This window comes from Haemaphysalis longicornis, unplaced genomic scaffold (genome assembly GCF_048455015.1).
Source record: "Haemaphysalis longicornis isolate Haplotype H1 unplaced genomic scaffold, Haemaphysalis longicornis Haplotype H1 scaffold_9, whole genome shotgun sequence".
NCBI classification, from domain to species: Eukaryota; Metazoa; Arthropoda; class Arachnida; order Ixodida; family Ixodidae; genus Haemaphysalis; species Haemaphysalis longicornis.
The window spans coordinates 64296645-64347846 of NW_027526460.1; the positions used below are offsets into that span (position 1 = coordinate 64296645).

At 45.0% G+C, this 51202-nt stretch overlaps 2 protein-coding genes across 2 annotated transcripts; both read left to right on the forward strand.

Annotated features, from left to right (window-relative positions):
• The first annotated feature begins 1353 nt into the window (after positions 1-1353).
• Positions 1354-12996, forward strand: LOC144152335 (uncharacterized). Its single transcript, XM_077683601.1, has 5 exons — positions 1354-1562; positions 2909-3060; positions 4468-4535; positions 10207-10287; positions 12696-12996. Exons 1-5 carry the CDS (start codon positions 1446-1448, stop codon positions 12827-12829), a joined length of 552 nt encoding a protein of 183 aa, XP_077539727.1. The 5' UTR covers positions 1354-1445; the 3' UTR covers positions 12830-12996.
• A 9651-nt stretch (positions 12997-22647) lies between these two features.
• Positions 22648-38455, forward strand: LOC144151994 (uncharacterized). Its single transcript, XM_077683179.1, has 5 exons — positions 22648-22996; positions 25838-25989; positions 32789-32856; positions 36488-36568; positions 38180-38455. Exons 1-5 carry the CDS (start codon positions 22856-22858, stop codon positions 38311-38313), a joined length of 576 nt encoding a protein of 191 aa, XP_077539305.1. The 5' UTR covers positions 22648-22855; the 3' UTR covers positions 38314-38455.
• The last annotated feature ends 12747 nt before the right edge of the window (positions 38456-51202 follow it).

A 51202-nucleotide genomic window follows, 5' to 3' on the forward strand; every position in this document is an offset into this window, starting at 1 on the left:
CTCTCCCAAAGTGGACTGCGTTAGCACGCGCCTGTTGGGACCCGCGGCCAAGTCCAAACCAACGCCCGCGCTACGAACTAAACGGAAATGCTGTGCGCCCGGAATGCGATGATACCTCAAGGACTCAACTTCCGGCCACCGCAGTGAGCGGACGTGCAATCATGAGATCCTTGAGAGCGGATTCAGGAGCCCGTCAGGGTTGCGGTACTGTAATCAACCCATGGAATGGAAAGCTCCTCTAGTTCAAGCTGGAAATCCTTAATTTCGGTGGACTTGCAGTCTACCACTGCGATTTTCGCATGGCCAGGGCATCATAAAATTGTTAAATTTTTCATCAACTGCAATATTACACCGTTACAACTCGGCAGAATTTTACGCAACAGTAGGCTTCTTGGTGGGGCGAGCGATCCAGACACTGCTGTGCCGATTACGACGTCAAGAAAGTAATTCGAACTGTATTACAGGAGTCCAACGATTATCCGATAAGTTGCGATCCTCAGCGGTCCGCACTTGCGGCTCGCTCGCCCGAAAGTATGGCTGACACGTTGCGAACGCTGGATGTTGCCATGGACGTGTTGTGGATTGCTGGAATGTTGCGATGTACGTGTTGTGGAATACAGGTGAAAGAACGATGGGCGTCAGTTCTGCGACTGCGTGATTGACAGCTTGCACGGAATTCGTATCACCCTTACGTTGTGACTACATGTATAAATTAGGCCGTTTCGCTCTACATAATGTAAAAGTAGGCTAAAAAGAAAACTTTGGACAATTAAGGAATTCCAGCTGATACCGGACGTAGCTTCGGTCAGCCTTTAGATACAAGTTATTGATAACCAGCTTCAAATTTCTGTAAGTATCCGTCTGCGATTTAAGAAATGCGCTGGGACGGATTGAACAAGTTGAAAACGAAATGTCATTATTGTGCGCTTTGGCCCCGCCGGTTGATTTGGTAAGGGGAAATAATATTTGCAAACTTGTATTAAGTTTTATTTGTAGCACTGTGATTGTTTCCCCTGCGTATTAGGACAGTAGCAAGGCAGCTTTCAAGGATGATGAAGAGAAGGTAGTGCAGGAAGTCCAACATTCTGCTAGAAATATATACAGGCAGTCGTATTCGGGAGCGCGTGAGTTTACATCCTGTAAAAAAATCCCTTGGAGCGTAGAACAAAGAGCTCCCCGTCGGGACAGCGGATGCGGCAAACTGCGCAGCCATTTACAACTGTAGCGTGTGGAATACTCGATATAGGCCGAGGCTGTAACCTGTGCCCTCCCGCTGTCTGAGCAGCGTTGACAAATCGCAGCAGGTGGAAATTTGTGCGGCTATGAACGACCGCAATAAAATGTATCCCGGGCCGCCGATTTCTGACAATAAAACCCGCAAAGCTGGGTAAAACAAGCCAGTCGAGCAACGCTAATCGCACACGTATTTGCCTAGAACCACCACAATGGTCTACGCACTGCCCATTCTGTCGATTGCTTTAAAGCTTTTGTTTGGAGCTGGGGCCGTTCAAGGTGCTTTAGGACCCAACAAGCTTGAGCGCGAAGTCCCCGACGCCGCCAAGGTATTTACTCACAGATTTATTATTTATTCTCGTTATGTTTTGTTACGAATCCTACAAGGTAATTATCAGACCAGCAAAAATATTTGCGATGAAGCAACGGCCGCATTCACGAATGTTTTTTTTTTTTCACAATACTGAGGTACATCAAAACATAATTGCAAAATGAAGAGACACCAACAAAACAGATGCTTAAAAATTGAATAAAGAAGGTGCCGGTTCAAGTGATCACGAAAATTGTTAGAATGAAAAACGTCAGAAAGCAATGAATTCCCATCTTGCACCCTTCTAGGAAAAAACAATATTTCAAAGGATTTGATCGGGCGAAATAGGGGCCAGAGAGTGATCATGACCATGACGAGTATGTCGTGCTGATAGTGTTTTAACACTGTCAGGGGAATTAATTCTTATATTGGCAGATATGCAATTATAAAGAAAGGAAAGGTGGCTGAACTTGCTCTGGGCTTCTAAAATACAAATGCCGTGTAATTGCATTAAGGTAGTCGCGGTATAAAGCCTGCGATATTTGCCAAAAATCAACCCAAGTGCTTTTTTCTTAATACCATCCAGTTGTACAATAATTCTTTGTATGGGGATCAAAAATAATAGAAGCATACTCAGGCTTTCAACGAACACGGATATAATAGGCTAGAATCTTGGTTTGCGAGAGCGAATATGCCAGCTTTCTTGTTAGAAGTCATAGCTTACTTAATACAGAAGTGGTAATGTCGGATATGTGGGTTTATGAAGTCAGCTTGCTTGCGAGACCGACGCCCAAGTACTTCTATCAATCACATCAGTCATGTTACTGCCCCTTAGTGTATAGCAGTATTGATTAGGATTTAGTTCCCTATGATACGCAGCAGCACAGTTTACTCAAAATGGACAGAAGATTTACCCAGAATTTACTCAGAATTTCTTCATAATTGACAGGAACGTACAGAGTCTCACGTGGTTAGAATGCAGTATCTAAGTACCTTCGCTAACGTTCTCACTTGCAGGCCTCTTCACTCGCAATGTTTGTTTCTCAAATCATCCACTAGATTACTTTTGTGCAGCAAGTTACAGCTACCGTTTCGTAACTTGTTAGGTAAGCGTGTTCACATCATTGCCAGATAATTATATTACTATTAGATAGTACCCTACAGTAAGATCAGCGTTTATTTTTATAGCCTTTGTATCTGTGGCTAATGTCCCCAAAACAAGTATTTTTTTTTAATTTGTATGAAATAGTAAGGATGACAGTTGTTTGTGAACTGGAGACCTACTTGCCCGCAATGATTATTACTACAACGTATTACCTAACAAAAATTGTAATGGTTGGTTGACCCTTTCTCTTATAAACGCAGATATTTGCCGCTCTTGACCACCCGATTGGGGCACGGGACACAGACCTCGATGTAATACTCCGATGTCTCTCGGCGCAAAGGACATACTTTGATCCCGAATCCAGCAACGCCACGTACGTCTGGTCACTCAAGCAAGTAATCGGAAACGGAAGGTAAGAACAATTCACCATCTGTTCCTAAATAGCTCCTCAATTGAGCCCTTCGTGCATTACTCAGCAGTTCTCGCTTTACAGTATTTTTTTCAAAGATGGAACACACTATCCAAATTTCATGCACAAATTCACACAAAAAACACACTTACACTTTGGTCTGTACTGCAAATGGTCAGGAAATAAACTTAGTGGAGTGTAGGTTCACGCTAGTTGGTGAAAAGGCGTATTTCAACCTCGTCAGCGAAGAAAAGTTTAACATCTACCTCAATGCAGCCATACAGCCATGCAGCCGTACGGCTGTAGCCTACTGGTTCGCTCAGTTGGTAGAGCGACTGCTCCGTTTAGGCGCTTGAAATGGGTCCTAATTCTGGACCAGGACGAATTTTTCTTCAACTGCAAAGTTTTTGAAAAAGCTGTGTAGCTTTCCTTTGTAGCCGTATGGCTGCCTTGAGGTGGATGTCAAACGTTCCTTCGCAAAACTTACTCCACCTAGGGGATTTCCCACCAGGACTCTGTATTTCTATAGCCTTGGTGTACTGATGAGAGGAATATTTTTCTGTAGTGGAATCCGCGTGGCGAGTAACAGATTTTTATGCTCATAGGGAAACACCTTGAGCTGTCTCAGTCTACCGTTCGACGTCGGAATTCACCGTTTTAGTCATTTCACCGGCTGAACACCGCGCCCTCTACCGAACGTGTACGTCACAGCCAGTGGCGACAAATGAATCTCGCTAGCGCTCACCGGCCACAATGCCGTTTCCCACCCCCAGCGACAACGCAGGCATAATAGGTGACACCAGACACGTCAGGCCTCGGTACGACTGAGAAGGAAGAAAGCCGAATCACGCGTTTCGCCACCACCTCTTCTAGTCCCCTATTTGCGAAGCGCGTACCGTCAAAGCGGAAGCAGAAGCTTTACTTCTTTACAACTGGTGACTGTTTGCGGTACCTACTGTATCTCGTGCCGGTACGCGTTTTTAGGTGCGGTAATGTTCTGGCGCAGCCCGCGTCCTGTAAATCCAGTAATGATTTGCGCGTTTTTAACTCAAGACAGGTTGTAAGGCACCGTCTTCCGCTTTTCTTTTTTCTCATAAAGCATATAAAATTAAATAATGTGGGGACAAGAGAAACATCCCCACTGCGTTACCACAAACGTTATTCGATATGATTGCAATCAGTAAAGTTGAATTTTGGGGGTCTGGATGCCTCCCTGGTTTCTAACGCGTGCAATAGTAGAAGGCCAGTCGATAATTTGCATTACTTCATGCACAGGGATCGCCGAAATGCCTTCGAAAAGCCGAATGCGCTTCTTATTCTATAACTTTCTTTCTCTTGTTGGTGGCCTCTTTTGCAAGTAGATTGGCTTTACAGTTCGCTAAACGCGTTTTTATTGCTTTTTGCCTGTAGAGACTACGCAACTTTACACCACATGCTCGGTGACACGCCTGACAGGACAAACTACACAGTGGGATCGAGTAAGTATCGAGTAAGAGCCCTAGGTGCGCTATTCTACACGAAACTGCCGCTTTTGCCGTTGCCCTTTACAGAAAACCACCGCCGCAGCAATGAATAAATAAAAAAATGGCTCTAATCCACGCTGTGAAGGTGGTTGGAAAGCAAAGCTTTAAACAACGCCCACAACAATTGCCCATGCGACATCACTTGAATTCACACACGTAGCTCTACAAAGAGTGAAACCAGAGATTCTACCAGCTGTTACCTGGAATTCGCGGGGGCGGCATCCCGAACGCAGAAGAGCCTGCCACGGCCCGGTTAGAGCAGCGGACGCCACCCGTGTAGCCCGGCCGTAAGTCAAAAGAAAGAAAACGGAGAGGAGCGTCTTTCGACGGGTGAGACAGCGGAACCTAGCCATCCTGATGTTCTAGCTTGGGGCTACACCACCGCGCGACACAAGGGCGGACACTGAAACAATTTGGAATGTCAGCTTATCATTCCCATTTATACAGATTTAAAATAGTTATTTTAGTAAGTTTGAGAATTGCGAGAAAGCTGAGGGAACTTTTAAAATCGCTATTTATCAGATACAGTTGCTGCTTTCATAGTTTGTAATACCTCTTACCCGCCGCGGTGGCTCAGTGGCTAAGGCGTTGCGCTACTGAGCACGAGGTCGCGGGTTCGATTCCCAGCCGCGGCTGCCGCATTTCTGATGGAGGCGAAAAGCAAAAACGCCCGTGTGTACGAGATTTCGGCGCACGTTAAAGATCCCCAGGTGGTCAAAATTAATCCGGAGCCCTCCACTACGGCGCGCCTCATCGCCTGCGTTGCGTCGGCGCGTTAAAACCCTATAATCAATCAATCAATGTAATACCTCTTAAAACACAATCGAATCGGTATTTACCAATTTAGAAAACTGACTCCCGTTCGTGGCAAGCAATACACAAAAGATTGCGTTCTTTAGCCGCCAGATGTCTGTATGTGGACTCTACATTTTGTTTTCCCGCCCTGACGCCCACTGAATTCTGTCGGGTCCGGGTTACTCAGCAGGTGCTGCCGAAAAAGTTAATCAAGGCGTGCGAAGAAAGCGCGCAATGGACGCGAAGCAGCGACAAAACAGGCACCAAACAACTGTCGCTAGAGCAGACGACGAAGCCATACCGCCGACGCACCCGCAGTCGAGGAGGCACCTCCGTGCGGGGAACGCTGGGTAAATTCGCCGCGCCATCTCTAGTTTGCTGCGTAAATAAAACCCTCCGAGGCCCCCCTTCCGCCACCCTACCGCCTCCGGCGCGTTAGGAGTTTTTTGTCCCGCACGCCATGAAAGAACTGTTGGCAAGTAGAGCTAGAAAGCTTTCCTTTAAAACCCGCATTCTACTTCGTTTGACATTTGAGACCGTGCCTCCCGTGCCGGAGCACACTGTGTTACCACCGCACTAACTCCAAATGTCGGCAGAGGCGGAACTAGAGCAGCATTAGTGCGCCTAATGACACGTGAACTTATCGGCCCGTGAGCTGAACAGCTGCACCAAAGCCAGGCATGACACTCCTTCTCCAGAAGCTATGCGTGCGTTACAAGTCGTCTTGTGGGATTAATTTGTGCCAAAAGCTAACAAACAAAACTGAAGAAACACAAATACGGTGTATATATAGTAAAGGAGCCTGCAGAAGTAATTCGACGCAAAAGACAAGGATACGAAAGCTAAGAAAGAGGCGGAAATACATGTGGCCCAACAAAATCTTCAATAATGACACCACGTTTTCGCCTGGTAAGCACGCAGGCTGACTGAAGTTCCTGGAGAATTTTTTATTATTTCAATTCCAAGGAGGTTGTATAAAACTTCTGGAGTGGAGGCCGCCCATAGCGGGCAACGCGGGGAGGTGAAGCCGGGCGAACCGGTCGGCGGCCATATTGCCGTGGGTAGAAAAGGCGCTGCGCCGGCAGGGACGCTGAAGTGCGGTCGCGTTTTTTTGGCTTTACAAGGGAGAAAACGATGGTAAGCTAGTATATCGATTACGATATTTGAGGGCAGACTGAATTTTGCCTTACGCGTAAGGTTTTGACGTAAGATATGGTTCAAGCAGCGAGTTCGCCAGTGTATATCTTACGGTGGTCAACAGAGCTGTCGATGCGGGAAAACGCGCAGCGCTATGCTAAAGGCACCACCCCTGATTTTATTTCAATAAACGTTTATTCGGTATAGCTAAGGCTATAGACCGCCCCCTTAACATTAAAATTACCTCATGTTGCGCGCCATGGCAAGCTAGGTTACTATTAGCCGTGATTTCACGCTGGAAGTGCGGGACACGCGAAAGCGCGATTATTTGACGCTTGTTTCTTTTAGCGGCGTGGCTAGGATTAATGAATGCTTATTCATTAATGATGGTTTTTAAGGTTTTAAGGTTTTTACAAATGGTTTTTAAGCAGTACTGCAAGAATCATATCCATCAGGATGTTGCAATCTTTATATGTAGTGCAAATGCACGTTTTCTGGTTTAAACAACATGCCCAGTTTTGCCCTTGCCGAAGACCAAATTAAGCACGAGCTTTTGATTGATTGATTGGTTGATTGATTGATTCATTGTGGGTTTTAACGCGCTGACGCAACGCAGGCGATGAGGCGCGCCGTAGTGGAGGGCTCCGAATTAATTTTGACCACCCGGGGAATCTTTAACGTGCACCGAAATCTCGTTCACACAGTAGTTTTCGCTTTTCGCCTTCACCAGAAAAGCGGCTGCCGCGGCAGGGAATCGAACCCGCGTTCTAGGGATGAGCAGCACAGTGCATTAGCCACTGAGCCAACGCGGCGGGTCTATTTCCAGCTTTTCAATCGTATTTTGCGAAATGGATTTGGCACACACTGAAGCACATTAAAGCAGGTTTTTTTTTATTCCGCGTGCACTTTACAGAAGGCATGGGACTCCCATTGACTTTATTTTTCAAATCCAGATTGTTACTTAATTGGATGCACGACTACATTAACCGCGCACGTTGGCACGATAGTAGCGTGCTATTGGTAAGAAAACTACTCGCAGGAGGTTACTCAATCACATTCACAACCTCGTTGACCGCACAAGTTCGGACGCGAGCAGCGTGCTACTGATAACAAAATCACGCGGACGAAGAACGCGGGAGAGCATTGCGGTGCATCAAAGACTTCTACGAAACAGCGCTAAAGAGAAACGTCAGTGTATTCACGTATGGCCGGATGTAAAGGAAATGTATTAAACAAGAGTGCCTTGATTTTTGACGGTAACTGCCTTAGCAATACTCTGCATTTAAATTAGTCCGGAAAAACAATTTGGGCCCACATAGTTACAAACATGTGATTACAAACATGTGATTTCGCGCAGCCAAGCGACTACAGGACCACCACAACTACGAGCGCAAACATTCGCATATCTGCGTAAACAAGCGCGTATGCTCAGTAAGCGGACGGCAGGTGCTACGGCAAATTTTCCCTTTACATCACGCACAAACGGCGGGCAAATGTGCACTCATAACGTTATAATACTAGTAATGCCCTCGAAACCCAAAACAAACAGATACCCTCAGTTCTTACAGATGAAAGGTGATCCCCGACGCCTTCTTCGCGCGATTAGCGCAGCCGAACGCGACGCACGAGCAGACCATTTCTGCTTTCTACACCTTTGGAGCATCCATCCGCGAACGAGGATCGAACGAACACGAGTTCTGCTCTTTGGCAAGAGAGAACTCGGAAGGACGACACATGGGGCAGAAAAAAATGTCATTGTGTCTACTGTTTATTTTAGTTGTTAGCGCCCAAGAATGTAAATAATTACCAGATGTGTGCGCCCCCGGCGCACGCACGGGCGACTTGCGAAGCGCTTAACTAGAAACACGGAGGGGAGCATAACCGAAACCACATGCGGCGAAATGAACGCGCGCAAGAAAAGCTCGGTGCGCTTGAAGGTAGCCGCATGAGAGGATCAACTTGCAAAACAAAACAAAAGAAAACAAAAAAAGAACGGAAGCAAAAATATAACGTAACCCGCCGCAAAAACAAGTACATTATGCGACGAATGCAATGCGTCTGCTACAGCGGAACGAGTTTTCTACCCACGGCAAGATGGCGGCCGTCGGCGTCAGTTTTCGACCACCATCTCCACTCCAGAAGTTCTATACAACCGTCCTTGTTCAATTCCGTTGAGGCACCTTTTTCTTGGAGGTGTTGTATTAAATGTATGGGGTGACGCCTAAGCGTTAAAAACACAACCAAATACTCTTTTTTCTGTGGGCAGAGCTTATTGGCTGTTTAATGCTACCTACTCTATGACAAGCTGTGTGCGAAACCCCACCGGGGCATGTGTGCCAGCAAACAAAAGCTAGTTCAACACTACCTGTGCGTTTCATAAGGATCAATTGCATTTGTAGCGTGTCACCATCTCGCAACACGACGCACAATCTGATTACTTCCAGCTGGGGCTCACGTTCGAAGTCAAACGAACACCCTTTCTTTTACCCTCAGAAGCAAAAAGCAGGTATCACGCGGTTTGGGATCTATTGTCCACCTTTTTGTTCTCCTTTCCACGTATTGCTCGTGTATGACGAGCTAATCCCTCGTTAATTATGCTTTGTGAAGTAGTACAGCTGTCCCCCTTTTGGTTCTCCTTTCCACGTATTGCTCGTGTATGACGAGCTAATTTCTCGTTAATTATGCTTTGTGAATTAGTACAGCTATTACTCTTTTTGGACTCGTTCTGATGCTGTTAGGTGCCCAATATGTTTCTGAAGGGGGTTGGAGAATAGCACGCTTGAACAAATAAATTAGTACATCCCAATGGCTTGGCCGCCGTACGGAAAACAAGACCCGGTCTTTTGCCTTGCTTTTCTGCCATCCGTTGCCCATGGACTGTTTTGTTTTTGATGTTATGTTTGTTGTGTTGATTACGTTTTGATATTTTACAGGGTAAGCTACTGCAACCATTTTTAACTCGTGGATCTAGGCGATAACCACATTTTAGAATTTTTTAGTCCTGGCGCGTCCAGTGTCTAATTTTAGAGTTTATTCTGCTGGAAATCTAACTGGGCCCAACTAACATAACTAGAGCTTTACGTATTTTTATCCTAAAAAAAGTGGTCTCAACTTAAAAGTAGAAATGAAGCAGTAATTTTTCTGCAGCGCTTAAAACTCGCTTCACTACAGGTAATGTCCACTGCAAGCAGAAACTTGTTATGCTACATGCAAAAAAACGCATCTATGATTAGCTGGTGGTATTATCTGACACCAAATAAAGTTTAACAAGGCACAAAACTGAAACGGAGATTCCTGAGCCCTTGTAATTACTGAACCAGCCTTGGTGGCAGTTTTGGTTTTGCTTGTACCGTTCCTTGTTCCCAGTTCAGCCTAAAAAAAACTTCAGATTCGAGATTGAACTCTACAAAAGCAAACCGACAAAATTAAAATGGGGCCAAACTGCGTGTACGACAGAGACAAGGCGTAGGCTTACTTATTGCGAATATATTTCTAGACCCTTTTTCCAGCGACAAAGTTTCGGTAAGGAGGGCTGTCAATACCGATAACTCAATGCTTCAAGCTTCTTGTCTTCTTCCCTGCAATTTATAGCCCTAATAAGGTCGAAGGCACTAAGGGCAAATTTTGTTTGAACTAAAAATTAATCGTGGGAATGATTACTGATTTTTGGTATCCGCCTTGCGCTTTTTTTCAGGTACAAAGGTTGAGGTTGGCATATTCCACTATACAGACTACGCGAACTGCGCCGTTCTGGAGATGCACCACTTCGGAAACCGTAATTCAACTGCTCAGTATTTCTGGATTGTGTGTGTTTGTTTGCGCAGGCAGCCCAATATCAAAATACGAGAATTACGTACCCTAATACGCTAAAACAATATTTTAATGGCGAAGAAATCTAAAGAAGACGTCGGTTCGGCCCGAGGAAAGAAAATGTGCTTAGGAACGAGTTCAAATATTGCTGTTCTCGCACCTTATTACCAGTTTACAGACGAGTTAATTTTGACATTCCTAATAGCCTTTGAAATACAGATTTAGCGCTACATCTCCAATACACCAATTTGTGCCTTTTTCGTCGTCTTGACAGAATGTCGCGACGTGCTGGGCATGGCTTCCTTTTCGACGTCCCACAAAGAAAGCGTTTTGTATATTCACAGTTAGGTTTGCGTCCCCAGCCTCAGTTTGTGCTAAAGAGTCTAATGCAAACTCAAGAAATCTACATTCGACACATTTGCTTTTGGAAACATTTTTTATCATTTAAAACACATAATAATAGAAACTTATCAGTGCAATCACGCAAAGCATTATCCTATCATGTTTTCCTCAAAATAGATCAGTAGACTTACCTATAATATATTTCTAGGAAAGATACCATAGTAAGATACCATCAATTTAGCGATTGTGCCTACATTGGGGTCTCCGGGATGACTCTTTGCCCGCAGATATAATCTAATCGACTACCATGTTAACAAAACACAGTTAGGCACAGGTGTGTTCGGACTGCTGGGCCCAACATTTCAAGGCGTTTCTTGTCACTACGGCTGCCGACACCTGTTTTGTGTCTTGTAGATTATGTGAGACCTTAAGAACCATTCACGCAGAACGAATACTGGATGCCATACATCGAAGAGTTCGCTCAACCTGCCGCTACCGTGGTGTCTAAAGGATGGCTCATTAATTTGTTCAAGAAAACTTTAAAATTAGTCCATGAAAATATAATCTATATTCATGAGGGCCCCAAAAAACTGCCGATTAATGAATCCAGCCTCATGACACGGCATAATATATTATTACAATAAAGCAACATGATATAAAAGCAAATTACACACAGTAGTTCTTTGCGCGGATGGGCTGCAATGGATTCTTATTAGGACCATACGCTGCGTGAATTTTCTGTGAAATATATACTATTTTATGGATTAAGATATCTTATACAAAGACCCGACAAGCTGAAGAAACCAGTCGCGATGCTTTAAGCAAGGTAACAGCGAACACGACCCGACGGATAGAGATTCGAGTGCAAAGGTCGAAAAATTATGAATAGAAGTCGGACGGTTCCTTTTTAGAAATAAACGTATTTTAATATCATATCTACACATTGAGAGTATTGTCGCTTGTTCCCCGATATGTGCGAGTAGAAAACAGTGCGGATTAACACAAGGATTCACAACAATAAACAACAAGTAATTTGTATGATTAATGTTTCAAGTACCACAGGCAACAGGCAACAGATTGTGGCAACATGCCATGTCTTTCGGTCTCTCTATCGCTCTTTTCAAATGGCTGTATTTCCGAAATACGAGTCTGAGAACTGTTACTTCGTTTTAAATGTTAACCACGCAAAACGGCAACGAAAAATATACATTACGCAAGGCTCGCATGTAACACAGACTACCAATTAACGCATCAAAAGAAACGTTCGCACTACTCAGTATGTGTTATCGGTAAAGAAAACTTCTTAGCCACAATAGCAATTCCAGAACTTACCAAATTGTTTAGAGGCTTCATTTCTTTAAAATATTTGCGAAAATTTGACGCGAAATCGAATACTTCAAGTTCTTAGGGATTTTTCTAATATTACACAGCTAATTTTTTCTAATATGACAATGTCGTCGTAATACAAATTTTCAAAACTCATCAGTTCAGCAACTAGATAAAGTACATGAGATACCGATTCCAATGTAACTATGGCACTGTGCTAAAACTAGAGGTCCGCAACACGTTCAACAGGATTTTCATAACGGAACAAAGTTGAAATTTATAATATCCAAGCCATGAACACCGTCGCATTATTCACAAGAAAAACTATTTCAAAAATGCAGAATAGCTTACGCTGTCGCCTGCCGTCCTTCTATCACAATATTTTAATTTGATTTGTTTGATTGTAGGGTTTAACGCGCCGACACAACGCAGGCGATGGGGCGTGCCGTAGTGTAGGGCCCCGGATTGATTTTGACCACCTGGGTATCTTTAACGTGCGCCGAAATCTCGTACACACGGGCGTTTTTGCTTTTCTCCCACCTCAAAAAAGCAGAATATTTTAATTTAAAATGCATTCAAATTTAACCAGATTTTACGACAACCGCATTTTATACTTTAGGAAATGGGTCTCTTTTCAATAGCCTCACGCATCGGGATGTAAAAAACCAACATCCTTCACAACCTCTTTCGTTTTTGTTGTTTCAGAGTGCACTCTTTGGGTTACGAAGGACGTGCTCGATGCAATTCCAGAAGAGTGCCTCAGACAGCATGAAGACATATGCGGCTACAACACTGTTTCCCTATACAGCACAAATGAATGCAAAAACTCGGATGTATAACATTTCCACGTTACATTTCTCACAGCAAATGCATGGGCGGGAAATATTGGAATTGGGGTACAGCATTGTAACTGCTAGCCTCGTGTAACTCCTTCATAAAGTCGTACATGTGATTTCTTTGGTCGGAATGTCAGTAGATAACCATGGAAACAATAAAATAATTTTGATCGAACGTGTTTGGCTATCAATTCTAGATATTATTTTTGTGGAAAAGCGTCAGCAGATTTTGATCCATTGGGTTGCTTGTAACGTTCTCAGGTGCTAACTTCAGCATCCGTAGCAGCCTCTTTTATTCCGTCAGCAGAACTGTTGCAGCCGTACCTAAAAGCGAGTTCTAAAATTCGGGCTACCTACTTAAAACTTGCAAAACGTCCACCCTCTTTAACGCAACCCAATTGTGCTGATGTATATGCTGAGCGAACAACTCAAACAGTGAGCACTCTACTTCTATCGAGGCATTAGAAGCCGGCCTGAGCAGCCCACAACTTCAATATCAACGTCACCTATACGGGGGGAGTGGGGAGCCGCTGCATCTGGGCTACACGAATTCGGATTCCGTCTCCGCGCTCCTTGCCATGTGTTTAGCGACTTTTCCTAAATTACACTTTTTTTTTACGCAGTAAAGGTATTCGCTTTCAAATTATTCTCTCTGGTCATAAAAAAAATGAGCGCCAGTCCACCGTGAAGGTGGTTGGAAAGTTAAGTAGTAAACGACACCCACAGCGATTATCCAGGCCACGTCAATTGAATTCACACATGTGGCTCTATGCCAGAGGCCAGTGAAATTCATGTAACCACGCCCTTTATTACTTCAAAAAGATATTTAAGTAATAAAGAGTGTGGTTAGGTGAATTTCACTTGCTAAGGTTAAATCAATGCATGATTCATGAACGGTATACTTGAGTTGTATTGGTGAATCACATGAGTGGAAACTCTTTTTTATAAAATTAAACGAAGCTCAAACCCGGTGTTATACTATCACATTTCTCCTCCGTCTCTGCCACCGCTGACGGATGCGACGAGATCGGTGGTAGAGACGGAGGCGGGGATGCCGTGCATTGGTGTGAGCCCCCTTCACTCTTAGCGCATGCGCAAGGCGTGCACACGGTAGCTGCACGGGCAGTGGGCGGAGCGCAGAGTGGCGCGAGAGCTCGCGTGACGCTATCACATGCCGTTCCGCGAAAAAGCCGGGGTAAAGCAGCAAATGTTCTCGGTGAGTGCATCGTCTGTCTCCTCCGTCTCCGCACGGGATCGTAGATCCATCGGTAAGACAACGGGCTCCAGCTGCGTTTCTGTATTCATTCCAGGTTCGATCCCTGGCGGTGGGCCCAATATAACGCTACCCCGTACCAATGGGATCTTTCAGTTTCACTGAAATCAGTCGTGCTTTCCAGAACTCCCACGTCCTTCGGTGCTCCCTACCATTAAGCAAAATGTCATTTCATGGGACCCGTGATCAGAATTGAAGCTTTGTCGAAGAAAAGCACGCTCTGGGGCTGCGAAAAAAGTTCGTCGCGCCGGTTGAATGGTGATACAATTTATGAAAAGTTGATAGGTGGGATACTTATCTTCGAAGTGACAGAATAGGCAGGGCCAGATTAGTTTTCATTGCAGATATACTAGCAGTGCGATTGTAGTTCAAAAATAGGAAGCGTCTGGAATTGTTCTGAACTAGCTCAAGCGATGTAATTAGATTAAGGTGACAGGCATCTCAAACCGAAGAAGCATGTTCTAGTTTAGGTCGTACTAATCTTTTGTACACGGTTAATTTCAATGAAGATGCAGCTTTGCAAAAGTTACGGCGTAGGTATCCAAGCGTGAGAGTAACGTTGTTGATTATCTGTTCGACGTGCAGTGCCCAAGAGAGAATCGATGTTATGTGGATGCCTAAGTACTTGTACGAGGTAGTAGATTCAAGAGCTATGTCGTTTATATAGTAAGAAAATTGACTGTAAGCATGGCGGGACACAGGCATTGCTTTACCTTTGATAATCTTCAACTCTATTAACCATGTACGGCACCAGTTAGCAGCACTGTTAAGATATTATTCAAGAGTACACGAATCAGTTATGTTATTTACCTCACCAAAAATAACGCATTCATCAGCAAGTAAATGAATACTGGAGTTAATGTGACAGGAAAGGACATTAATATAAATTGGAAATAAGAGAGGCCCAATTACCGATCCCTAAGCAACGCCGGAGTGTACTTCGGTAAAACAAAAATTCTAACCCTTCGCGTGAACAAACTGTCAGTGATTTGTAAAAAACCATTCAATATATTTACCCACGTAATGATCGAGTTTCAGTTGTCTTAATTTATGAAGTAATTGTTTATGACAAACGTTATCAAATGCTTTAGAAAAATCTAAAAAGGTGCAATCAGCTTGTGACGAGCTGTCAAATATGCGGGGTAATCTATTAGTGAAAGATATCAGTTGGGTATCACAGGAGTATGATTTGCGAATGCCATGCTGAGCTGACGTGAAAAAGGAATTACTTTCAAGAAAATTTAAAAGGCTTGTGAATATTATGTGTCCTAATAGCTTACAGGACGTACTGGTGAGGGAAATGAGACATATATTTGCAGGGGAACATTTACTACCAGATTTATGAATAGGAACCACCACCCGGATTTTCCATTCACTTGGAAGAGCAGAAGTGTGGACCGATTGTTGGAATATCTTGGCTAATATGATGGCGCGAATTCTTAGAGTATTTCTTAAAAATTACTATTGATCGAATCATAACCAGGCGAAGAATGCTTGCTTAATTTGTAGATAAGAGAAGCGATATCAGAGACGTCATCTAAAAAAGGAGGCATGGGGAGGTGATTGTGGCAAGAGGTAGAACAACCGATATGGTTGTAATCTGCGAAGCACATGGGTTGTTGGGGACTGTTGCACATGTATTGATGGGAACTGTGTCACAAGATGACTCTTGCAATAAGATTAAATCATCTTTCGGAGGATCGGTAACGCGCCAAAACATTTTTACATTGGCTTTTACATGGACGGCAGTACGTTAGAAACGAAGTTATCTTTAGATTGTCTGAGTGCTTAGACGTAAATAATAGATGCGATTGTATAAGTGGCCCATCGTTTGTTAGGTGGCGAAAGCTTTGCTGAGCGATAAAGGCGCTTTTTCTTGTTAGCAAGCGTTTGATACTGGTATTATACCACGGAGATTGTGCATGAGTAGCAATGGTGTAGGTTGGTATGTGGTTTACGGTGATGCGATGAACTTCGGGACTAAAAGTATCCGTTAGATTAGACGGAATGGTTGATAAAATCGGTCACAAAAACGTCAATAAATTCAGACAATTCCCGATTGATAGCATCAAACTTATCTTTTTGTAATCGCAAATAGTTTTCTCTGGGGGGGTGTAAGTCAAATGTCAGCAATGAGTGGTCACTAATACCTGGTAAGCAGGTAATGGTTGAAGCATAGTCTGGATGGGTTTAATGGGTGTTTGTAGTCGTAAACGACACTCGCGTGGGTTCGCTAACTAACTCCGAGAACAAGAAGACAGAAAAAATCTAGGAAATTCCTAGAAAGCACTGAAGAGGCCGATAGCACGGAGGGAAAGTATGCCATCTGTTGTTTGGGGAGTTAAAATCACCGAGGAGAAACAATGGATATGACGGAAATCGACTAATAACAATTTTGACAGCGTCATGCAATTCGTTAATGAAAGTAGAGGACGAAGATGGCGAACGGTAGCACACGCCTATGATTACTTTCAGATGACCGAGCGTTAATAACGAGAAAACTGTAAGTCTCTGCGCCCATGAATGATAGACGAAGGAATATTCCTCAAAACAGCTAGCAAAACCCCGCCTCCTCAGCGCTTCGTTCTGTGCATCGATACCTTGCAAAAATGTGACGCATTTACGAAAATTTCAGAGTCACGCACGTGCGCAGGAAGCCAAGTATCAGTTAATGCGATTAGGTGGGTAAAACATAAGTCGCTTGATAATGAATTTTGTTTTTATGTGAGTGAAAAGTACTGAAACACGAGGTGCTGTCGGTACACCACTGCCCTTTGCGCTTAACTACGGTGACGTTCGTGGCAAAGTGTCCGAAAAACCAGACCTTCGCCTACTTGAAGGAAGTTGCTCGATGCTATCGCTAGCTGCATTATAAATGTAGATCTTGCAGTTGAGATGCAGTTTAGTGTAGCGCAGTTAAAAATCGCGGGATCCGGGGTAGTTCTTGCCAGATTCCATTAGCTTTTTACGATAGATTCGAGTGCTGAATGAATCATCTTCAGATATATATGTCCCTTTCTTTGAAGTGTTTTCGCTTCAAAAGAATAAGCTCTTTTGTTTTGAAGCTTCTTTAGCTATGACAGGGCGACACTTGTTTGGGGAGTACGTACCGAAGACGGTGGGCCCGTTCGATGGCGTTACTCGGGAGGAACATATCCGCATCGGCTAACAAGGTATTTAACTTGGGTTCACTTTCTTTTCAGGGTTCTTTGGCGTCAGCGACACCATAAAATATTAAGTTGCTACAGCGAGACCTATCTTCCAGTTCGTTTAAACGCAACAATAACACGTTATTTTCCGCGGTGAGTTCTATAGATTTTTCGGAGGTGGATAGCCGATCACTGAAGGTATCAAGATGCTTTAACTTGTTTGCAATTTGATCCAACCGGCTTTGTAAATTTTTCATTCTTGTTTCGATTTCTTTTGGGCCGGTCCTAATAGTCGTGACTTCGGTAACTAATTCTGCTCTACACTTGGGCGTAAATGACATGAGCGTAAATGAATATCAGCAGGTGAAACACAATTTTCATCAATTTTCACCTTATCAGCAGGGTTATGAGTGAGGCAGCGACTCAACTTCTAACAATGCTTCAGTGTGAGTAGTAGACCCGGGGTTCTTTTCTGTGTCACCTGAACACAGCATTAGTAAGGCCATACAAAAACACTTAGCAACCGTCTCACGCAACACTCGTGGGCATGGGAACAGCCATAAGAATAGATCGTCATTCTTTCTAACTTGTAATGAATACTTGTTACAAACCTGCGTGTTGAAAACCACACCAGCGAATATGACACCGTTGGCGCTGCTTCCGTGCCCACTGAAGCCTGCCGAGGGATGCGGCTCGTTTATGTTGACCAGGAAGACGATGTCGCTGAAGATCGGGCTGCAAACCAAAGGTCGAGTTCTATCTACGTGTCGGGTTTTATGAAAATGGCGTTGTCAGGCTCTCCTAGGAACTGCACGCAGGCTTAGTGGCTGTTTACAACCAAGTTTTTCTGTAGCCAGTACAAGCAAGCGTAGCACCAGGATACCATGGGCAGCCATGACACGAGCAATGCAAGCAAAGCCTACATGTTGAAAACAACACGGGCGAATACGACGCCATTGGCGCTGCTCCCGTGCCAAATGCGCTGCTCCCGTGCCCACTGGACCGAATTGTTTGACCGAGCTGCTACAGCCTTATGAAGACTTTTTGGGGGGAACCCACCACGGGACAAACCAGCCAACCAGTAAATTTGAACTGAGGGTGGGGGCGAGGCCCAGGTTCTTCAAGGTTTCACCCACGGAGCACACTGTAGATGGCGCAGCGAATTTATCAAGTGTTTCCCGCGCGGAGGTGCCTGCTCGCCGGCGGGAGCGTCGGCGTTACGGCTCTGTTGCCTGCTTTAGCGATGGTTGTTTTGGGCTTCTTTCGGAGCAGCTCCGCGTCCATTGCGCGCTTCCTTCGCATGGCTTTATTAACTTCCTCAACAGCACCTCCTGGGTTACCCGCACCCGACAGAAGTAAGTTCTCGTACGGCAAAGATACGTTAAGGATCAGTTTGTAGGGCAGGAAAACAAAGTGTACACAGTACAAACCACATACAGACAACTGGCCGCTTGAGAAACGCTACCTTTTGCGCGACTGCTTGCCACGAATGGGACTCCGTTTTCTAAATTGGTGAATTTCATTCGGTTGTGTTTTAAGAGGTTATAGAAAAGGCGAAAGTAGCAACTGGTTCTGATAAACAGCGATTATAAAAGTTCCCTCAGCTTTTCGCAATTCTCAAACTTACTAAACTAACTAGTTTAAATCGGTATAAATGGGAATCGCTAAGCTCACATGCCGTTTGTCGGCGCTTGTGTGGAGCAGTGGTGTAGCCCCAAGCTAGAACATCAGGATCGCTAGGTTCCACTGTCTAACCCTTCGAAAGACGCTCCTCTTCATTTTCTGTCTCCCGACTCACGGCCGGGCTACAGCGGCGGCGGCGTCCGTCGCTCTAGCACGGTCGTAGCCGACGCTGCTGCGTTCGGGACACCGCCCCCGCGCATTCCAGGTAATGGCTGGCAGAATCTCTGGATTCACTCTTTGTAGAGCCAAGTGTGGGATTTCAAGTGACGTCCATGGGGAATTGTTATGAGTGTCGTTTAAACCTTTGCTTTCCACATTCCTTCACAGCTGAGATTGGAGCCATTTTTTTATTTTCTAGGCATAAACTACGATCAGTCAAGAAATGTGTCGTGTTCAATTGCTTCCGCTATGATCGTGTATTCTAGAACAAAGTTGTTTTTGTTGATTGCATAACTTGATTCTCAGTGTTGGAAATGTAGGATTTCTGCGTTTTATCTACGTATTTTTTATTTCTGTATTACTACATGTTTTGCTAAGCATTCATATTTGATTGCAACGTGTCCTCTGTTGTGAACAGAAGAAGGTCAGGTGCCCTCGTCAGGAACTCAATGCCTTTAGCTCGTGAACCTTCAGAAGGTATTGTAACACCGCCTGCTGAAGAACACTCTTCTTCAAAATGGCACCATGGAACGACTGCAGGAAGAAAATTTTACTTCATACTTCAAAGGAGCTACCGATCTTGTTATGCATCGAGGATGAATCATCTGGCGCTCAAGAGTCGTCATACCTGCAGGAGAACGATAACAGGCCATCTCTTTGGTGTTGCGGGACATCGCGGAATTGTAGTCATGAGGGCTTGTGCGCACAATTATCTTTGGTGGCCTGGATTGGACGCCGAGAGCGCAACAACTGTCGCCATGCCAGAAGTGCCAACGCACCCAGAAGGATTCAAAGGCTCAAGTTCCGACATCGACGCCGCCGGAGAAACCATGGCACACATCTCATGTGGATTTTGTGGGTCCGGTGGAGGAACATACCGTTTAGGTCGTTCTAGACGCTGTACCAAGAAGATGGAGGTCCGACCAATGGACTGCCTAACATTCACAGCAGTCATCAGTGTGCTTCGGTCTACTTTCACCACATCAGGCATACCACTTATAGTTGCGTCGGACAACGGGGCTGCGTTTGTGTCTTCTCAGATACAAGACTTCTACCCGAGAAACGGAATTCTGGTTCTAATATCTCGCCATACCACCCTGCTACAAATGGGCAAGCAGAACATTATGTAGGTGAACTGAGGAGGGCGCTTGCAAGAGAACAGCCTGGTTCACTCAACGTTCGCATGTCGCGTTTTCTGTTTGGGAAGCGCATACCACTGTGCATCAGTCGATATTGCTAACATCTGATAAGCCCATGTTTGGCGGGAGTTGCCAGGCCAGTTGAACCTAATCAAAGCATGTTAAAGACAAGAGATGACACAAGCTGCTCTACCAAAAACCAGTCAATTCGTCGAAGGTGAAGCAGTATGGGTTAAACAGTTCGGAAGTGTCAGCAAGGCACCTGAGTGGGCGGAACGAACTCTGGTAGGGAGGATCGGTCACACATTCCGGCTTGTGGAGTGTGCAAAAACAATGGTGAGACGCCATCTGAACCAGCTCAGGAAGCGTACCCGTGAAGGGACGCTCGACAGACAAGCACTCAGCTGCAATAACATGATACATGGACAGTAATACAACGGAAAGCACACCAGCAAAGCCGTCGTCACGTCCACGGGAACCGATCACACACCAAAGCGTCCATCCCGGATCCGACTTCCGAGTACATGATACAAGGAATCCTTCTAGGGGGAGATGGGAGCGTGTGCGCGATTCAATAAAATAGACAGGCGCCGCCGCGTACCGGTAGTTTGTGGAACTACACATTGGGTTCCCAAACGCGACGATAGGAGGCGCCACATTCTTGGCAGGCACCTTGTTTGCGGCGGTCATGAGACTATAATGAGACTGTGCTTGCGCGCCAAGACTGTGGGCGCGGTTACCGTTAGTGGACATCTTGGCATTTTTAGTAATCATGTACACCTAGCGAATAAAGTCATTGAAATTACTCAACATTTCGGTTGCAAACCACTTCAGGTACGTTAAAAGCATGAGGTATGAAGAAAACAAAACAGCACTGGTACAAAACTTTATTTTAGGCAGCAAGGCATGCTATTTGGTGACGGAGTGACTAGGTGCCGGAGCCTGCCAGCCAGAGCAGCTCTCTTTATTATGGTTTCCTGGCCCGGACGTTCCGAGCTGCCCAACGCCCTCACCTAAGCTTTTCGTCAGTGAAGGCGAGAGGTGGGTTTAGGGGCTCTTGCCCCTGAAGGGGGCCGTGGTTGTCTAGGGCACCGCAAGTCGGGCAGAGTGTGGAGGGATAGGAAGAGGGATAGAGAAGTCGGAGACGGTGCGTGCCAGGACTGTGCTTGCGCGCCAAGACTGTGGGCGCGGTTACCGTTAGTGGACATCTTGGCATTTTTAGTAATCATGTACACCTAGCGAATAAAGTCATTGAAATTACTCAACATTTCGGTTGCAAACCACTTCAGGTACGTTAAAAGCATGAGGTATGAAGAAAACAAAACAGCACTGGTACAAAACTTTATTTTAGTTTTGTTCCGAGCTGCCCAACGCCCTCACCTAAGCTCTTCGTCAGTGAAGGCGAGAGGTGGGCTTAGGGGCTCTTGCCCCTGAAGGGGGCCGTGGTTGTCTAGGGCACCGCAAGTCGGGCAGAGTGTGGAGGGATAGGAAGAGGGATAGAGAAGTCGGAGAAGGTGCGTGCCAGGACTGTGCTTGCGCGCCAAGACTGTGGGCGCGGTTACCGTTAGTGGGCATCTTGGCATTTTTAGTAATCATGTACACCTAGCGAATAAAGTCATTGAAATTACTCAACATTTCGGTTGCAAACCACTTCAGGTACGTTAAAAGCATGAGGTATGAAGAAAACAAAACAGCACTGGTACAAAACTTTATTTTAGTTTTGTTCCGAGCTGCCCAACGCCCTCACCTAAGCTCTTCGTCAGTGAAGGCGAGAGGTGGGTTTAGGGGCTCTTGCCCCTGAAGGGGGCCGTGGTTGTCTAGGGCACCGCAAGTCGGGCAGAGTCTGGAGGGATAGGAAGAGGGATAGAGAAGTCGGAGACGGTGCGTGCCAGGAAGGGTGTGGGTCCTTAACATGCTTTGATCAGGACGCCAGAGGCGCTCTTCGAAGCCAATTCATCTAAGGAAGAGAAGGTTTAGGTCACATTTTGTTACAAGCGGTAGAGAATCAGCTTTGTTTTTGCCGCATGTACCATCATATGATTCAATTAATTTCACGGATAATGATTAAAGTGTTTAACTTAAACGCTTTTATTATTACGCTACTCATGTTGCTTGGTTTCATGGCGGAACAAAAATGTGTGCGTTAAGATAAAATGTATCCCCTGCAGCATAGCTGCGGTAAAGAAAATATCCACAGAACAAAACATCGTAACGGCGATAAATTTCGGCAGATATGACAGTACCAGAGAAGCTTTTACAAATGAGGAAGTGCACGTGGTTGAACTTTCTAGCATTAAAATAATGTGTACGTCCGGTAATATTCTAGAACGGATGTACCGACATCCTGTAAACGACCTTTTGCACGTAGAGGAAAAAGAACAACCGCTCGTGTACGCGACAGCAGAAGTGGCGTACTAGAAATCAAGTAGAAACTTACCATCTGAAGGCCTCGTTATACGCAGGGACGGGAACCCAAACTGTGCCTCCCCGCTCTATCAGTGATCGTGATTCGAGATTTATGTCGCTGTGAATGACCGCTTTAGAATTTTTTTGCTACTTGTCAATTTTAAAGAATAAAACCCAGCGTAGAGGAGCAAACAAATATCCTGCCTGAAGCCATTCGCAAATGTATCAGCCTCGAGGCACAACGATGGCACTTGGGCTGCCCATTGTCTCCGTTTTTGTAACGCTTCTTTTTGCAGCTGGCAAAACTCAAGGTGCTGTGGGCCCAAACCAGCTTCAACGCGAGGTCCCCGACGTCTCCAAGGTATTTAAGATTTAGAAGACAATTCTGAATATAGTACAATAAGTGTCATAGAAGCTTTCTGCCGCTATGTTTGCGCCCTATTCCATCTTGTTCAGAATAATGGAAGGTACTTCGTGAGTTTTGGTAAGTTATGTGCGGAGCGCTGAAAAGGAATATCGCCGAAAGTGGTGGTCGGTCCTAGGAGAACACATGCTTAACGTTTGTTAACAGCCATTATAAACACGCCTTTTGTCTGTAGGCCCCCAAACCACCACCGTTTATTTAACTTAGAAAGGATTAATAGAAAGGATTACTCGCCTAGAGGAATTTTTTTCGCTTTCAATTTGGTTTACTGCGCTTAGTCACAGGTCATGTTTCCTTTTATCTTGCACAGCCCTTTGTGTATTAGTAATGAAACATATTTAGTGTGGCCTAGACGACGCGCTGTGTTAAAGTAGCATCGCCTTCTGGGACATAGGAGCTCACAAACCTGAAGGGAAGTTTTCGTGCAGCCACTTTTCTTCAATAAAAAAAAATTGTAGAGGTTCAGCAGGAATGAACGACTGAAGAACAATAAAATGCTAACAGAATTATTTGAAGAGTCGGCCCCTTTTGTCGTTTCATTTCATACAGGTAGAAAAGGGAATGGCTAATATCAATTTTACGCCCACTCTTCAACGCAAATATTTTGTTGATTGCTAAATATTCTTTTATTTGTTTGTATTCTCCAGCAATATTTTCCCGAGAAATTGCCGAATCATTTAGTATAAGTGTGGATGCTATGATTATGTAAAAATAAATGTCCCGAAACTGCTACTTCGTTCATTGTCTTTGAAGGAACTGCTCCTAGAGATAACCTGACGACTGGCACTTCTCAAGATATTTTTCGCCAAATCGACGGCCCCAATCATGCATGGTTGAGTGAGGCCCCATTCCGTAGACAGCCTTAGAAGCAGCAATAGAAAACAAGTTTGCGCCAACCCTCCGTTTTTCACAACACGAGCGTGGGCCCAATATCTTCCGCTTGGTGTGCCCAAAGAAGCAGAGAATGTTTTACGCATCGGAAGATTTAGGCATCTGCTCAGGATGCGCCGGTACGCATCGGGTGTCGTGGGAGAAGCTCAATAACTGCACCACTGATTACCCCAAAACGATATGAAGCCCCTGATACAACTTTGCTCTCACAGCATTGGTGCGACCGTTCAGTAGTGCTCAATGAAACGCCACACGCCCATGGCTACAGGGAGCAATCTAGGCCACAACTTTTGTATTGTTTCTATTTGCGTAGCACATACCAATTGTTTTGGCTTTTAACCGTGTTCGAACATGGCTCACAATATATTAAAATTCCTAGAATTTAACGAGATTGTTACATAGTTAAACAAAAAAGTAAAAAAAACCCTTGATATTGGGCTACAACAACTTAGCTATACATCATACGTCTAAGTCCCATCCGTCTGTGCCGCCAAAGTAAAGTTTTACTTATCGTATTGGCTTTCTGCAAGCGTCAAAACCGAAGCGACAACAAATGGTGGCCTATTGTAAAGATGAAATAATGTTTAGGATTTCCTAACAATCTGTCTGTCTAAATTACCAAAGCCGATACTAATTTTCATTCGTTACGAGGTAGCATGTCACACAAAGTTTTATTGTATGATCAGAGAAACACATCAGTCATTTGAAGACCAACTAATATTTAGAATGGCAGTTTTCAAATCGCAGTGGAACGTAACGCTTACACGTACTTTGAATGAAAACGGAATGACTTCAAGCCTGCAAGCGAACATATTTTGGCTATGGAGTGGCACCACTAAATAGCAGAACCTTTTAAGGTTTTCTTTTCTTTGACCAAGCAATTTCCTGTGGAACACCAGAACATAAATTACTTGTGACCACCCTAAGACATGAAACGCTCGTAATTTGCCAGAGATAGGCACAGAAATAATGAACACTTGCTGCCGACGTCGTTCTTTAAAAGGCTTTCGGCGCTGTCCTTTTTATAAGAATCATAGTAGTAAATTTGTCACGGGGCGTAGATTTCGTCTTAAGGGTTACGAACAACAAAAATGGGCCACTTCACTCCCATGGCCACGTATCGTGGATGACGGATGTAGTGAGTCGGTCAAATATGGGAAACCATTCTTTGGCTGGACACGTCTGGACGGCAAACGGGTCTCGAGTAAGAAAAGTGCCCCTCACGTATAGCCTCTTACTCATACATAGTCTGTACTGTCACTGAGAATTTACCAAGAACGAATAGTGATAACATGCCGCGTGTTTGAAAGGCAGACATTCATTTTTCTTAGCTGGCTTTTTCTTTGCCTGAATGTTGAAAGTTTTCACCCAGTTAACGCGTTTGACGACTTTTTCAGGGAAAGGTCTAGCACAAGGTTCTAGGTTTTAAATATTCGTCTGCACAATATTGTGAAAGGAAAATTTGTATATATAAACAACCATTTCGTGGCACGTGTGGTTGACTTTGCGTGCTTTTTCTACGAATTTTCGTATACAGCTCATGAGCACGAACAGCGTTTTTGAGAATTTATATGAAATACCAAAAATGGTAGATGTTTCGGATGTAAAAAGCTGTTGGATTGTAGGGTGCGATGGGTCACACAAATGCATACGATGGACGGGAAGAACAAGAACAGACAAGGTCCGTCCAAAGTCATTCGTCGCACGTGTTTGTGTCACAAGGCGGACCTAGAACTTGAATATGTGAAAAGACAATTAGCGCGTTGCCAACGTTTGCTGACCTAAAAAAAGCTGATTGCCTTAAAAATTACGAAGTTTTGCAAATTTATTTTAGTGAAAAGCGACCACACATTTAAGTTATTTTGAACCATTATCTCCGCTACGCAGATTTTCGCAGATTTTGTGCACCCGATAGGGGCACGGGACACCAACCGTGACGAATTGCTCCAATGTCTCTCGGCGCAAAGAACTCATTATGATTCCGAATCCAGCAACGCTACGTACGTCTGGTCACTTAATAAAGATGGAGGAAAAAAACGGTAAGCACTTCTTTTTGTCCCTTTTAAGGCGACAGCCTTATGTGCACCACTATGCGAAAGACCGTTGTCGTAGTCGTGTCATTTTTTTCTGGTGCAGATAATGGCCCAAGTTGTAAAGAGCGAGTAAACAAACATTCGCGCTCTTTTGCAGTTTGAACCTGAGTCTCCAGAGTAAGCGCCCAGTTTATTACCATGGCGCTATGCATTCGGTGCCAGCTGTGGAACAAAAGTTAGAACAGTGCGCACCACGTTACCAGTGAACGCGCGGCCGTGTGAGCAAAACAGGCGCAATCGGTTTATGCACAATAGCAATGTTTGGGAAGCTGGGGTGCGTGTCAACGCCACCCACCAGCCAGCCTGTAGACGTTTTCATTTCAAAAGACGAAGAAACGAAAGAAAAGAACGGCACGCGAACAAGGTAACGCTGTACAGAAGCGTGTCGAAGAAATAAGCGCCAAAAGGTGAAAAACCAAAAATAGAGACAAAGGCGTTAAATGCCAGGTAACAGTGTTGAAGGGGATGATAACTGTCGCCAGGCTTTTCCATCAACTCACATAAGCAGAACTTGGTGCGCTGAAAATTTTTTTGCGGAATGGCTTATGCACCCAGAATAGTACAGCAGCTGCCTTTCCAAAAATTTGGTTTACAATACTAGAATAAACTCTTGCAACCCGACGCAGAATTTTCAGAAAAAATAACGCTAATTGTTTTGAACCCAAACTGGTAAAAAAACAAACGCCGAAGATCTCCTAAACTGAGTAGCTCAGAAAAATGCAGACTTTCTCTCGACCCGCAAGGTAGGACAAAAGCGTCAATTGCATAGTCGCTGATGAAGTAGCGGCGCAATTTTTAAACAGGTTTAAGCTCGAAGATCCCATTACTCCGCGCATTACAGCGGCAGCTTTGAAGGTCCAATTTATTCTTCGAGCGTATACAAGATATAGGGCCTGTGTTCATGCAAAGAAATCCCTTGGTTTACAAATATTTGCATTGTATATTTGTACCTTCATTTGAATGATCTTCCGAAAAACAAAAAGAGAATCTTTTAAGAGAAGTTTCTATTACCAAATCAACACCTAGAAATACATTTGAAAAGATGAACGGGTCCGGTGATTTGAATGACATCGTCCGATGATTTGAATAACGCAACAGCAACCCCCGAAGCGTCGCATCTACCCCATGGTTCCCCTCGCGGGAAGATGGTGTAAATTTTCTTTTTCGCTGCCTTCTGCCAGCGGATAAAAAAAACACCGAAAGGCAGATTTTGCTCTAGGCACCATTTCCGCAATCCAACCTCGATATAACATAGACAAACCTGTCATTACGGCAAATGCAACAACCGCCGTGCTGCCTGAATATTAGTAAGTTTTTTATGACGCGTAGAGCGGACAACTTCGCATGTTTTAACATAACAAAATAATGATAATAGTTATAGCAGGGAGAACCAGCATACGGCACGCACTCCTTTTGAACTTGCAGGTGCTGCGTTCTCTGTTTTATATAAAAAAAAACGGCCCCGATGAAGTAGATAACACATGAAGTAAGGTAGGCTAATCTCGCCTTATCCCATTTGCCCAGCGCTCGTACTTTGCGCTAGTTGAGCTGCGTGGTCTCTTTCAGGCCTGCTTTTTGTTTTCGGAGGTGCCCGCCACTGACTAACTAGCTGGGCTAACTCGCTATATATACTGCTACTGGTTTCGCAGGGGCAGTAGTGCTGTTGACAAATTAAAGGGCGTCTTCCCAAAAGAGTTCTATCAGGTGTAGCCGAAGATACACCTGAGCGCCTCCTAGCCCAGCTGTAGCCTCGGCGTGTTACACACCTCAATCAATCAATCAAACGATCAATCAATGAATCAATCAATCAATCAATCAATCAATCAATCAATCAATCAATCGTGCGTAACGCCTATAATCACCCATTCAGTTTGGGATCGCATAATCTGCGATAAGATTCCTTTACGTAGCGGACGGAACGAGGGTGGTGATAGGGCGAAACGGAGGTGCATTCATGGTGACGTACAGATCCGCAATAGCTATCTGAAAATGCATTCCAGTGAACAAAGCAACAATGATTTACCAATCATTAAGTTAATCTCACTTCTATCAAAATTCAGCTCGCACCCTCGGGACGGTGAGTGCTAACAAATTATCCTAGGTGGCCCGAAAATTGAACTCATGGGTATCATGTTTGTTGCCGCTGTAGGATTTTTGTCATGCTACAACGTTTGAGAGAGAGTACACAGCTGGAGTTTAAAACACGACCTCGGCTAATGTACGGATGTGACTGGCCGGTACGCAGGCCCAACTGTAGGGGTTTAACGTTCAAGTTTATGGGCGATTCTGGAGAAAGAATTTCGATTTGCCATTTCCACAACAAAAAAAGGGAAGCGGGAGAAAGTATATCCCACATAGAGCCATGACTCTCGGTGGTTGTTTTAAGTAATCCCTGGGACAACATCAGGGCTGGGGGGGTAAAGTAGCTGGGAAAGAGTCCCTACTTACGCTGTCTTCCTTAATATATCGCCAAATTGTACTTCCTGTCGTTTTTAAAATTGCCAGCATTAATTAGGCAAAAGCACCTTTTCGGATGCTCCAGAATAGCAATTTAGGTTTTATGGTCGCTTTAAACTACAAAACGTTTTTTCGCTCTTCGCTTATACCGAACTCACCATACCGGTTCGCGAACCAATTCGAGCTTGCGAACCGACTAGCGAACCAGTTTGGGTTGTGATTTTGCCGAACCGGAACTGAACCGGAACGAAGTGAATCCACCCGGACCCGAATGTAACCGATCCGGTATTTTTTAGGTACGATGCACAGTAAAAAATAACGCATTTCTTTATTTTTTTAGACCAGGATAACAATAAACAAAAGAGCTTCTCCGGGAAATTAATCCTGATGCGACAAATATGCAAACAGGGAAGCGCTTTCGAAAATCGATTTTCGAAAGCGCTTCCCTCCCTGCAATGCCTTCACTTGAAATCGTTCGCAGATTTTTTTAGGGTGGGAGCTCGAACTGCTGGACTTTCGTGATGCAGCATGTAACAGTCATATTCTTGTCAGTGTTAAGCATAAACTTCAGGTGCACTTAAGTCTCCTAAGTGATCTGAAGGAGAAAGCCCGCGATTTTTAAAACTTCTTCCCCGATGCATCGTGTTTTCGGGTAACGGTTAGCGCTGAAGTTACCGCATCAGTCTGCTGCACTGGGAGAACCGGGTTCAAATCTCACTCGACCTTAAACCTGTTTTATGTATATTTTATTTACCTATTTTCTTTTACAGTGGCCGTAATTTGGTTCTTTTTAGGTAATCGCGAGTAACTACAGTTACTTTTCGGGTTTGATCCAACATCCAAGTCCCTAAGTATGTCGAGTTCCTTATAGATCTGTGCGGAATCGCATATTTGTAATTTTTCATATCATAATGAAAAAAAAACTTGAAGGAAACTTTTTTTTTCTCCGCTCAGAATTTCTTGAAAACTTATATCTTCACTTCCGCTACGCCAACAGAAGTCTGGCTCCCACCCCATCCACGCGGGCGCCGCTGCTATAAAGTCATACCACGCGTTCGCCGCCCAAGACGACATCGCACCTTCGTATCCCGCCTTCCCAGCCAATGACGACATTACTTTGGGGCCATGGGATGCGTCGAAGCAGTTGAACCGTCAGTACAGCGTATACCGGCGTCCTCAACCAATCGGTAGTTTAAGTGCAGAGCACTTTAGGGCCCCGGCATGTCGTCGTAGCTCGTCCGAGGTCACTCTATCTAGCCACCGCAGTCCCGTGGTGTCCCTCATCTAAACAGAGGCTTCAAAAAGATACCCGCGTATCCCTACATCCACTCATCCGGCCAAAAGTTGGGAGAATACTTGACACGAGAGATTTTATAGGCAGAAGTGTTCGAAACTCATGTAACCACTGGCACTTCTTATCCATGTTCTCATTATTTAGCGCAAGGAAAATTGCGCGTACTTTTGAGGCAAATTATATGCGCTTTACCAGCATTCAGTTTAGTTAGGAATGCTCATAGGGTTGATTTTACGATAGTAAGCGAGAAAAAGTGGCCCGTGAAGAAAACAACGGCGCGTTCAAAACGGTGCAGCAAATCACGAGAACCTGCGAGATGAACGCAAGCACAAAAAGAACAGAACTCCCTCTCGTGCTGTTCCAGACCCACCAAGAAACAAAATATAAAGAAAAGGATGCGGGCTGTCGCAAGAGAGGGCGCGCGAGCACTGTGAAGGTGGGAATACTGAATTGCGTTGAAAAAAAATCTCTGTTCAATACATCAAAGGGGAGTGAGGGGGATGAGCATGAGGGGTGGTAGTGAAGTGCGGAGAATGCCGCCACAGCCCCTCTGGAGAATCACAGCTCCGCACTTCCGACAGCTTTCACATTGAGTGAAACTGCTTTAGTTTTAACTTACACCGACCACTGTTTTAAAACGAATTTTTATTTGCGTTTCCTCCGCGTTTCGGGTTTTAAGGCAATGCTGCTGCTGCTGCTCTTCTCTGGTTGAATGCGCAGGTGGGTTTCCGGTGGTTCCACCTCACTTCCAAGCCGAGGGGGAGAATCTGGAACCCTAACTCAGAATTTTTCTACAATACTACCAGACGCCGCTGATTAACGCGAATATCGGCAGCCGCCGCCGCAGCGGAACCTTTCAGAATAGGCGCATTTGTGTGGGCTTGGGGCTCTTGGGATAAAAGCGAAGCAGGGCGGTGGTCACGTGGGCAGGAGCACGTGAACACGTGACAGTGAGATGGCACGAAAGGGTTCTATAATCCTACGCGGCATCCAGCGTTAAAAGAAGCGTCAGGAAGAACAGGAACCTCTTAGCTCCGCCGGAGAATGTGGTGCAGACCGTACATTTCTGCAGGGTATGCTGGTTCAAAGGCGCGAGCCAATGAAACCATGCCTGGAGGTAATAAAAGACGATGAGCGTCGCGAGCCCATCGCTCCGAAGCGACTGACGGAACTAAAATGCTCTAGGCAGATTCGGCTTAACCTAGCTTCGCCAAGACGCCCTTGCAATCATTTCAAATGGTGCTACTTGCGCTCTATTGGCCAGTTCAGAACATGGACCATTATGGCGGTGTAAACATCATTCAAATCTTCTCTTTAAGGTCATTCCTATTTGTGCGTGGAATTTGCAAATGTTTTCTCTCCCTGAGTCATTATTGCATTTGAACCGAATTGGAATCGTGTGGTGATAATGCTGTGATAATTACATGCACTCCTATTGGAATATTTTACTCTGAGGCTTTTATTTCCACAAGCTCATTGGCATTTCTCAACTATTTGTTAGCCAGATAAAGACATTACCATTATTTCCATATGTAAGGTCTATAAACGCCCTATTTTATTCCTTTTAAAATATGTCTTCAGGGATACTGAGTCTGAAGAAACTTCAAAATAATTCTACGGGAGAGTTTAAAACAGTCGAATTACACGAATTGTTTATGGAATTTTAGTTGGTTTCAGTGGAGTAATACTGTGAAGATCTTTTTTGCTTCCTACCACGACAAAGCAGTCCCGGCCCCGAGGGTGGGTTTCAATGTTTTTTTTTTATTATTATTTTGGCGCTGTTATTATTAAACCTGTGGCCTGCCGTAGTGTGGGTTCATAGAATATTTTAGCACACCTCAAGATCTTTAATCGTGGCAAACTCTCGACATACTTTCTTTTCATTTTTTGCCTCCGTCGAAAAAGAAAAAAACTGTGGTTTATTTCTCTGCAATAGGAATCGGTAAAACACGAAAGTGAAAAGTGCAGCAAAATCTGCAGCGAATGGAGCATGATTTGTTGGTTGGCGGCTGTCTTGTGGATGTGCTTGGCAAGCAAGGTCCTGCTAGCGGGTCACTTCGGCAGAGGTGCGACCTATTCGGTCCTCCTCCGTGGCGTGTGCGGCAGACGGTTGCATTGCGACGAGCTCAGCTTGCATGACGCGAGAGGCAGAGATCGTAGCTCGGACCGTGTTGTGCGAAAGCGTTCCGCTTCCCGCTGGCGTTTCTCTTCGCACCAAATCAGTCACGTTCGCGGCATTCGCCTGTCGGCGTCGTTGCCTTTTTGCGGCGCGTAACTGACAAACGACACAGTTTAGGCTGCCCGATCGAGGCGCCAGCTGTCGGCGCTCGTTAGCTTCATGATGCTCTACTTCGCTTCATCTCTCCTAGACGGCAGCACCATCCGCGTCAATGAAACTTTTTCTGCCGTTTCTCCTGTGTTCGTTGTAGTGGCGTAATTTCCGTGAAGGGTATGCCGTCAGTGAAACCTTGGTGTATGCCGGCATAAAACACTTTGGTGTTAAGAAAACGGCAGCGACGAGACGAATAGGACAGGCGTTCTTCGACTCTGCATCACAGCGCCACATACACTTACCCACCGCGGCAGGTGATTTCTCAAGTTGTTTCTTTAAATAGAAGCCCTGCCTCACTGCCACATCGACGCGCATCCCGTACGGTACCTTTGATTTCATCCTCAACCGAACTGACTATGCAGTGAAGCGGCTTCGCTCTAGGGGCATCAAAACAGACGGCCCCGTATGCTTGCGCATAGGACAACAAGCATTTTTGTCCACGAAAGATCTCCACGGCAATTTTCTGTTTTCGTTATGACATAAACGCTAGTGGCAATTTGTGAAAGTCAGATTTGGAGAAGGTAATAGAGATTGATTACAGGTGCGCCTTTGAAAGAATATTTCATTTTCTCTTCCACAACTTCCTCTTTTTTGTGTGTGTGTGCACCGGTGTGCGATTACATCGTCTGACTATTAAATATCCTGATTGTTTTCTCTCGTAGTGTTCGCGTAAGTTTGCACCACACGCTGGGTGACACTCCTGGCACCACGTATTACACGGTAGGCCCGAGTGAGTATGCTTTTTCTATTAATTTCATCGTCTGAAAACCTTCAAAAGTTTCATAATTTCTGTACAGATAGCGGCTCTCAATCAACGACAACAGCGCACCCTGTGATGTTTCAAGATATCGGGCAGTAATGACTCGCCCGAGAATCATGTCGTAAAGCTCTTCCTCGGCACTTCCATGGGACACGGTTATTGTTAGCTCATGTGAATGCCAAACTAGGCAGTACAAGGAAGCGAAGCGGCTGACATTGCGGTTGGAAATGTCTGCGCGGTTAACATAAGGTGCCGTGACTTAAAGTATAACCCTGCTAAGTCAAAGTCATGAAACTAGTTTAGTACGCTATAATCTGAACAAGCTGACGTACGAAACCCGCCATTTATCATTTACCCAAAATAAACGCGTGAAAGGCTTTGTTTGTAATTCGGAACTAGATTACCATGGCTAGCATTGGTTGGAAAGCAAAGCTTTAAACGACACCCGGCAAGAATTTTCAATGCAACGTCACTTAAATTTGCACACGTTGCTCTACAAAGAGTGAAACCCGACATACTGCCAGCCGTTAACTGGAATTCACGGGGGCGGCGTCACGAACGCAACAGCGTCGGCCACAGCCGCGCTAGAGCGGCGGACACCGCAGCCGCTGTAGCCCGACCGTGCGTCGGAATAAATAAAACGGGGAGGAGCATCTTTCAAAGGATGAGACAGCGGAATCTAGGCATCCTTATGTGCTAGCTTGGGGCTACACCCCCGCGTGACACAAGCGCAGACACCGAAACAATTCGGCATGTGAGCTTAGTGATTCCCATTTATAGTGATTTAAACTAATTATTTCAGTAAGCTTGTGAATTGCTAGAAAGCCTAGGAGACCTTTATAATCTATATTTTTCAGAACAAGTTGTTCCTTTCGCCTTTTGTAATACCTCTTGAAACACAGCCGAATTTATATTCACCAATTTACAAAACGGAATCGCAATCGTGGCAAGCACTGCGCAAAAGGTAGCATTTCTCTAGCGTGAGATGTCTGTATGTGTTCTCTACATTTTGTTTTCGAGCACTGCAAGCGAATCCTTAAGGTATCGTTGCCTAGCGAACACTTAAGTCCGCCGAGTCTGGGTTACCCAGGAGGTGCTATCGAACAAGCCGTGCGAAGGAAGCGCGCCGTGAACGCGAAGCTGTTCCAAAAGAGACGTAAAACAACCTTCGCTAAAGCAGACGACAAAGCCGTCCCTTCGACGCACCCGCCGCTGTTAGCAAGCACCTGCGCGCGGGGAACACTGGGTAAGCATTCGCTGTATCATCTACACTGTGCTCCGTGAGTGAAAACCGCCCTCCACGTCCTCGCCGCGTTGGGAGTTGCTTGTCCCGCACGCCACGAAAGAACCGTTCGCTGGGAGAGGTCAAAAGCTTTGCTTTCACCACGGACTTGGGGTTTTGTTGTATACGTGCTTCCTGACGGAACATTGAAGCGAGAGCGCTATGGAGTTCCTGTAGAAAAATGCCCGCATCGGTGCCGTGATCGGAAAATTCCGGCATTGGGAGCACAAAATTTCTGTCTGTCGAGGACTGCACTGAGTGGCACTGCTATTGTACATCATCGTTCGTTTGTGCGGATTGCGTAGCCAGCACGAAGCGGCTGTTTGCCGCCCGAGAGGATATTTTAGCAGAGCTTAACATCCAGGCGCTTCAACTACATGAGGCTATGCAATGCCCGCAGACTGATGACAGCAACGGCCTCATTAAAGTCATTGCCAGGCTCCATTCAACCAATGTCGACGCTCTATGTACGGTGGGATGCACGAGCGTCGAAACGCAACTAAACACGTTGAGCCCTGCAGCCGGAGCTAGCTTTTCTCGCTGGTACGGAACATATAATGGCGCCCAGACCCAAGAACCTGTCCAAGCGTGTTAGCAGGCCGGCAAATGATAGTGGCTACCTAAGCGAGCTCAATGGTATGCGCCACGAGCGTTACTTTTATGCCACCCTTCCGTAGCATCACGCAGCTTCTGATGACTTCTAGATTGCGCTCAGGTTGGAACCGAAATCAACGTTCGTGTGTTCCACCCTTTTGTGTGGAATTTTCCCCAAAACACAAAAACGGTCTAAAAGGGTTCGGTGTAAATTTCTGCGAATTTAATTTCTGCTTTTCACATTCAAAATGCGTACAAAAACGTTATTTTTGGACAAGTAGGACAAATACGGCCTTATTTCAGCATTTTATACCTCGGTTGATTGCATATCTATGCTCTTAAGTGAACAATGGCACGATTTCGAAAAGCGTCGAGTTGTTTTGGAAGTTTTATGCTGGTTCAGATAAATCAGTATTTTGTAATAGCGTGGAAGAAAATCTGAAAACAATGCCCTCCCGATAATTTATGATGTCGCCTGTTGCCCTGGAATGGTTTTGTCCAGAATGTTATGTTTATTGTGTTTATAAGTCGAATCACGCATCTCTATGTTATGGTGGTGTAATTATTCCTAAAGTAAAAAAAACTGAGACAACAGCCTATTTTATCTGCATAGATCTGTTGCGCCACAAGTGATGCGTCTGCTACTTCAATTTGTGCGAAATCTCAATAGGTGAATAATTTTACACAAGCTATACACACTCTTAAAGAAAAAAAGGAGTTCTCATGTCAGAAGTGAATATGCATTTATCATTTTTGTGCAATGTGTAAAACTTGCTGCCAACGAAATGTCTATGGCAACCGCAATCTTACTATGCCGAAAAAATGTCTAGACGTAGCTGGGGAGAAGACGTGACACAAAAAATTAGCAGTGGCTTAGCTCGGCTATGCCAAGATAGACGTACCGTGAGCTAAGTTTCAGCTAGTTATTCTTAGCTTTCCTGTTTGTCTAGGATTAGCTTGATCATCATGCTTACTGCTGCTAAAATGACACACACACGGTATACGCATTATGTGACACATGTATATTTATCAGGCGGCCCGTCGCAGCGTTACAAATCGCCCCACAGCTAAGCTGGTTCCACAGGCGAATACCGGTGTTGCTGCGACGCACGAACCATCGGTTTCACACCCGGCCACCCCTCGCATGATCATCAAGTGGACTGGGGCGCCACGTGTGGAACGGAAGTCGGCGAAGACTCTGGGCGCGTGGGGTGTGTGAGAACGCCGGGCAGCGAGCAACGTTGTGTGTGCCGTGTGACGTCACTGCTCCTCGCGCATGCTCAGCACGGCTCTCTAGGAGGCACGCGAAACTGCTTAATCTCGGCCAGTGTAGCACACGCTACAAAAAGCTGAAGGAAAAAAAGGCAGAAAGCTTCGGTCGAGAGTTGTGACAATCACCGAACGAAGGATAGAGGTGAGCTTTGGTGTTGCTTATCTTCTGCTACAAACATTGCCTGTTCTTTTCAAAACCTTCAGCAAAGACGGCACTGTACCAAACAAAACGTCCAAAATTAATCCTGCAGCAAAATTTTGCTACTTTGCGACAAGGCCGGCGTTTACTAATGACGACCATATATCTAGACCGACTTTCAAAGCCCACATCGTTAGTGGGCAGTGATCGGCGGACCAACGACTCAAAGTTATAGCCTCTTTTGCAGCAGAAGCCATCATGTGCTTGGCTGCAGATTTTTCGATCTGTCTTATCCTAATTTGTTTGTTTTTTAGGTACAGACGTCGAGGTTGGCCGATTCCACTACACAGACTACAAGAATTGCGCCGTTCTGGAGATGCACCACTTCGGAGACCGTAATAAAACTCCGCAGTGTTTTGATATTTTGTGTGCACTCTGCACAGCCGCGAATTATCAAGTTTTACGAGAATCGCATCCCGTACGATGCCGTGTAAATAACTTGGCGCTTTCATTTGCTTCTCATGAACAACTCTGGGCAGTTTTTGGGAAGTGCCGGACAGCGCTTACAAAGTGTAGTTGATGGGAACAAATACAGAACTGGTCTAAAGCAGTTATGAGCATTCCAAAATGACAAACAAAACATACCTAATATTTCTTTCCCAATGCTCAGGGATATGAAAGAAGAGAAACTAGTTCGGCCTGAAGTGGTCGGAGAGGCGCTTTCTTACTCCAGTTCGCACCCCTAATCACTACCGTGCCCATGCCTGGGTGGGTAAAGCATAAATGACTATTGGTACAGGCAATTAAAGCTCCGACTTCATTGTGTAGATTTGTGCGGCTTTCCTTGCCCTCTCGGAGCAAAACGACAGGTGTCACTCTGGCTTCCTTGGCGTTTCACACGAAACAAAATGTTATACACCTACACTAAGCATTATTTCCGCAGCAGCCTTAACTCTTCATTGATAAGACCAATTAAAATTTAAGAATTTCGCCGTGGAGACAATTACCCCTGTAAATATTTGGTTACTCATCCCCCAAAATATCCCCTGTGCACCGAACTTTCTACAGAAATGCAGTATATATTTTATGCAGTTATACAGTAAGGTTCCGTGGCACACCTAGGATCTATGTTTGTCAGCACTTGTATTCGCACCGAATACCTTACCAAAAAGGTACATTAAAGACCAAACGTTTTCTGCCCACTAGGCAAGGCCTTTAACGCTTTTATTCTGAATATGCCTTCCGGACTCGTTTTTGGTATCTTTTTGGGATTATGCCGGGTTTGACGAAGCCCTCACACAAGGATAACGATAACTGGGAAGGCATGCGGGTAGAGTAATTCACTCAAATCGCCGTTCACTTTGCATTTTTTTGTTAAATAGACTATCCTTAAGTACCCCAAAATAGGTAGTACATAAGAGGTATTAGGTAAATTTTGCGCTTGATTTTGTAAAAATATGCTTAAGAAATGTTTGTTACGACCAGCTATCTTTTCACCCATTTATAACTTCCCACTTTCTAATTCATCCCAATGTCAGGAGACGATATATTTGTACAGTAAAGCAACCTTGCGCAAAAGCCAGTTCATTTGCGGTGAAGCACTACGCCGAATTTGTATTGACACAAAAGACTGTGTTAACTGCTGCGCAATAGGAGTTTTTAGTTAAAAATTTCTTACCCAAAGACTTGCGCAATCCAAAAATACAAACCCCTGCACTATATGTAACAGATACTTGTAATGGAACAAAGCTTGAAATATATAAACGCAAGCTCACAATAAGTTCACATTAGCCACAGCGAAACGCTGCCTAAAAGAATGTGGAAACCCGTACGCTTGCGCCTGCCTTCCTCGCGTGGGAAATGTTGTTAAAATACATTAAATCTTCCACCAATGTAAGTCCCCCTCAAGATTGTATTCTAAGATATGTATGGCTGTCATATAGCTCCATGCTTGAGGTTGCATAGAGCATGGCCTATAATTAAACTTTTGTTTTTTCTGTTTTCAGAGTGCACTCTTTGGGTCACGAAGGACGTGCTAGACTCAATTCCGGAGGAGTGTCTCAAACAGTATAATGACATTTGCGGCAGTGACAGCGTTTCCCTGTACAGCAAAAACAAATGCAAGAACGCAGGCATATGATGGCATTTCCACATGAAGTGCCTTAGCCAATACAAGCACGGAGAAATTTGGATGAAAAATGGTATTTGCATTGTTAACAGCGTATAGAGACTTAATAAAATCTTAAACATAGTTTCTGCTCAGGAAAGGCAGTATAGACATACCAGAAATAAAGTTATTATGAATGTATTCATGCTTGGCTATTACTGGTGGTTTTCACTTTTGGGGGCAAGAACAATGGAAGATCGTGCATTCACCAGAGCTGGTGACAACTCCCTTCGTCTATTCGCTTGGGCAGCTGTACTATCAACTTCTATGGCGCCAACAACGCACTGAAATTCCTACTAGACAACTGAGCTTTAAAGCCACTGCAGCCTACCTACAACCCTTCCCCCCCACCCCGCGTCCCAGTTTAAGGGCTACCTTTTCACTCTAAAACTTGTCGTCATCACCATCACCAGCCTATCTACACCCACTGTAGGGCAAAGCCCAGTCCAAATAATCTCCAATTACCCCATTGTACGCCCTATTAAATATTTTAGTTTTCTGGAGCACACTTTTTCGAAGCCGTCCTTTTCGGACGTAAGAAAGCAGCTACCAAGTACACTATATGACAATGCTAGTTCGGCTTATTGCAATAGCCTATTCCGATCACACACCATGACACACACCGCAGAATACTACGCAAGGTGGGTAATAATACTAAGTCAACCAATAACCACTTCAGCGGAACGTCAGTTATCTGAGACCCGTAGCAGCAGAACGGCACACAACGTGGCCGTCGCTCCGAGGATAATACAACTGAAGTGACCGAGATGAAAAGAAAATTAGCATAATTTGGGACTAGACGGGAATCGGACACATCGCCTCCGGAATGTCAGTCGACCACGCATCGCTGGCACCACCGTGCTCAATAGTGCTGGTTGGCTAAAGGTTGTCCTAGTTCATGCGTTGTGGCCCTCGGCCTCGGGGAAAAGTCCACAATTGGAACATGCAGCTGAAAGCACCATAAGTTCGGCCTTGCACAGCCCATATTTAAGCTGAACTTTTGTAACCGTACGTCAAGGCTGAAATGGAGTGACCGGAGGCGGCTGAAGGGATTGAGATTGTGGGAACTTGACGCGCCGATGCTACACCTTGCCTAAGAGGCGCGCAGTAGTGGTGGGCTCCGGACAAATTTTGACCACCTGCAGGGGATCTTCAACATGCCCTTATATCTCGACACACGGGCGTTTTTGTTTTGTCGCCTCCTTGGGAACAGCAGTCACGCAGCCGGAATTGAACCCGCATCCTTGGACTGAGCAGCACAACGCCAAAGCTACGGTGGCGAGAAAACTTCTCAAGAGAGCAAAACTGGGTTCTGGGAGAGTTTTAGATCTACGCACTGCTGAAAAAGTGCCCTGGAGGCGTACAAATGCCCTGTTGCAAGCTCCTAAAGCCGTAGCAAGGTGCGTGCGTGTGCTTCGTGCCGCTGCTCACGGTAACGAGGGAGAGTAGATAGATACTCACGCCTCATAAAATCTATCCGTGTATCTTACAAGAGTTTTCGTACATAATGAACCAAGGTCGGAGCGAATATGATCTGAAATCTGTATGTACCAGCCAAAGAACATAACACGTTAACTAAAAGTGCCCCCACCTCTGCTGTGACCACTCACCCCGGCTCATCCGAAATCCTAGCCAGCTTCATGACGGGCCAAAACGTACACGCCATTATTAATAAACTTTGGCAAGAAAAATTATTTTGCACCTAGGTCTGTTTGGACGAATTAAAGGCGAAAGCCAGCCCTTATCAGACATAGCGCGAATTGTTTCGACAGCTGAAAGACGGCCACTCACGCGACATAATCCCTGCAGCCAGAGCTCTCCGCGTGGAACTGTTCTGCTCACGTGTCTCCACGTTCATTTTGGCAGGGTGTCGGGTTTGTGCTGTCGTTAGCCCACTTGGCTGCTTCTCTGGCGACCCGTGTTCAAACCCCACACGAAGACCACTTTTTTAAAACTAAAGCTTTGTTATTAGAACGGATGTGTCGAAAAACTACTGCATTTCGTTATGCACTGGTTGGTCGACCGAAAAGCTCTGATAAGATCCCTGGACACAAGGCACGAGGTGAAACGAGGCTTCCATTGTGCCAAAACAGTTACTTTAAAATCGCGAAAATGGAACAGTTCTAGATAAGACAATACACGCATCGATCATGCAGAAGCCGCACAACAGTATACCTTTACCTCATAAACCACGTAATCGTGCACGTTTAGACCGTTCGTAGATGCGCTCACTTAGTGCACGATAAATCGTAGCATGCGTTTGTCCTTCGCCTAAAACTTGGGTATTTGAAGGATCGATTGGACGCACTTTTAGTTTTCGCGTTTCACCCACCTTTTTTCAGGAAGGGGTAGTAATTTTACTGCCCTCGTAACTGGTTGGTTGAGTTTGGTGTTCAAAGGGCGGATGTTACATCTAAGCTATCGGGAACACCGTATTAGAGGGCTCCGGATTAATTTTGAACACCTGGGGATCTGTAATCTACTCTGAAATCTCGGCACATGGGCGTTTTCCTGTTTTGGCGCTCCTCTTTGAGAAATGCAGCCACCGTGACAGGGAATCGAACCCGCGTCCTTAAGCTCTGCAGCACAGCGTCTTAGCCACTGAGCAACAGCGGCTGGCCCCTCCTAATATTGTCAGCCATTCTGGTATCATTCGTGTTGACGCCGAGGACGATGAAGACGGCGACTACGATCACTTTTCACATTTGATGAGATACCTAAGGCCATTAACTAATAAAACACATTTGGATTGACCCGCCGTTGTGGCTCAGTGGCTAAGGCGCTGTGTTGTTTCCCAAAGACTGGAAACAACACTGGAATTACTGGCCGCGGTGGCCGCTTTTCATTTTCCTCCATCTCTCGCTTTACCTCTATCGCCCGGTGTAGGGAATTTTTAGTGCATGATACCCAGACTGCAACTTGCAGTCCTGACCCTCTTCCCCAAGGCTCGCCGGGATCTAACGTCCGGGTCGGCCCGACAAGTACTCCGCTATCCATAAGAAGTGGAGGTGATAAAGGTCTTTCAAGAGTTTTTTGTCAGTTTTTTCAAATACCTGGTGGTACTCCCGGGAAGTAAGCTTGGGAGAGGACCACAACTTCTTGATTTCTTTTCAACCTCTCATATAGCACTTCCTTGAGTTTCCAAACTAATTATGGGCCCTCAGTCCCTCGCCGCTTCAGATCACCTGACCACGGCGGCGGTCAGGCCAGTGATACAGCACTGGGTGCTGATAATCTGAGGGGACGGACCGGCCACCTCTTGAACATGGACTTGGCAACATTCAAAGCGCAAAATCTGTTCAGCGAGGGAAGCCTCGCTGTGCTATTAGGGGATCTCTGGGTCGTTAAGTGGAATATCATAAGGCTAAGCGAGTTCAGAACAGATTCATGGAGTTGATTAGCGGGCATATGCTGTGTGGCCGAGTACCTCAAGAAAAAAAAAGAGCACGAGGTGGCATTTCCAATCCACACTGAGATAACCGGGAGTGTGGACAAGTTCTTCAGTATTAATCCAAGAGTGGGAGTCGTCGCGGTAAGGGTAATGAAGAGATACAAGTTAAAAATAGTACAAACTGTGCACCAACCGCTTGCGACGATGGTGAGGCTGCAGAAATTTTCTACTGGGGCGTCGAATCAGCAGGTAATAAAGGAACGACGTAGTTCACGATTGTGATGGGAGACTACTGCAATAGGAGGGGAGAAGAGACTAGAAGTAATAATCTTTGAAATAGGCAGTCGCAACAATAGGGGAGATAAACTAATAGGATTTCCGGAGAATGATGACCTGTGGCTAACGAACCCATCCTTCTGAAAATGAAGGGGTGGAAAATGGGCATGAAAAAGTCCCAACGGTGTACTGAAAATTCAAATTAATTTCAAAGTTGGCGACAATTCAGGTTTTGTGCAGGATGTGTAGGCTCTAGGCAAGATTCGTAGCAGCGATCACCGTATGTTGAAGTAAAAAATAAATCTTCATCTCAAAATGTAGAGAGGATTTCATGCGAAAAAAATAAAACCAAACATGACGACAATTAGCGCCAGAACAAAGGCGTTTAAAAACACTTCAGAACGAATTCGGGTTTCAAAAGGCGACACCACGAGCAGTGTGGACACGCTATATGACAACCCAAGAAAGGGAATTGCAGAGTCATCAGCAGCAGCTGTGAGAGATGCAGCATGGAGGAAACAAACCGGTAAAGAAACGAAAACAAGAACGCGGTAACCGTAAGAACCTACAATAATCGAATAAAGTGGATGAACTTAACCCAAGTAAAAGGAACAAGAAAATAACACTCAGTCGTACAATACGACAGAGATCGAGCGGACGCTGGAGAGGAGGAAGCCTCAAAGCGACTAAGAAGCTATATTTTGGCATGACCGCATTTACTCCAGCGACGTTGGACTAGGAGAAAATACAAAGTCTACAAGCTCAGCTTTTGATGTCCCTCTAATAACTCTTGAGGAAGTAGAAAATGTTCTCCAGGGCATGAAAACAGGAACGGCTGCAGGTGACGACGGCAAAACCTCGGACCTCTTAGGTTAAAGGAGATACTGTACCAGAAAAGCTTGCTAAACTATTTTGAAAATGCTTAAGGATATTACAGTTGCACAGCCCGGAAAAACTACACCATAATTCTGATTCCAAAGAAGGGAGCTACCAAAGTTTAATAAAATTACAGACCCTTTAGCCTGCTCTCAGTTCTGTAAAAACTCTTTGCCAAAGCAATATTTAACCGGGAAAACGACAGCCTAGAGTTAAAACAACCCGCTCAACAGGCCGGGTTTAGAAAAAAAATGCAGAAAAATAAACCTCAATCATACCATCAATCAAATAATCCAAAACTCCGTAGACCATAATAAACCCATTCACATGGCATTTCTAGATTATTGAAGGCGTTTTATTCAATAGACATCGCAGCAGTGTTGTAGGGAGTAAACGACCAGGCACTAGAGCACCAATATAGAAGACTGGTAGACCACGTATATATATGAAGGGGTTACGGGTAAAATAATATTCCGCAAGAAAAGAGGAAGGTTCTTTATTAGAAAAGGAGTTCTACAGGCAGATGCCATTTTTCCAAAATTGTTCGCAGCGTGTCTGGAGGTATGTATTTAGGACGCTAAGCGGGGACAACGCGTGACTATGGAGAAAGGGGGAGTTCTTGTGCAATTTCAAGTAGATAGACGATATAGTCTTGTTCAGTGAGCCGAGAGAGCATCTGAAAAACAGCTTGAGGAACTGCAGCCAGAAAGCGTGGCAGTGGGGCAGTGGAAAAGAGTAAAATAATCTAAAGTGAAAATAAATAAAAATGCTGAAATCGCCCTGTCTATCATAGGTTCTACAACGCTATAACAAGAACGAGGGTATAACTACCTTGTACACGTTATCAATGCTGATCCCAACCAAGAAAAGAAATTTTGTGCAGGAAAAGAATGGGCTCGGTCCGCTCGGCAAGCACTCCAAACTAACAAAAAGTCAGCGACTAGTATCCCTAAAAAATTGGCTCCAATCCACGCTGTGACGGTTGTGAAAAAGCAAAGCTTTAAACGACACCCACCACCACTGCCCATGTGACGTCACTTGAATTCACGCATGTGAATCTACAAAGAGTGAAGCCAGAGCTTCTGCAAGCCGTTACCATGAATTCGCGGGGGCGGCGTTCCGAACGCAGTAGCAACGGCGGCCACGGCCGGGCTAGAGCGCCGGACGCCGCCGCTGTAGTCCGGCCCTGCGTAGGGACAGAGAGAAAATGGAGAGGCGCGTCTTCCGAAAGGTGAGACAGCTCAAACTAGCCATCCTGACGGGCCAGCTCGAAGCTACACCATCGCGCGACACAAGTGCAGACACCAAAACAATCCGGCGTGTGAGCTTAGTGATTCCCATTTATACAGATTTAAACTAAATAGTTTCGTAAGTTTGAGAATTGCGAGAAAGCTTACCGAACTTTCATAATCGCTATTTATCAGAACCAATTGCTCCATTCGTCTTTTGTAATACCTTTGAAAACACAACCGAATTGGTATTCACCAATTTATAAAGCGGAGTCCCATTTGTGGCAAGCAGTGCCCAAGAGGTAGCTTTCCCTAGGGGCCGGATGTCTGTATGTGGTTTGTACATTTTCTTGTCCCACCGTGCAAACCAATCCTTAAGGTATGTTTGCAGTACGACCACTTAATTCCATTGGGTGCGGGTTACTCTGCAGGTGCTGTCGAACAAGTTAATCAAGCCGTGCGAAGGCCCCGCGCAATGGACGCGAAGCTTCGCTAACAGGCCCAAAAAAACCGCCACTAAAGCAGACGACAAAGCCGTACCGCCGACGCCACCGCTGAGGAGTAGGCACTTCCGTGCGGGGAACGCTGGGTAAATGCGCCGGGGCATCTCTAGTGTGCTCCGTGAGTGAAACCCTCCGTTCCCCCCTTCCTCCATCCGCCACCGCGTCCGACGCGTGTGTTGCCCCGCACGCCACGAAAGAACCGTTGGCTGGTAGAGGTAGAAAGCTTTGCTTTAAAAGAACAGTATAAAAGCAATGTGTTGTGCCGGTGATGATATATAGGGCGGAAACTTGGCGTCTTACTGAGCAACTGGAAAGCAAACTTCGGTCGACTCAACGGGATATGGGACGAAGTATGATAGAAGTAACGGTTAGGAATGGAGAACGCGCTTCCTGGTCCAGCGGACAAACTCTTGTAGTGTATATCATAGTTCAAAATCAGAAAAAGGAATGGACTTCGGCAGGCAATGAATGAAGACGAAATGACAATTGGGAGACCGCCAGAGAAATAGCTCGGATACCGAGGGACTAGGCTAGCAGAACGCGAGGGCACTACCCCGAAGGAGCGAAAAATATGGAAAATCGGAGGCAAATATTGGACTTCGACAACGCAAGAGAGAAGCTTATGGAGGCCAATGGGAGACTCCCTCGTCCTGCAGTGGACACAAATAGGCTGTTGTTGCTGGGGATTATGATGAGTTTGATAATGGTGACACTTCTTTTTCTATATCAATGCTTAGAGACAACAAGTTTTGAACATACGTTAGAAATGTCCAGATATTTACTGAGATGGTTTGAATTTTACTGAGAAATGAAAAAACAACACCTTATACTAAACTATACCTTATACTACCTCATACTGAACTGAAAATACTGAACTACACAAAAGCCGTCATCAGTAAGAAATCGAGGTCACCTCTGTCCATATCCCCACAAGAATGAAAACTTTCCGGGGAGTTACATGTCCGCTACCTTAAAACCTAAGAGACAATAAATGTCGGTCAAATGTAAAGATCAAACAAAGATGTCCTAATTATTTTCTGAGTAAAAAACAAAAAGCCGCTGTTAATATTCACTTGTTACGAAGCTGCATGTGGGACAAAGCAAACGAAAAGTATTTTGAAGGAACTGATAACAAAACATGTTGTGGGAAATAGCTGACATGTGGTTTTAGTTGTTAATCTTAAGCCCAATGTTTCACTCATGGTCAGAGAAACAATTCAATCGCACGATTAAATCACTGGTCAAAGTGACACTTAAATGTACTTTCAGTGAGAACGCAATGAGCTGGATCTTACAAAATGAACTGATTTGAGATAAAATTTGTAACCAATATATGGCAGACGTTGTAACGATTTTCTTTTCTACGGTCGAGCAACCGCTTGTAGAATACCCTTGCATAAATTACCCGTTATCTGACTAAAACTTGGGATACTCATGTATCTTTCCGGAGCTAAGTACGAAAAGAGAGAAGACTTCTGTCGGTGTCGTTATTTTGACATCTGCGCTGCCCAAATTTTATCAGGATCATAGCCTCTGAGTGGTCATGGATTGTATATTTCGCCATAAGTGAAACCTACGCCAAAAATGAGAAGCCAGGTCCCAGACATGACCAAACACTCGCACACAACGGATGTATGTACACGTGGTGGGTCACCCAATATGGGAAGGTCAATTTTTATTTCGACACGTCTGAATGTTAGGCTGGGCTTGACATTAAAATGTCAAACACAGATATTCCCATACACCGTCGTAAAGTGGGAGTATGCTGCGTATTCACTAGGAACGGATACTGACGACGTGCGACGTGGTTGAAGAGCATTGTTTTTCTTCCTTCGCTCGCTTTCGGTGGCGGGCATGCTTAGTCGTAACGTTTATTTCCTGGAAAAGCATTGGATGCCTGTTTAGGCAAAGGTGCACCGAAACGTTCTTAACTTCTTTGCAATAATTGTTTTCACATTACTGCGAAAAGAGAATTGTATTGTAAAGCCCTGTTTTTATGACACGGCATGCTTTTTTCCAAGCCTACGTCTCTGCGGCTCCCGAACCGCCAACAACGGTTTGAAATTCATATGAAATACTAAAAATAATATTTCTTTCGCATGTAAGAGTTCTTTAATTTTAAGGTGCGCTGTATTACACAAACACCTAAGACTAACGGGAATAACAAGAACAGACGAGGTCCGTCCAAAGACGCCAGTCGTACGTCTTGTCCTGGTAATCTGAATCCCTCCTCCACTCGAACCTCTAGCCGAGGAGATCCTTGAAAGCGATTTCGCATGTAAATGCATTGCAGCATCCTTCCTTCCACCGAGTCGAGGAAACCCGTAGAGGGGAGGGCAGACTCAGAATACGGCAATTTGTGTGGTAGAGCGCATATTACATTTCACTACATTCCAAAACTAGCTACCCCGTTCGCCAAAGTTTGGTGAACCGAAAAGGCTGTTTGCCTGAAGGAAGTTATAATTTTGAAAATATATTCTTCGAACGAGTTGCGCAATAACGTTATTTTGAACCTTTTTTCTCGGCTATGCAGATTTTCGCCTCATTTATGCTCCCGATTGGAGACGGGACACCAGTGGTCACGAAATTCTTCAACGTATCTCCTCCTGGAGAACATGCAATGATTCCGAATCTAGCAACGCTGCGCAGGTCTGGTCACTCAACGAAGTGAGTGGTAAAGGGTGGTAAACACTTCTTTTTGTCCTTTTTCGAGGCGAAACCCTTAGGTGGTGATGGTGGCCCGAAAAATGGCGCGTACACACTTAGGGGGATTGGCCAAGAAGAGTTATGTTACAATCAATTATGCGAGGGTGTGTCATCACGCGAGAAATCGTCGTTGTCGTTGTCGTCATTGTTGCTGTTGTTGTCCGGTACAAATAATGGCCGCTGGAACGATTATATAAAACTGAATTTCAGATTATATGGGGTTTAAATATGGGTATCCAAAGTAAATTAAAGCCCAGTCTGTTACCACGCCACTATGTCCACCCACTGCCAGCTGTGGAAGCAAAGTTAGACCGGTGTTTGCAGCGTTACCTCGGAACGTGCCTGCTCGTGAGTTGATCAAGTTCAGCCCAGCTGCGCAGAACTGTGCCGTCAGTACGGCACAACTGAGCTGTACGGTCAGAATTCAGCCGTCAGTACGGCGCATATCGGCGCTCGCTACGAATAGAACTTTTTCTTGACCGGAGCAGCCGCTTCAAAGCGAGGCTTTATTTTTCTCATTCGGCCTTTTCTGGCGCTGCGGCGGCTCCTTTTCCCTGGCTGAAATGCTTGGAAAGCGTTCCATTACCCCCCATATATTCAATCCCAAAAGAATTGTGACGAAGAACAGAAACGTCTTTCCTACGCAGCAAAGCATGGTGCATACCGGGACTTTATCCACTTAAGCCGGCTCTAAGAAGGCATTGAAGGCACCGATGTCTGGCGGAAATAGTGACGACGAGCGTCCTGAGCCCATTGCTCTGGAGCGACAGGCGGAACAAAAATGCGCCAGGCTCTTTTGCCTAATTCAGTTACACCACGACACCGTCCCAATCATTTCAAAGGCCGCTACTTGAATCCCATCGCGCAGTTCACAACACTGACATTATTTACGATGTAATACGCATTTGAACCAGATTTAAGCCATTTGTTATTTATTTTTGTGATTTATACGCGCCCTTTTTTTAATTTCCTATTGTATTGATATTTTGCTATCCAATGTTTCTGTGTGGGTATTCTTGAACTGTTTGTTGCCTGCATCAGGACATTACTAATACTTAATTTATGCGTAATACCATGTCCGGAGGGTCTTTAGGGATACTGGGACTGACTTTGTATTATAACAACGCCATCCGACAATTTTAGAACACGTCATTGCTTTTAAATATTCGTTAAAGCGACGTTTTCCCGCTGGAGTTATGCCTTATAAATCCAGATGCAGTGAGAGATTGCAATTCTGTCTAAATTGCAAGTCAAAATTCTGTCTAAATTCTGTCTTCTGATTGCAAGTCTAAATTCATGGATAATAAAAGCTCCACGAATACTTCCAGCCGATCTGCGTAGACGTCTGTGTATAAAATATACCGTTAATTAAACCCCAAATACGTTTCTTCATGCATGACTCCAACTACGCGCCACCCAACCGACTCCATGACTCCATGACTGCGCCATGACTCCAACCATCCCCCTTCCACGGTTGGCGCCTGGCGCACTCTCCTAGAAAGGCACCCGCTGGCTTACATTACATGATGCGAGCCAGTGGCAGCGATTACGATAGAAAATTGAAATCGCCACTTCGGCTTCGGCATGCAAGTACTAGAAGGAAGCCAGCCACGTGTGCTCAAAGATGACGTCAGCGCCCCATGGCGAACGCGTTTGAATACGTTTTCCTTGCGACCTACAGACATGTGGGCGCGAGTGTGCAGTGGCGTGGCGTGTGGAGTTCTGACAGAAGAGGGCGTCATTTTTAACGTCAGAAGCTCAGGTCACGTCGCTGGCAGTGAAGACGGGGACAAGGATGACGAGCCACAACTGTTGTCTTTAGTTGCGGAAGACATGGCCGCATTGAATGCCGCCGTCTCTTCTATAATTTTGAAGAAGACGAAGAGCTTTTGCCACATCAGCTCGTTCGAGTGAGTTCTGTTGCCTTGAAGGATAAAATACAGATTGAAATCACCGACTTTTTTGTGCATTAACATGGGGACATGCTCTTGTACTTCGCAATTGTGGTATACTGGCTGTTATTCTTCACTTTAGTTACGTCAAACGTTCAGTAATGCAAGCAGGTAAATTGGCCTTGCTGTCCGAATTTACGAGCTGTTAGTATGTATGGCATACATAAATTGTGAAACTGCGGTGAGTCAGTGCAAACTTCTGTTAATGGAGCGCTATGAGAGCATGGAGTCAACCTGCCTAACGCTACACTGATGCCAGATATACTATACGATGGATGCATGAGACGATACTGCTTCATAAGAGGACTAAAGAGTCGGTATAAGGAAGAACGTCAGGCAATGGGACACAGAGTCTCCGCAATCATTTACAGCCTGACAGAAGAGGCGTGCAAGAAGGTTCATTGGGGAGAATCGGGGGTATGAATAAAGTGTAAATACTTGAGAAACCCACGGTTTCCTGCTGCTTTGTCTTATTCAGTCACATCAGTCAGAAATCAGAGGACATGAATTCACGATCAGAAAGTTTAGCTTGAAAGTAAACATAAACAGCGAGAAACCAAAACCAGGTTTAAAAGCCAGGGAAGATGACCGTTTTCAAAATTAGGGAAAAATCAATGAATTATAGCAATACGGAAAGCAAGTGATTGTATATATCCTCTGGCCGTATTCTGATTTTGTCCTCCACTCTTTGTATTTCCTTGACTCGGCTTAGTGGACGATTCCGGAATGCCTTTACATGCGCAAATCGCTTTCAAGGATTTCCTCGAGTGGAGGCTCTAGTAGAGAGGGATTTTTTTAACACGGTATTTTTACTTTGGAAAGGCAAGTGAATATATCCACCTGTATCTACCTTGGTAACAAAATTAGTGCTGACCTAAATATATGAAATAAAATCAAGCACAGTAGACGATGAGCTGCATTCGGTAAGTTTTCTGGCACCCAGAGAAGTAACCTACGATCCTTCCTATAAACTGTGGTGCGTAACCAATAAGTGCTTCCGGTAATAACTTGCAAGGCAAATACTATGAGTGTCACAAAATACATTGAAAAATCTTAGATGGTCTGAACGGTCCACGGAAAGAATAAAGGCGCACCTAGAGGTTAGAAAACAGCAGCGTGTATTTGGGACCGAACTGCGGTGGACGACCTGCTAGTTTAAATAAGGAGAAAGTGCTGCGGTTGAGCCCGATAAGCAAAGCTTGTGAAGGACAACAGGTGTACCATTTGTTCAGCAGCATGGCTACCAATTCACCCTAAACAAAAAAGAACAATATCAAAGCCTCGATGGAAGAACGATTTAAAAAACTCGGTGGCAAAGAATGGACACAGAAAACTCAGAATAGAAATGACTGGAGTCCTCCGGGAAATAACTTCATTTTGCACTGTGCACACAACCCGCTGATGATCATCATCATCATGGCCGGACTCTATCGCGTCGTTATTTTTCCAAAAGGCATCTCTGACATTTTTATGGGGCACTCCCTCGAGCTACTTCCGTGACGACACGCATTGTGGTCTAACTGGCCTAGTATGAAAAACAGAAGCTGAACAGACGCCGTGCGGGCACATGCGGTAGTTCAAGCGGTCCTGCACATTGGCACCATCTTAGAACACCCAATTTAATGCGGCGAAGGAGCTGAAACTGCCTCTTATGAACACATCGCGCCAGTGCGCCCTCATCCACAATCCTACACAGACTAAGCAAAAAAAAAGGTTTACTCTAAACTCGCTCCTACCTCAATTATGTCTTTGTAAACCCATTATAAGAACCGTTAGCCTCGACACCGGGCACAAACAACGACAAAACGCAAGAGTAAAGCCTGTACTCAATATATTTGTAGAACTTTGAATTTACAAAGAAAGAAACAATAAGATCAACAATTGTAATTACAATGAAACAAAACCACCTTAAGGGTATGCGGGAATCAA

Coding starts and splice junctions, on each gene's coding strand:
- LOC144152335 (XM_077683601.1), top strand. CDS start 1,446: ATGGTCTACGCACTGCCCATTCTGTCGATTGCTTTAAAGCTTTTGTTT. Junction 3,061..4,467: donor CAAGTAATCGGAAACGGAAG/GTAAGAACAATT, acceptor TTTTGCCTGTAG/AGACTACGCAACTTTACACC. Junction 4,536..10,206: donor AAACTACACAGTGGGATCGA/GTAAGTATCGAG, acceptor GCTTTTTTTCAG/GTACAAAGGTTGAGGTTGGC.
- LOC144151994 (XM_077683179.1), top strand. CDS start 22,856: ATGTATCAGCCTCGAGGCACAACGATGGCACTTGGGCTGCCCATTGTC. Junction 32,857..36,487: donor GTATTACACGGTAGGCCCGA/GTGAGTATGCTT, acceptor TTTGTTTTTTAG/GTACAGACGTCGAGGTTGGC. Junction 36,569..38,179: donor GATGCACCACTTCGGAGACC/GTAATAAAACTC, acceptor TTCTGTTTTCAG/AGTGCACTCTTTGGGTCACG.